We start from the raw sequence: 72,089 nt of genomic DNA on the forward strand, positions 1-72,089 counted from the left end.
TATGTTGACATGTGATCCATCTATTGTCACTTTGCTAAGAGGGTTTTTTGTGTTTTTTTTATCACAAATGGCTGCTGAATTTTGTCAAATGCTTTTTCTGCATCTATTGATATGACCATACGATTTTTATTTTTTATTATGTTAATGCATTGTATCACATTAATTGATTTGTGGATATTGAACCAATCTTGCATATTGGGAATGAATCCCACTTGATCGTAATGTATGATCTTTTTAATCTATTGCTGAATTCGGTTTGCTAATATTTTGTGGAGGATTTTTGCATCTATGTTCCTTAGGGATATTGGCCTGTAGTTTTCTTTTTTTGTAATGTCTTTGTCTGTTTTGGGGATCAAGACAATAGTGGTTTTTTAAAATAAGCTTGGGAGCTTTTCCTCCTTCTGTATATTTTGGAATAGTTTGAGAATAATAGGTGACAATTCTTTTTTGAATGTTTGGTAAATTTCACCTGTGAAGCCATCTGGTTCCAGGATTTTTGTTTGTTTGGAGTTTGTTGATTACTGATTCAATTTCGTTGGTAGTAATTGGTCTGTTCAGATTTTCTGTTTCTTCTTGATTCAGCCTTGGAAGATTGTACACTTCCAGGAATTTATTCATTTCTTTCAGATTGTCTAATTTGTTGGTGTATAGTTGCTCATAGTATTTATATATATATATATATATATATATATATATATATATATATATATACTCATATATACATATACATATACATATACATATACATATACATATACATATACATATACATATATATATATATATATATATATATATATATAGTATTTCTATGGTGTCTGTTGTCACTTCTCCTCTTTCAGTTCTGATTTTATTAATTTGCATCCCGTCTGTCTTTTCTCGATGAGTCTGGCTAAAGGTTTGTCAATTTGGTTTATCTTTTCAAAGAACCAGCTGTTGGTTTCATTTATCTTTTGTATTTTTTTTGTCTCTATTTCCTTTATTTCTGCTGTGATCTTTATTATTTCCTTTCTTGTACTCCCTTTGGGCTCACTTTGCTGTTCTTTTCCCCATTCCCATATGTCATGCAAGGCGTCCAGCGGGGTCTCTGGTCCTGCTCCCCACATAAGAATGCAGGATATGGTGAGGCCAAAAAGGAACACCCACGGAGCCATAGATAGGGGAGTCATACCACTATATTCTCGCTGGCAGCTGGGTTGGAGACACAGGAAGAAGGAGTCACTCTGTCCGCAACCTGCCGTCCTAACAGCAGTCTGCACTTGCCAGCCACCATCTTCTTGCTAGCACCCCATTTTTTTGCAAGCGTAGCCACGCAGTTCTGTTAGTGGCCAATGGCTCACTGGTTACAGCTGACGGCCAGCTAGCCACAGCTGATGGCCATCCAATCACAGTTGATGGCCACTTATTACCTAAGTGAGCACCTTTCCACGTGAGGCCGAGAGCCTGGAAACTGCACTCCTGGCTCTGTCCCCACACCACAGACATAAAGATTTGAGATTTTTCTTGTTTCTTGAGGTAGGCCTGCATTGCTATGAATTTCCCTCTTGGGACTGCTTTTGCTGCATCCCATATATTTTGGGTAACTGTGTTTTCATTTTCGTTTGTCTCAAGGTATCTGTTGATTTCTTCCTTGATTTCACTGTTGACCCATTCATTATTTACTAACATGTTATTCAGCTTCCAAGTGTTTGTGTGTTTTCCGGTTTTCTTCTTGTTATTGATTTCAAATTTTTCAGCACTGTTGTCAGAGAAGACACTTGATATGATTTTAGTCTTCTTAAATTTATTGAGACTTGTTTTGTGGCCTAGCATGTGGTCTATCTTGGAAAATGTTCCTCCATGTGCACTTAAGAGGAGTATATATTCTGCTGCTTTGGATGAAATGCTCTAAAATATTGATTAAATCAAACTGATGTGTCATTAAAAGCCAGTTTCCATATTAATTTTCTGTCTGAAAGATCTGTCCATTGGTGTCAGTGGGCTGTGAAATTCCCTTACTATGATTGTGTTATTGATGATCTGTCTTTATGTCAGTCAATATATGTTTTATATATTAGATGCTCCTATGTTGGGAGTTTACTAGAGTTATGTCATTTCTTTTTATTGATCTCTTGATTATTATGTAATGCCCTTCTTTGTCTTTTGTTATAGTGTTCACTTTAAAGTGTTTTTGGTCTGATATGTGTTGCTACTCCTGCTTTTTTTCTCATTTCCATTTGAGTGAAATATCTTACTCTGTCCCTTTAACTTTCAGTCCATGTTTGTCTTTTGATCTGAGGTGTTTCTCCTGTAAACAGCATATGCATGGGTCTTGTTTTCTTATCCACTCAGCTACCCTATGTATTTTGATTGGATCATTTAATCCATTTATATTTAAAGTGATTATTGATAGGTACATAGTTATTGCCATTTTATTATTCATACTTCTGGTCTTTATTAGTTAGTTTGTTTTCACCTTTCTTCTGCTTAAATAAACCCTTTTAGCATTTCCTGCAATACTGTTTTGGTGGTCATGAATTCCCTTTGCTTATTCTTTCCTGGGAAACTTTATCTCTTTTTCAAGTTTAAATGATAGCCTTGCTGGGTAGAGCAATCTTGGTTGCAGCCCTTCGATTGTCATTACTTTTAATGTTTCTTGTCATTCCCTTCTGGCCTGCAAAGTTTGTGTAGAAAATTGAGCTGATATTCTTATGGGAGATCCCTTGTAAATACTCACTGTCTTTCTCTTGCTGCTTTTAAGAGTCTCTCTTTGTCTTTAAACTTTACTATTTTAAGTATGATATATCTTGGTGTGGGCTTGGTTGGGTTCATCTTATTTGGAACTCTCTGCAATATCTGGGTTTGTGTGTCATTTTGTTTCACCAGGTTAGGAAAGTTTTTGATCATTATTTCTTCAAATAGTTTCTCAATCCCTTACTCCTGCTCTTTTCCCTCTGGTATTCCTATGATGAAAATGTTGTTGTGCTTGATGTTGTTCCATGGGTCTCTTAAACTATTTTCATTGTTTTTCGTTCTTTGTTCTTTTTGTTGTTCCAACTGAGTGAATTCGGCTACCTTGTATTCTAAATTGCTGGTTTGATTCTCAGTTTCATCTAATCTGCTGGTGATTCCTTCTAGTGTATTTATTCTTCATTTCAGTTATTTCTGACTGTTTATTTTTTATGATTTCTATATCCTTCTTTATGCTTGCTATTTCTTTGTTGAAATTCTCACTAATTGCCTTAAGCATTCTTATAATCAGTGTTCTAAACTCTGTTTCTGATAGGTTTGTTGCCTCCATTTCATTTAGTTCCATTTCTGGAGGTTTCTTCTATTCTTTGATTTGGGATATATTTCTTCATTTCCTCATTCTGGCTGTCACTCTGTGTTTGCTTCTATGTATTAGGTAGATCACCTATGTCTTTCAACCTTTGCTCGGTAGGCTTATGTTGTGTGCGTCCTTTGTAGTAAACTTTTGAAGTCTACCTAATCTCCTGTGCGTGTGTTCCAGAGGTGTTCCTTGTTTTGTGTGTATTATCCTCTTATCCTTGAGCCTTGTTTGCTGTTGGCTTGTCAGTGGGAGGTATTGACTGCCAGGCTGACTAGTTATGGGGATTGGCTATGCCCACAGTGTGACCTGCTGTATGAGAGCTGACCCCCTCACCAGAGGCTTCGCCCCTGCGGACTCTTGTGCCTGTTGACACCACCTTTTGTGTGTGCTACCTGTGGGTCAAACCAGGTACTGCTCTGGTGTGGTCTGAAGCTGGCCTTTGGGTGTATTGTGTCTGGTGCCTCTTGTGCAGATTCAGATCTTATGTCAGTATCTGGTCTATGACCCCCTTATACAGTGCCCCGAGGGCACTCACTATCCTCCACCTGACGCTCACGAATTCCTTGAGAGCTGCTCCCAAGTGATTGCGGTACAAGTTTTGGGTCACTGTTCACAGCAAAATCTCCTGAGGCTGCTATGTGTCATCCACTGCTGTATAAAACCTCTTCCGCAGTTTGTGGTTGCGGTGCCAGTCACCCAGGCACCCAGAGTACCCCTGGCAATGCAGCGCTAGGTGAACGCGGTGGTTTTACAGGGGCCTAAGGAGTGTGTTGTATGGTTTCTGCAAATTCAGTGTAACTTGGCTCCGGGACCAGTGTTGGGCCCATGACCACCTTACAAAACAAAACACTACAAACCAATAACATCAAAAAACAAATACATGTTTAAAAAAACAACATACAAAACAAACAAGTTATAAACAAAAACAACAACAAAACAATGAAAAACCCAAACAAGAAAAACAATAACAAAGAAAGGAAAACAGAAAAAAGAAGAAAAATAATAAAAAAGGAAATTAAGAAAAGAAAAAAAAAAGTAGAAAAGATAAAGAAAAAAGGCTCTCTACCTGCTTTAATCTACAAACAGCCTGTGGTGCAGGGCCAGCCACACCACAGTAAAGAGTCTTATGGAGGAAGACAGAACCAGCTGTGTGAAGGGCAGGGTCTCAGTGTCCTACCCAGCAAGTTCAGCACATACATACATCACAGGCATTATGCATGGTGCACAGGTTCCATCAGACCAGTGCTGTCCCAGACCTAGCCTCCTGCAACCCAGAAAAAAATGACACCTCTCTAGCAAGGCACATGTGCACTGGCCTCCACCTCAGGATTGCAGGCTCCTAAGAGGTACCTGCAAGCACCTGCGGTGGCCCCTAGAACACTTTTTACCACCAAAATCTCCCCGGGCTGTTTAGGGCTGTCCACCGCTACGAAAAACCTCTGGGGGCTGTGGAGATGGGTGGGGCCGGCCACCAGGTGCCCAGAGTGCCTCTGGCAATACAGTTCTAGGTGGAAAGTGCAGGCCCCCATGGTACTATGGGGTGTGGTTGGTGGCTTCCACAACCTCAGTGCAATTTCTGCTCCTGCACTGGCTAGCAGCCCGTACAAAACTTGCTCCTGACAAGGGGTACAACTCCTGGCCTAATGCGCTCCAGCAAACTTTCTTCTATTGCCACAGTCCCTCCGACTATCCCAATCCACAGCCTATGGGGTGGTACCAGCAGCCCAGCAGTCAGGTGTTTTCTAGGCAATGCAGCACAAGCTGTGCAGAGGGTGGGGACCCAGGGCATCAGCAAGGCAGGATGGGCACGCACAGGAGCACGTCTATTCTGTCAGTCCAATGCAGTCCCAGACCTGGGCCTTTGGGAGAGGGCTTATCCCTGAATAGATCCTCCCAGCCCCCACCCCCCATAATCCACACATGTGCAGTCTCTGCACAGGGTGAACATGGCCCCAGTCCCTCCAGATCCCACGCTGAAGGCACTCAGTTCAGTCCTTCTCGGCAGTCTCCTGGGACGCCCAAGCTGCCACTCCCTCTGCCAGAGGCCAGATGAGTGCCTGCCAGCAAGTAAATCCATGTCCAGCTCCATAAGAGGGCATCTGGGCATCTGGGGCAATCAAGTACCCCAACATTTGGTACTTGAAATCAGCAAGGATTCTGTCTGCCCATGCCAGTGGGACAGAGAGCAGTCTAGTTTCATTATTTTGCATGTGGCTTTCCAATTTTCCCAGTACCATTTATTTAAGATGTTTTCTTTATAAAATTATACACTTGAAAACTATATAATTTTATTTACCAATGTCACCCTAATAAATTTATTAATTTTTAAATACTTCCGTGTTCTCAAAGACATAAATTTTATATCAAAATAACGAGGATAAGAATCCTGTTTTAAAATAAATATATTTTATCTGTAATACATAGTGATGCATTGTAAGAGATTCAGGAATAGTAGTATACTCCAAATTAGAAAGAAACAGGGAGCAGCAACAGAAAAGTACAAAGAAGGAATAATATAAAACACTATATAAAGTCCAACATCACAATGAATCACAAGTTTGAAAAATAAAATAATGCTGTAATAATCATTGTATTGTACATCGATAAGAGCATAAAAATGAATAATTATACTAATGGACATTATGAAATGGTTCTTGTGTGTACCAGCTTTGTGAGTATGAATAGGCACACAATTTCTGCTTCCCCATCTGTCGATGTGTTTACCCAAACACCAAAAAACAAAAGAAACTTTAAAATATTCCTATCTGTTGACCCAGTAATGCTCCTTCTAAAATTTATGCCAGGTAAACTCTTAAGAATATTAATAAACTCCTAAGAATATTCCAGTTAATCAATATGCAATTATTGAGCAATTATCAAGAGCATGATAAATTGAACAATTAACAAAATTAACCATCAGGGACATTAAAGCTTGTCTGGAAAACATTCACCCTTTATCAGAGTCTGTAAAAGGAATGTCTATTGAGACTGTAGAATATATTTAAGTAAAGGGAGAAAAATATATTTCATAGAGTTACTAAGTAATACTTAATTGTGAAAAGGAACATGATAAGATTTCTGTAAATAATTCTTATGTGAAGACCTATTGTACTTTAGCAAGGAGTTGGGTATAAAGATGCAATGTAAATGAGCACTATCAATAACATTAATTACCGGCTGCCTCTGCAGATGTGTATATTAGAAACACCAGGACAGACGGTTTTACTAAAACAAGAATACCCCTGAATCATATGAATCATACAACCATGAAGGGCCAGCTGTATCATGGATCCAGTTAAAGCTGACTTTATCACTGAAATAGGCATGCTACCAAATTAAAATGAAATATCATACCACCAATGCTGCATAGTTAAATAACACAATGCACAGAACCAGAGGTGCTCTATGTGGAAAGAAGCAAATCTCTGGTCCATCGAATGCCCTGTGCATGTTGGAAACACATGCGGAGAATAACACTGCTAATGATTGCTACATGCTAAATAACTAGTCATTTTCTACTTCATCTTACTTCAGGATCCTGTATCTAAAATTTTTCCTGAATGCCTTGCAACATTCCTCCTTACTTACTTGCTATCCAAATGGACCATTTTTGTTGTTAAGTTCAGTAAGAATACCAAGAATTACTGATAATCTATTGATTCAGAGAAATGTACCAAGTTTATTTAGTAAATATATTTAGCTAACAATATCAGAATTAAAAAGAAGTATATCTATTCTCGCATGCAAAAACATGACAAACATGCAAAAGAGGAATATCAAAAATATGATTGCATTACATGTTTAGAAGCTACAATGAAGGATGGTTGGTGACTGCATGAGGAAACCAACAAGAGTGTTATCTATCTCTGCTTCAGTTTCCTCATTTATAAAAATAGGAGTAATAATAGTACCTACATAAAGGGTTGTTGGGAGAATTAGAGAAGTTAATAAGCATACGCCCTTGAAACAGTGGCATATAGTTATTGCTATATAAGTGTTTGTTGATATTATTATAATTTTTATTATATTATAAAGTTTGCATGAAAAGCAGTTAAACACTAGATTCTTCTGTTCTTTATTCTTGCCACAAAAAGGCAAGTGCACCACATAGCATAAATAGAATATAATTTTTCCAGAAAAAAATAAAGTGAAAAGGCTAGTGAAAATATTACATATAGGTGAGGGTGAGAGATAGACTTAGGGATGAAGTGAAAATCTGCACCCTGAATGTGAGGTCCTCAGCCATTTTCAGTATTGTCTCCCTGGATGCTAGCAATGATTTTATACCATGTAGGCAGAAAATTGGGTAATTTCTCCTAGTTAAAATGACTCGTCAAAACATAAAAAGGTCTGCTAACACTAATGTTTGGAGAAGTTTGAATGACAAACAAACAAAAAAATCATGAATGGCTTTATGACACAACAGTGAAACCCAGACAAAGTCAGGTCCTTCAATTCCTCTACCCCAAGCACACATGAAGGTTCTAAATAACATCTATTGCCTAACTCATAAATAGAAATTGAAAGCCGGAGATCAGCAGATATTTGTAGAAATTTCCAACAAAAGCACAGTGGTTAACAGAGGCTAAGGGAGAAGGGGGTGGTAGAAGAGGCTAAAAGGGGTCAAATATACGTTGGCAGAAGAAGAGTTGACTTTGGGTGCTGAACACATAATGCAATATATAGATGATAGATTATAGAATTGTGCACTTGAAACCTATATATTTTTATTATCCGATGTCACCCCAATACATTTAATTAAAAATTCATAAAAGGGAGGTTGTGTGATTTATCAATGGCTACAATAAAACTATGTATAGCTTGGTGCAAACGTATTTGCGGTTTAAAAGGTTAAAAAGAATTGCAAAAACTGCAATTACTTTTGCACCAACCTAAAAATAAACCACCTCATGATTCAAAAGGAAGTCACATGCAGCACGTATTTCTCATTCACTGTTCTGCAGATTGGGTGAAGTTCACCTGATCTAAGCTGGAGTTTTCTGGGCTTCCCACCAAGTTGTGAATTGAGTATAGGTGTGCTCCAATGTCTTTTCTTTTTCGGAATCAACACGCTAGACTGGGCCTGCTCTTATGGAAATAGTAGAAGTGCAAGAGGGGCAAAACACAAGGTGCCTCTTGAGATCTAGGAACAGAAATCACACTTTGTCACTACCACCCATATTCCATGGGTGAAAGCAAGTTACATAGCTAAGACTAAAACGAGTAAGGTGGGGAAACAGCTTAGCTATTTTCAATTTACTTCTTACAAATTAAATTGAGAATTTGTTTCTCATGTACTCTCACCTATGACCGCTTACCTAATATGGTAGAACACAAATTCGTTGTTCAATCTATATCCAGTTTTAGCATTTTTTACTGTACACATATAAATATTATAACATAATCAAGCCATAAACCATATTATCAATATATTTTCATATATTGCTCTTTGGATTACAATCAGCAGTTAATCATTGCATCATTTTATTGATTGTTTTATTTATCTATTAATATATCACTACTTTGCACCCCTTTTTTGCCAGATATGTAAAACTCCTATCCATGAGGTAAAGCACATTATATAATCAACCAGCCATTGAAAGTGGCTAAAATTTGTAAAAATGAATAGATAGATAGATAGATAGATAGATAGATAGATAGATAGATAGATAAATAAATAACAGTGTGATATTTAGAATCATGGGGGTAGTCAGTACAGAAATAAGACAAAAATAGTTTCCTCTGAAGACAGAGAACTGGGGATAAGGAAAGATGGGGCCACAAAATGCTCTTTGACATTTCAAGGTGTATTTAAGTATTTAAATTATGTACAAGTATGACCTGTACAAATTATCTAATTTAAAAGTTTGTGAATTAATAGTAATATAATTAATTAAATCAGTGAATTTAAGAGGAAAAATGTCCATCACAGATACCAGAAGATAGAAAATAAGGTGGAAAGAACTGTGTGTGGCTTTTATTTATAACCCATGGAGAAAGGAGAAAGGTAGGCATACATGTGTGATGTGACTAAACTGATCAGAGACCACATAACAGGGAATTACACGTGCCAGTCTTAATGGTCTACATGCTCTACCTATTGACATTTACTAAGAAATTGTTTTTGTCCTTTGTGTAAACTGGCTAAAAATTGTGATAGTGGAGCTGCCCACTGCTTATAGTGCATTCCATGCACTTCTATCAGCCAGGAACATTGAGTCTTCCAATTGAGTCTTCTCCAAGTGTAGGGTTAACTTTTTAAAAAATTTCATTGACTTAATTTTTTAGAACAGTTTTGATTTTATAGAAAAATTGAGTAACACAAAGTTCCCACTTACCATCTGTAGCCCTCTCCCTTAGTTTTCCCTATTATCAACATCGTGCATAAGTATTGACTATCTATTACAATTAATGAACCAATATTATATATTATGTTTTATTCAATTTATAAATATTATATATTATTATTAAAGAAAATCTACAGTGTAAAATAAGGGTCATTTTTTTTTCCATTGTACAGTTCTGTTTCTGTTTTTTTTTGTGATTCAGCCTTGGAAGATTGTATGCTTCTGTAGATTTTGATAAATAAATAACATCTTTTATTCACCACTATGGTATCATATAGTATAGTTTCACTGCCCTTAAATTCCTCTATTCCTTGTACTCACTTTGGGTTATTTTGCTCTTCTTTTTCCAGTTCCCTTAGGTGTAAAGTTACTATTTATCTGAGATTTTTCTTGGTTCTTGAGGTAAGCCTGCTTTGCTATGGGAGATCTCTTCATTCATTGTCTCCCATAGATTTTGAGTTTCATTTTCATTTGTCTCAAGGTATCTTTTGATTTCTTCCTTGATTTTATTGTTGACGCATTCATTATTTAATAGCATGTTATTTAGCCACCAAGTGTTTGTGTGTTTTTCAGTTTTCTTCTTGTAATTGATTTTCAGTTTCATATCATTGTAGTTAGAGAAGACATTTGGTATTTCAGTCTTCTTAAATTTATTGAGACTTGTTTTGTGGCCTAATATGTTGTCTATCTTGGAAAATGTTCCTTGTGCACTTGAAAAGAGTGTATACTCTGCTGCTTTGGGGCTAAATGCTTTAAAAATACATCTGGTCAATTAAAAATACATCTGGTCAATTAAATCCATCTGGTCTAGTGTGTCATTTAAGGCTGCTGTTTCCAGGTTGATTTTCTGTCTGGAATATCTGTCCGTTGGGGTCAGTGGGGTTTTAAAATCCCCTACTAGAATTGTATTACTGTAGATTTCTATCTTTATGTCAGTCAATATCTGTTTTATATATTTAGGTGCTCCTATATGAGTTGCATAGATGTTTTTGTTTATCTTTTCAAAGAACCAGCTCTTGGTTTCATTAATCCTTCTTTTTTCTTTTTCTTTTTTTTGCCTCTCTTTTGTTTATTTCCACTCTGATCTTTATTACTTCCTTCCTTTCTCTAACTATAAAACTAAAGTAAAATTAAAAGTTTATTAAAAATAATCAGTTGCTTATTTTGATCATCCCTTCCCTCACTCCCTCAAGTCCCTAACAAACACGTCTTTTTTACAGCCTCTATAGTTTTGTCTTTCCAGAGAATGCCATATTTTTGGAATAGTACAATATGGAGATTTCTCAGACTGGTTCCTTAAAGTTTTATCTTGTTCAAGCAATTTCCCCTTATATACAGTGTATGCAATATCTTTCACATTGCAATATGCTTTCAAAATTCCTTCATATCTTTTGGTAGTTTGATTGCTCATGCTTTTGTATTGCTGAAAAATAGTGCATTCTATGGAGGTACCATAGTTTGTTTACCTGTTTACTTACTGAAGTACATATTGGTTGCTTCTAGTTTGGGGCAATTGTGCATAAAGCTTCTATATATTTATGTGCAGTATTTTGTGTGGACATCAGTTATTTTCTCTTATTGGATTGATCTCTTTATCATTCTGTAATGTCCTTCTTTGTCTCCTATTTCAGTCTTCATTTTCAAGTCTATTTTGTCCGATAAAAGAATTGCTACCCCGGTTTTATTCTCATTTCCATTTGCGTGAAGTATCTTTTCTCATCCCTTTACTTTCCGTCTATGTGTGTCTTTCTATTTGAGGTAAGTCTCTTGTAGACAGCATATGCATGAGTGTTGTTTTCTTATCCATGCAGCTTCACTATGTCTTTTGATTGGTTCATTTAATCCATTTACATTTAAAGTGATCATTGATAGGAACATAGTTATTGCCATTTTATTATTCATATTTTTGTGCAATCTATTAATACTATTTATTATTTATTTACTATGCCAAATTGGGCACGTATGAGTATATACAAGTACTATCTTTAATGCACTAGTTTCCAATGTTGCCTAGAAATTTCCTACAAACATAGTTGTTTAGAACATTTATTTGCACACAGTTCTGTAGGTACCCTGTTTCCCTGAAAATAAGACCTAGCTGGACAATCAACTCTAATGCATCTTTTGGAGCAAAAATTAGTATAAGACCCAGTCTTATTTTACTATAAGACTGGGTCTTTATAATATAATATAATGTGATATGATATGATGTGATGTGATGTGATGTAATGCAATAATATAATATAATATAATATAATATAATATAATATAATATAATATAATACTGGGTCTTATATTAATTTTTGCTCCAAAAGATGCATTAGAGCTGATTGTCCAGCTAGCTCTTAATTTGGAATAAACACAGTAAGAAGTCTGGCACAGCATGACGAGATTCTTTGCACAGTGTCTCACAGGATTGGAATCAAGGTGTGGCTAGAAATCTGGTCTCATTGGGGGCTCTTTCAAGCTCATTGTAAGAAGAATTTGTTTTTTTGCAGTTGCAAGATTGAGGTCTTCCTTAACTTGCTGTGTGTCATCTGGGGCCAACCTCAGCCACTAGGGGCTGCCATCATCCTTACATCCTCCTAATGTGGTGATCTCAATCTTCAAGTCCGGAATGGTATGTAACTGCTTCTCGCTATTTATTCAAATCTCTGACTTCATACTCTGCTGCTTGCTGGGTTAACTTTCTAATTTTAAAGGATTCATGTAAATACATTAGCCATCCCCTCCTGACCATCCAGGATAACCTTTCTATTTCAACTTATTAGTTGCCTGAATTATGCTGGCAATTCCTTTTAGCTACGTAAAGTAACATAGCCATGGGCATGAAGACTCATAATATTCTCAGTTCTTGGGACTAGAATACAAAATATTGGGGGTTGTTTTTAGGATTTTGCCTAGCACACCTTGACTACAGGACAAATTTATAATAAGACCATTACTTCTTCAAAATAGTTGAGTCTCAAGCAACATTTTTTATCTTCTATCTATCTATCTATCTATCTATCTATCTATCTATCTATCATCTATGAATCTGTGTTTGTTTATCTTTTTGTCATTTATCTACCTATATGCACAGATACATGTTAAAATGTTTCTAAATGTTAATAAAATAATTCTTGTTGAGAAATTAATTTAAACTTCTTTCTGTTTTGCGTATAATGTATAAAGAGTTCACTACTAACATGTGAACACCTCTAACAATTTGGGTAACTTCGTTAGAAAGATATAAAAGTCCAATTTTATTTTCCAGAATAAGGAACTACCAGGCTTAAAACTGAATAACACAAAATGACTATTTACATCCTTTTGTATGCTTCTATTAGAGTAATTATATCATTGCTTTAACTAAATATTTATTGATGATTTCTATATGCCAGAACCTGACTTCCATATTGATCTCTTCTAATTAGATTCCTGAAAGAACTTGTAGTTTCAACAGGTGTATTATTATTATAATATATGATACCAGGCAAGAGTAGGCATTCAATTTGTGTCTGGAACTTTTATTCAACTTGGAGATAGCTGTCTCTCTGTGATTCTTTTTACTGCCTTCTTCTTGACAAGACTTTTAGTGAATATTCATATGTAATGATTTGTGCTGGATTCTTTCCCTGATTTTCTTATTTAGACTTTATATTCTATTTGTTCCCTAATATTCATTTTGCATTTCTTGATAATTATCTTTTCTTCAAAATTAAAATTTACTGGGGTGACAATTGTCTTTCTGTATGTACTTGACATTGCTTTATCTTGGGCCCCTTCTTTTACTCTTAGATTACTCAAATCAGAATTTGGAAAGGCTTTTTGAATTTACAACACTGCTTTCCTTTTTTTTTTAAATTAAAGTTTATTGGGATGACAATTGTTAGCAAAGTTACGTAGGTTTCAGGTGCACAACACTGCTTTCCTAGTTTGTGGATTTAAGATCCAGAACTTTGCCTGTTAATGTATTTCATTTGTGAGGCTTTTCTAAATAATTACATTCCCAGTTATTGACTATTCCTGTTTCTTGCCTGCTAGCAAACATTCTTAAGCATAAATCAAAATTCTAAATCATCACCCATGATAAGCACAGTACTAAATTTGACCCCTCTGTAGAGTCATTCTTAATTCAAAACATATTTCAGTTATTTGGTCTTTCATTTCCTACTGACAGCCATTGCCCCATGTGACATAGTGATATGTATAATATTAACCTCTTGAAACTAAAAGTGTGATGGTCTGCTCAGTCTTCAGCTAAGGTTGTGGAGGTCCATATGCAAGCTTGTTTAGGTACACAAAACATTAATAGAAATAAATGCTTTCCTTTATTCTCTTACTCCTTCAATCAATTTGATCTGGGTATTGGAGACAGTTGAAGGATGTACATGATTAAGTCTGTTGTCTAATCCCTAAGAAAATAAATCACAACCAACTAGGAATGCTTAGGTTATTTAACTGGGTAGTACGGTTTTTCACTATAAAACCCAGTTAAAAATAGCAATATACTTTAATATTCTTCCTACAGTTGTGAAAGCAGATGTCTACTTGCTATTTTGAGACTTTAGTAGATATATTTATTTTAGAGTTGAATAGTTCATATCTCATGATAAAGACACACAATGTCACCACCACCGGCATCTAATAGCAGAACCTATTAGATGAGAGATATGGCAACAGGAGAGCTTGCCATGTGTCCTGGTAACAATAGATTAAGAAATTTTTGTGATGGAAAATGCTATTCAACATGGTCAATAGATAAATGAGAAATTAAATTCAGTTCATTTTATTTAGTTCTCAACATAATTTGTTGTTTTCTGAATATAATACATTGTTTAATAGATGTCATTTGTAATTCTTGTAAGTGGTGAAAAAGAATCAAGTAACATAATTGAATATTTATATTTGGGTTTGTGTTAAATTTTGAATATATTTTCAACTTTAATTCTAAGATATTCTGTTGTGAATATCTTATCTATATTTTATTTATGAGGAGCTGGATTTTGAAAAAGATTACTGTTTTCCCACAGTTCTTTGGGTAATAGATACCCTGCCTCTTTATGGACAAAAAGCTTTTGCAAACTAATATGTAATGCAATTCAAAGTTCAATTCCATTGAGCCAAATAAAAGCATTATTAACCAAATTCAGTGTTCCATACAAAAAATTATGCATACACACACACACACACACACACACACACACATATATATAATTATATTATATGTAATATATAAATATAAATATCTGTCTATATATATTCAGGAATTTATCAGAAAATAATTTTACTTCCTGTAACATATTTTTGGTGAATTCTGTTTAACGATAATACACAAAGAAGTATAAAATCCTATATCTAAGTTCAGTGCACTTCACAAAACAGTCATTAAGCAGCATACTCAACAAATAATAAGATATAACTATTAACTCAGAATCTGTCTCATGTCTTCCTCCCATGTAAAACTCATAGGCTAATCACTATCTGTATTAAAAGACTGTAGATGTGTTGATGTTTGAACTTTATATAAATAAAGTCATTCTATATTTACTCTTTCATGTATCATCTATCACTCAAAATAATGTCTGTGAGATTCATACCTGCTGATATATTAGGTTGGTGCAAAAGTAGTTATGGTTTAAAAGGTTAAAAATAATTGCAAAAACGATAATTACTTTTGCACCAACCTAATAGTTGTGATTTGTTCATTCTTAGTACTGTGATGTATTTCACTGTGTAAATATATTACATTGGTAGTACATTTATTCCACATTATTGGATACTTGCATTATTTCAAATTTTGGGCTCTTCCAAATAAGTTACTGTGATAATTTATGTACACAAATTTGACAAATATACATAATCATTTATCTTAGATAAATACCTAGGATAGGAATTTCCAGGTTATAGAGTATGATGTTCAGCTTTTTAAAGTAGTGTCAAACAATTCTCAATGTGGTTGTGAGGTTGTGAGTTATAACTATTTATACTTCTATCAGTATAAGACCTTTGCTCCACATCCTTTCCATTAATTAATTAATTAATTCATTCATTCATTCATTCAGATATTTGCTATTTAATCATTCTACTGTGTATGTAGTGTGTTTAATTGGTTTAAATATGCATTTAGCTGATGACTAATCAAATTGAGACCCTTTAAATTTTTTTTTTTTGGCTATTCATGTATCCTCTTTTTTATTTTGCAATTTAAGGTTTTTTACCCATTTTTTATTGGTTTATAATAAATATATATATATATATATATATATATATATATATATATATATATATATATTCTAGATGTGAGCTTGGGCATATGTACTTAAAATATTTTGCAAATTGCACTTCTTAATTTTCATATTGTTCAGTGTATATATTTTTATTTTTATTCCTTGTTTATCCTTTTCTGTTTTCTATTTTTTAAATAAATCTTTACTTACTGTAAGGTCATAGAGATGTTCTATATATTCTTCTAAACTCCTTATTGTTTATTCATTCTCATTTTTACTTGCATGTTATTTGGAATTAACTTCTGGCTATGCTGTGAAATGCAGGTCAAGATTGTTACTTTTATATTTGAATGTATAACTAACAAAGCAGTACTATTGCAATGACCATTTTTTTTTACCACCAAACTGCAAGGCTCTTTGTCAAAAATTATTTGATGGCATATGTGTGGGTCAGTTTTTTGAATCTATATTCTGTTCTAATTGTGTTTTAAATGGTAGGTAGCACTTTAGAATTTTTAATGATTATTGAATTTTTATTTATGTTATGTACATCATATATATTATATAGTTATATATAAAATATTTAATATTAGTCACATTCCTAATACTGACTATTAACTATTATAATATTTGATGAGTATTCTTCTACGCAATAAAATACAAATGCGGGCACACACACACACACACACACAAACACACACACTGTATCCCTAAATCATCTGCAAGTTCTAAATAAAAAATAATTTATCATACCTTGGTGTTTTCCATTAACATAGCTAACTTATTTCAGCCTAACTTTGATTTGAAAATAAATAACTATTACATTTTTTATTAAATGTTTTCAGCTTTTTATATTATTTGTAATGTAAACTTGATTATAAACTGTAGTCCAAGAAAATTTCATGTGACTGAACTGAAGCATTTGATAATATATCAACAAGGCTTCAAAGTCTTAGCATTAGAAGCTCCAAACTGGATGTTTAGGAGTGAATATAGCAAGTTGTAAGTATATTGAAGTTCATGTAAAGCAGGGTTTCTCAACACTGGTATTATTGCTGTTTTGGGTTGGATAATACTTTGCTGTGGGAGAGAGTCTTGTACATTTTGCATGTTTAGCAGAATCTCCAGCCTTTATGTACTAGAAGCCTATAGCGCTCATCAATGTGACAACCAAAAATGTCTCCAATCATTGAAAGCCCCATTGTAGGGAAAGTGGACAAATTTATTTGGATGTAGGCTCATATAATCAGTCTTCCTGCTGTATTCATTCCCACAGGACAATTGAAGGTTTCAAGCAGACAATTCATAAAATAAAAACTCATAGACATAGATAACAGTTTAGTGATTACCAGAGGATAAAGGGGAGGGGCATGGTAGAAGAGGGTAAAGGGGTGTCAATATATGGTGATGGAAGGAAAACTGACTCTGGGTGGTGAACACACAATATAATGTACAGATCATATACTATAGAAATGTACACTTGGAAACTATATAATTATACTAACCAATGTGACCCCAATTTAATAAAAATAAAAAAAAGACACTTGAGGTCTTCTGGGAAGGAAGGAAGTGAGGCTCATATTGCATTTTTCTGCTATTTATAGGGTGTCTTTGATAAATTCATCATGCTCTGTCCATATAATCTGATGAGAAGATATGGCAGAACCCAAAATTATATTGCCAGTAATTCACAATAGTATATATTACAGGATAGATTTTTGTAAGTAAGTACATTTCTGATGTAGAATGTTCCATATCCTGCCACTTTGGAAAAATGCTAATTAAAATTATGTTAAAAGCCTTTGTCATAAATTGCTGATCCGGAAAGGTCTAGTTTACATATGCATGGAAGGAAGATGGAGTGTTTATATGGCCATAATGCTGGGGATATCTGGGAAGACTGAACTGTAGATGGCTTCACCTCCTTTCAGCACACAAATGCCATGAGGAATTACTGATAAACCTGAGGGTGTGATGACAATACTTGATTTCCCCATTATCTCTTACAATAGTTATGGTCCATTGAGAGCTCTCAGAGATGGAGGACAAGTCTTGTCTACAGGACTCTGCAGAGATTAGAGCCCTCGTGGCCAGGCTGCAAGCATCACAGCACTTAGTGCAAAGGGAAGGCTTTGCCTTAGTCCTTTGAATATCATAATCCTGGTCGTGACTTCGTTGAGTGGTGAAAACATGCAATGAAATGGGAAATAAAGCCTTTCAGGCAATGGATGCCATTAACTGAACTCTATAAAATAGCAAAAATAACCATAAGTGAGGCAACTTACCTCAATACTCACACTTTCCAGTTTTTGCTTAATGAAACAAGGCACTCAGACCTGACAAGTCAGGGTCTGGTTTATATCTTAAAGTACCTGGGTTTATCTGGAAATAGGCTGTACAGGGAGGTTTTGCTAGAAATAAAATACAAGCTTCCTATATTTTATAGACAAGGATCTCATAATCATTTAATTAGGATACTAAGTGAAATGAAAACATATTTGGTTTCTGAATTAATTGGTTGAGTTGGACAAAAGTTAAAATAATCCACACCAAACAAAGATGATAAGCTGTTTAAACATTTGTAATCCACTGTCTTCTTAGATCTGGAAACTCAAGTGGAAATATTTATGAATTTATTTATGGAGAGGTTAGGAACTGAGGTAAAACATAATTAAAGCACTTCCGCTTTGCATAGTCTTTATCCGTTCTCTTTTCAAGGGTTGATTTATCTCTCATAAGTGCTTAAGAAATTTCAAGTCAAACTCCCATCTGTTTGGTAACTCTCACTATGACTTAGCCAATGGCTTTATTTGGAATTCTCTGGTAATTAAACCAAAGACCTACTATCCTGGAATTGCACACATATTTTTGGATACAACTTTAATAGTTTTATATATAATTTCCTAAATCAAATTTTAAACGCTGAATAGTACAGTTTATTTATTTATTTATTTTGTGTGTGTGTATGTGTGTGTGTGTGTGTGTGTGTGTGTGTGTGTGTGTGTACGTGCATGCATGCTCCTACCCTTGGTTCAATGATTGTGAACCAATTTGAACTTTGCAAAGATGAATGGAAATATTGTTATTCCATTACATTGAATATATCTGCAGACTGCAGTAGTGTCAGTTTTAAAATAGGATTAGGCTTATGTGTTCTTACTTCGGTTGCATTATTTTTACTGCTATTTTGTAGTTATATTTTTAATTTTTCATTTATTTGGGCTCAGTTACAGAACTTCCATTTGAAAATTCTAATACCATACAGCTCTTATTTTTTTTTGGCTCAATTTTATCTATATCAAGTTCATAGATAACCATGAATATAAAGATCAATCTCAATGAGAAATAATTATTGGCTCTTTTCCTATATCACCTTATCTATTGTTTGTTGATTATTACTTGTTTTTTGTTTTTGTTTTTTTTATTTGTGATTAATGTTTGTTGGGGTGAAAATTGTTGGTAAAGTTACATAGATTTCAGGTGCACAATTCTGTAATACATCATCTATATATCACATTGTGTATTCACTACTCAGAGTCAGTTCTATTTCTATCACCTTATATTGGATCTCCTTTACCCACATCTACCACTCCTCTCCCCCCTTACGCTCTGGTAACCACTAAACTATTGTCGGTGTCTATAAGTTTTTTGTTTATTCATTTGTTTTTCTTGTTCTTTTGTTGTTTTCTATTTAGATACCGCATCTCAGTGAAATCATATGTTTCTAGACTATTTCTTGTGTGTGTGTTTGCATGTGTGTGTTTCAGGAGTGATGATTCTCCCCATTTTATTTGAATACCTAACAATTTAAAGGTCTCATCAGATTAATCTTATGGAAAAGACGGCATGGTCATTTTGTCATTGAAGGAGAAATATGGAGCGTAATGGTGTAAATTAGATACCAAGAAGGTCTCTGAAGCATTATAGGTTTTGTTTTGTCACATGGTCATTGTGCCTGAAGACAGGCAAATTTTGATACCTTGAATTTGCCTGAATTTGACAAATAAATGTAATGAAATAAGATTCTATACTGATAAAAGAAATTGAGGATAACAAATAAATCTAATTTGTCTCTTATGAGTTTCTAATTCGGAATATTCATATTTTACATAAGACTATACACAAAGAAATCTAATATACTGTTTCACAAATAAAATGAAGTATTGTTTGATTATTTTTATTTAATTGATTAAATAATATTTTAGAATTATTATTTGATAAGTGGACATCATTTTTATGCTATTTATTTCCATCTACTCAAACAGTCTATGACTAGATATGCATTCATTAAGACCTAAGTGATACCCAGAAAAAGACAAGAATGAAGGTGTCTCAGCATTGCCTTACAGTTGAAGTTACCAAATGTCATTCCGTGCCCATAAGTGTCCAATAAATTGCCACATAAAAATGTCTTAAATGGAAGTTAATTATTACTATTCCTCTTACCACCAACATAAAAGTTTAAAATAAGAAAATAGGAATTGCATTTTGTATAGCTTACTATTGTCAAATACACGATAAATAGAATCTCAGGATTTTAAATTATACTTGTATACTTCATTAGTAAAATCATAGTAGTAAAGTCAAACTTAAAATTTTCTTCATTCAGTACATTTAAATTGAGAATTGTGTGTGTGTGTGTGTGTGTGTGTGTGTGTGTGTGTGTATTCTTCAGTAGTGTTTTGAAAACTAATCACATGTGGATCTAGTTAAAAATGCAGATTTTGATTCAGGACGTCTGGAGTGAAGCAAGAGATTCTAATTTGTTATAAGACCCCAGTTGTTCAATCTACCTGTCTTTGTATATCAAAGCACTAGAGGCCCTTATAGTCCATCTGATAACACAAAGGTATTGACAAATTAATAAGTGGAAATGCGGTGAGCTTTATTATAGAATTGAGGATCAGGTGTTAAGAATATACCAAAACCTGGAAAACCAATCTTTATGGGGGTGCTAGGGAAGGTTTCATCATGACAGTAACACTTGAATTGAGTCTGGGAGGATGTGAAGAATTTTTTGCTAGTCAGATTATTAGAGAAAGATACTTTCATTTCAGGCAGATGGTGTAATATAAAATATAAAGACAAAGATTCATGAAGAAGTCTAGGACAATGTCATATTCAATGTGGTAGGAGCATGGGTGTGTCTGTGAGAACTGATGAACTAGAAGGATATCGGGAGAGTACATTGGCCTAAATTGTAAGGTTCAAGTTAATAAAATGGGTTTATACCCTCTAATTTGCATAAACAAATAAATTTACATATAGGCAAATATAATTATTGCTTTATTTGTTTTAATAAAATAATTCTGGGAAGCATATTTAGGATTTGTTAGGGTAGAAAATCTGGTGACAGTGAAGCAGAGTAGAAAACCCTTAAAATATGACAGAAGGTAAGTGTTTTAAAGCAGAAGTCTGGAGGATAAAGAAGAGTAGCCAATTTGAACAGATATTACTGTGTTTTAATAATAATAACTGGTGACTGATTTGGTATGAGAATCAGAAAGAGGGAGCCATAAATTATGATATCAAGTTTTCTATTTCAGGAGAAAGCATTAAATAATGACAACATTAGAAATTTCATATGTCAAAATTTTTGTTCTTATTAAAGTACAGCTAGTACTACTCACAAACTCAGTAATTATTCCTTCTCTGTGTTTTTAAAGTTAATAAATGATGATTACCGGCTCACCTAACACAAATCGGAGTTTTTAACATCATGATGTACAAAATACTTTTATGTTTAAAAGTAGAAAGATTTCCATAGGCTTCACAATTTTAAACAAGCACATCTTCAGGGTGATAATTGGAAAGGAGAATGTTTTTCATTTTGCCTGGGCCTTTGATAGTTTCACTTTCAGTTAAAAAAAAAAAAATTCCCTCTAATATAATTCGACCATTTCTACTTTTACTGGGCTCTGTAACTGCATGTTCAGCAATGAGAGTGAAAACACTATCAAAAAGTTAACATACACAGTTTTAGGCATGTAGAGGATAAGGGAGTTTATGATTCTTATAGATAATTAAGATTAAAACTATGCAATAAAATTTAAAGTCAGAACTCTACTATGTACTACTGTGAATTATTACCATTTCCTTTTTTTATGCGAGGAAAACGTTTTATAAATCTTTATTGTATATTTTCTGAACTCAGCTGTAGTTTATAACAATGTAAAAGGCAAAATATTTTGCACAACAATGACTATAATATAAAGCATTCCTTTCAGTAGTATCCTGTAATATTTACAATAGCTAACAGCATGACTTTCGGAAACTTGAGTGTATAATAGTAATTTGTCATTTTTCTCTAAGTTCACTGACATTTTCAAGGCATATTTAACTCAGCAGGAGAACTTAAATTTCATACTTGGTGATTTCATGAAGCATTCTTTTTACTTTGAGGTTTCAACTAAAAACCCCCTTTTCATTTCTTTCAATAAATTACCATCTATTCGTATCTCATGGCTTCATTAGAGTGTTCGGATGCAAATAATCAAAACACCACCTGCTTTCAAACTATGTTTTATATAAAAGTTTTACTTATGATTTGTAATTTGGATAATGGATGAAGAAATATTTATGAATGTAATCTCTGTGGGCATACACAGTTAGGGAGTTTGGTCAGAATCCCATGTGGTATGATATGATCTGTTTTATCAGTTGGCTTGGATTTAAATTGGTTGCATTTTATTAGACTGTCATTACTACTGGGGAAAATAAAACAAAGGAAGACAAAATGGAATAATGGCATTCAAGTTTTAAGGTAAAAGGAAAGTAAAACTATTTCTTTAGTAGGAACTGTATGCTCCTATCAGTTTTACTCTAACTCCACTTGATGGAGAACATCTCCCGCAAAACAGGTATATAGTATATTGTTATATAATTCCCTTTCCTCCTAACCCAGCCCCAAACTGGATGTCCCCTACATTTTATGAGTTATAATATGGTTTTCCAGTTCATGAGAACAATGAGTCTTGAAGACATATGACTTTTCCTTAATGTTCATAATGCTAATTCCATTCATTAAATCTATATGATAATATAGTGCTGTGCTAAGTACTATATGTATTATCGCTATGTAATATAAAACAAAGGCAAAAAAATTGAAACAAAACAAAAAAAGCAAGCTAGATGTAATACTAAGTGTAATTATTGTTTTAGTAGGTTTTGTCATGCCAATATTATGTCATCCACATTTTATAAAGGAGGAAACTTCATTTTGGTTAGTTATTTAACTGCCCCTGTCAAGGCACCCAGTAGGAAAATGACAGAGCTAAAACCTGAATGATTTATTTTTACTGTACTGCATTGTGTTTTTACATTTAAACTTTGAAAATATGTCATCAAATTCTAACTTGTGTTATTCCTATATGATTCTTAGAGTCCTTTTCTATAATATTTGCCCTTCATAGACACAGTTCCAGGTTCTGACAGTTCACATTTAATTTGCTTCCTTACCTGCTCCAAGATAGTCTCCCTACTTCTATCCTCCTTCATCCATGCGTTCTTCTTTCCCCTGCCAGCTAAAATTCCTGAGGTCAAAAATTTGCGTTGAGTTTGTATAATGCTATAAAGCATGACATTTGATGTTTGACTTGTAAGGCTTTACTTAACTTTGCCTTACCTATTATTAAATACATTTCCCATTTTTATTACTGTTAGATGTTAGATATCTCATTGTGCTTTTATTGCAGTCAGCGGGTTATGTAGCCCACTAATGACTAGTTGAATTTTGTATTGAATTTCAAATTTGAATTCTCTCTCATGGTTTTTTTTCTCCCTCTATACAAGTCTCATCCATTCCACAAAGCAGAAGATAGATATTGCCACTTACATAGACGACATTTTACCTGTTGATTCCCATATTTAACATGCCAAATTAGAAACTTGATGTGGCCCTTACAGCAACCCAGTGAGTTATGCACTATCTTTAACCTTGACAATAAGAAAAAAAGTAGCTTCCTCAATGTTGCATAATTACCAAATGCTAAATTTGTTATTAGATCTGACATTTTTCTGCATAATGCAGAATAAATGATTGAAAAAATGATTATTTTTATTTCTCCATACTGAGTGAAAATGATTTTAGAAATCTTAGAATTCAACACTGGTTGAAAAAAGGTTTAAACCAGTGTTTTTAAAGTCATAACATTGTAGTCACAGAGGAGATAGGGTTATTTCAGAAGGAAATGGAAGCCAGTCACATATCAAAATTTATGAGGACTTGGTTTTGTAGATTTGTGAAAACAGTCTTATAAAAGGAAACATTTATTCTGAGGGGGGAAAAAAAATTACCCCTGGTTTTCTAGAAACTAATTTATGCTCTTATTGACAGACAGACCAAATGATTAAATCTTGTTCTACCTGAATGTATCAGAATATAAATAACAAATCCATTGCTACAAATATTTATTAATAAAGTCTCCACTCATTTATGAGGGGGTAGAGATGAAGATGAAATCAAGGGAAGGCTGAGACTCCACTCGTTTATGAGGGGGTGGAGATGAAGATGAAATCAAGGGAAGGCTGAGAATCAGAAGGGCAGTGATGGAAGAATTACGAAAGACCATTAGCAGAAAAACTGTATCATTAGAGAGCTAGGCTAAGATCATCTGACTCTCATATTTCTAATTGACATGTGCAGATGTGAAAGTTGGACAGTGAAGAAGACTGATAAGAAGAAAAAAAAGATCCATTTGAAACATTGATCTGGAGGAGAGCTCCCTGGATACCCTGGACTAACAGAATGATGAGCAAGTGGGTTGTAAAGCAAATTAAGCTGGAAATATCACTAGAGGCAAAACTGAAAAACAAAGAAAAACAAACTGAAGATGTCTGACTTTGACACATCATGAGAAGGCAGAGTTCTTTGGAAAATACAACAATCCTGGGAAACATAGAAGACATCTGGAAAAGAGGAAGACCAAATATGAGGTAGATTGACTCCATAAAAGAAGCCATAGGCATGAGTCTACAGGGACTGAGCAGGACTGTTGAGGACAGGACATTATAGGCATTACTCATTCTTAGGGTCACCAGGAATCGGAGAGAACTCAATGACGCATAACATATGGCCTAAGAATAAAACCAAAAAAATGTAATTTTCATGGATAGCAATTTTTTAAAAATTCAACAACATAATTTTTGTAATAAAGTGGCAATAAGATATGTCTTCTTTATTTGTTCCTTTTTTAAATTAAGTTTATTGGGGTGTTATTGGTTAGTAAAATTATATAGGTTTCAAGTGTACAATTCTGTCATACATCATCTATATTTTTCATTGTGTGTCACCACCCAGAGTCGGTTCTCCTTCCATCACCATATGTTTGACCCCCGTTTCCCCTCTTCTACCTCCCTGCCTCCCCTCTTACCTTCTGATCATCACTAAATTGTGGTCTGTTTCAATGAGTTTGGGGTTGTTTGTTGGTCTTGTTCATTTGTTGCTTTCAGTTTTACATCCAACATATGAGATAAATCATATGGTTCTCGACCTTTTCTGTCTGACTTATTTCACTTAGCATGATAATCTCAAGATCCATGAAATTTTTCGCAAATGGCAGTATTTCATATTTTCTTATGGCTGAGTAATATTCCATTATATATAGTATATGTGCCACATCTTCTTTATCCAGTCATATAGCAAAGCAATATATAAATTTAATGTTATCTCCATCAAAATCCCAATGGAATTAAAAAAAAAAAGAAATAGAACATAAGTCATCTGATTTGTGTGGAATGATAAAAGACCCCAAATAACCAAAGCAATCCTGACAAAAGAAAAACAAGTTTGGAGGTCACAATCTCTGACTTTAATTTATACTACAAAGTGACAATAATCAAAACATTGAGGTATTGGTAGAAAAATATACTCACATACCAATGAAATAGAATTAAGAGCCCAGAAATAGCCCCACACATACTGGGGGTGCCAAAAAATTTATACAAGTGGACACTTTGGTCAACGTTGCTCAAGCAGTAGTTCACTGTAATCAGAAGAGTGTGGATGCTGATGGTAACCACTTTGAGCACCTCTTGCAATTGCAGAAGTCAAACATGACTTGTATTCATCTTTTGCTATTGGTATATATTGATTATTACAATTTTAATACAGTTTTTTCCTTTCTTAAAATGTGTATACTTTTTTTTTTAGTACCCTCTGTATATGGGTTGGTAATTTTTGACAAAGGAGCCAAAACATACAATGAAGAAAAGAAAACCTCTTCAATAAATTGTGCTGGCAGAATTGGAAAGCCAAGTGCAAAGGAATGATAGTAGACTGCTGTCTGTCACCATATACCAAAATTAACTCAAAATGGATCAAAGACCTAAATATAAGATCTGAAACAATAAATTGCATAGAAGAAAACATTGGAACTAAACTAATAGACCTTGGCTTCAGAGAGGATTTTACGAATTTGACCTCAAGGGCAAGGGAAGTAAAAGCAAAAATAAATGAATGGAACTATATCAAACTAAAAACCTTCTGCACAGGAAAAGAAACCATCAGCAAAACAAACAGGCAACCAACAGAAAAGGAGAAGATATTCACAAGCAACCTCTGATAAAGGACCAATATCCAAAATATATAAAGAACTCATACAGCTACTCAACAACAATAACAACAACAAAACAATTCAATTAAACAATAGGCAGAGGATCTGAATAGACACTTCTCCCAAGAATACAAATGAGCTGCCAACAGATAGATGAAAAATGCTTAACTTCACTAGCTGTTAGGGAAATGGAAATTGAAACCACAATTAAATATCACCTCACGCCTGTTAGAATGGCTATTATCAACAAGACAAGTAATAACACGTGTTAGAGAGGCTATGGATAAAAAGGTACCCTCCTACTGCTGGTGCGAATATATATTGGTGAAGCCACCATGAAAAACTAGTATGGAGGTTCCTCAAGAAAATAAGAATAGAATTACCATACGACCCAGAAATGTATTTTTTTTTTGTATCTATCCCCAAAACATTTATCTATAAAGATATAGGTACCCCCATATTCATTGCAGCATTGTTCATGGTAGCTAAGACATGGAAACAACCAAAGATCTGTCTTTGAATTAGTCACCACAAATGAAAATGAAATCCTCAGTGTCTATTTTCTAAGACAGGGTTTGACAAACTATGGCGTGCCTGCTGAAGATTAATGGAGTATCCATATAGAGCAAGGAGCAACGAAAAAATAATTTCAGATTTCTTCTTTGGAGTAATAAAAAGAGCACCTTAAATTTTTAGATTTCCAAATAAATCAGTAAACTTTGGTAACCTTCAAGCTTTCAATGTCTTAAATAGGTTCAAAATACAATGTGGCATCTAATTTAGATTGATGTGCTCCTTTGGGTGTGTATTTCTGGTTCAAAATATAAATCAAAGGAAATAAGACCAATGAGATTTTGTTTAAAAATATTTCATGTGGCAGAACTGGAAAAGTCACTTAATGTTTAACAGTAATGAGTTTTCTTTGTTGTTTGTTTATTTTTTTTAATGCATCCTCTAAGGCTTTTAGTGTTGATGATGATAGATTCTTGGTCTGACACTAAGTAAAGGCAACAATAAAGCTGGAAAGAAAGGAGACGTCCCAAAGTAACAATGTTTTAAATTAATTATAAGAAGGAATGAGCTGGCCAGCCAAGTAATAAAATAAAATAACATTATTTTTACATTTGATGTTCTTTCTTGAGTATGTGGTTGTCGGAATTTATGAAAATAGTGTTTGAAAAATACAATATCAAAGCAAATCATCCATATAAGCAAGACTTTCTATAGTTCTATGTATAGAGATCAGGTATAGCTCTGGATATATAACACAAAATTTGTATGTTTCATAAGAAAATAAGCTTCAGTAATTTATGTTTTGGAAATTTAGTAATTTTTTGCTCAAACTAGTCATATTTTTTATAAGAAAACTTTCTGTTTAGAAATTATAAATTATCATATGAGACCTCTAAAAAAAAGCGCATGAAATGACTGCAAACAACTGAACTATTTCTTTCGCCATCTTTAAATTTATCACGATCTCTATTCTGCTCTTACCTTTTTGATTGGCCTATCTATTTATTTATTTATTTATTTATTTATTTATTTATTTATTTATTTATTTATTGTATAGTAAAGGTTCACTATGAGAATTGTCTGGGGTGGCCATGTGGTTAAAAAATAACATTACATATCAAACATTAAACATTATTTTTGGTTAATTTTAATACGTGAAATAGAGAAACTCATAAATTAGTATCAGGAATAAATCTTCAATTTAGTGACCTATCCAAAGCAAAATCTTACTGGCTTAGAGAATTCACAAAAATGCAATGTATGTAACAACTAAATATCCAATGTCATGTTGTAAGTATGAGCATTTGAATTTGAGAGACGTAATTGACAACTTTGCCCCAGCATTATGTAACCTGCATAATTTTTGAAACAGACTATTTTCTGTTAATGTTACTTCAGCTATTTCCACAAGAAAGTAACAGATCTCATCTGTTATGCAAAAGGGTTAAACACATACACACACACAAATAGTAATTGTGTAGAATCTTTTAAAGGAGAATTCCAATTATCACTGCCTAAAATTTTCATAAATGATAAGCTCTTACAAATGGGAATGAATTGGAAGGTGTATCTTCCATAATTTAAGGTGAGTGAAGAAATAGTATTTTGTAAGAGGAGGAAATTAAAAGGAAAGATCTGGGGGATTCAACAAGAGTTATATATGGATCTCTGATGTTCTGCAATTCATTTGACATGTGGTAATTATGCTTTCTCTGATTCTTAGTCAAATGCTCAGGAAAAAGCGAACTTGACTTGTTAAAACAGATATACATTCCCAGTTCCGATATCTGTGTTTGGGAAAGAAAAGAGGAAGGGTACGTAGTAAACACTGATTACCAGTGAGAGTACTTTGCCTAGTAGACACGCGGAGATCACACCCAAATGACTACCTTATACAGTGTCAAAGGAAAGATCCTACTCAGATACCCTTCATGGAAAATATTGATAATAATATTTACCTCTTGTCAAGCTAAATTTGAATAAGCTAATCTTTGTTGTTGTTTTTTCTCATAAAACATAGATTTATTGAAAATAATAGGTTGTTCCGTTTACCTCGTTTTCTAGAAAATTATTTCATTTATTCCTATTGGTCCACTTCTCTGTTAGATATCAGTGCTATCAATATCATTTTTCATATTCACAGTCATATCATTTCTTATTTTTCTCTGAAGATGGCTCAGCTGTCATGCTCTGTTCACCAGCTTGGATAAGCCCTTGTGAATCGATAGAACTACTGCAAAGCTGCAATCCAGCAACTTCCTTCATCTCTCATTCTCAGACTTCTCTTGGTTACTGTCTGTGTAGAAACCTGTAGATTCCTACGTAGAACAAGTATTCGTTGTTTCCTGGATTGCATATATATATATATATATATATATATATATATATATATATATATATATATATTTTTTTTTTTTTTTTGTATTATAGTTTCTTTTCTGCAATGTGATACAAACTGAAGTGAATATTAAGGCAGGTTTCACAGTACTGAAATTTTTAAGTTTTAAAATATTATCTTTATTAACATTTTTTGATACTGTTGATGACAGATAGCATATCCAGGTAAATATAACAGGTAATGAGTACTCTTTGTCCAGTGTTTCTAAGAAGATATATTTCTGCCTAAATGTGATAAATTTATGTGCATTATAGGCATGCTATATTTTCCAGAACTATCAACCAAGCGAATATTGTTTTATTATATCCAATAGGTTGTATAATCATCAAAAAAATCATAAAGGTAAGGTGGTACATAGTACACAAGATATTACATTTAACAGTTTAGCTAAGCAAGATGGTGGTGGCTGATGATGGTGGCTTCCTTATCTTAGTCCCTAAATCCTCTCTCTCTCTCTCTCTCTCTCTCTCTCTCTCTCTCTCTCTCTCTCTCTCTCTCCCTCCCTCTCCCTCTCTCTCTCTCTCTCTCTCCCCCCTCCCCTCTGCCCCTTCCTCCCTCCCACTTTTCTTTCTTTCTTCTTCCCTCTCCCCTTTGGTATCTTAATAAATAGCCATATCCTTTCCCTAGCTTAGGTTAGAAACTGTGCAGCCTACCGTTTTTTATTAGGACATAAGGATTCTGTGTCATTTATTTCTCTCTAAATAACCACTTTCTCTGTATCCACATTATAACCAACTCAATTCAGTCATCCTGCTCCTAAATGATGACATATTTTCCTAAATGTCTTTTTTTTCAAGTTATTTCCTCCAGTTCTCCTGTTAACATTCTTCTTGTTCTAAATTGAAAATATTAGTTCATAACACTTCAGTAGATACCTGAGCCCTTAATACACAATTTCAATTTTCTAGAATTCTTCATAAGGCCTAATCCCTGATTAAGTCACAAGAAATCCTGTGTAGTATTCCTCACTCTTCTCAATGCCTTGACATTCTAGCTCTACACAGTAATTTATAAATCTTTGAATGTTCTATGGTCTTATCTTGTCTATTTACTCTAATTATAAGTGTTCCAACCAATGAATTGATATGTCTCCCCTCATCACTTTTATGTGAGCTAATTCCTACTCTTACTAATCATTGGTAATACTCCAAAAGCCTTTGATCCTTTCTCTTATAATTAGTAATACTCTAAAAGCTTTTAAGATAGCCATACTTTGGGCTTTGGGTGCATCCAATAGTTGACCAAAGAAACTTTGTTAATATGATCTGTTTTAATTGTAATTTACCATACTGTTGGTTATGCTAAATTTTGAGTTATTTGAAAGTAGAAACTATTTACTTGATCTTGTACTAACAGCAGGTAAAGATACTTGGAGAAAAGGAGAGTGATATGAATATATGTTGGATGAATATGCAGATGAAAAAAAATGGGCAAATTGTCTATATTTTTCTTTATTTAAAAAAGAAAAAAAGAAACACCGGCCAATAGCTTCTCAGATCAATCCTACCAAAGAAACAAGAACACAATTTCTCAAGCATGATAAAATCAGCTTTTTGGAAGGTTTTGAAAGATTTTTGCTTGTTATTTTTTCACTGATATCTGTTGTAGTACCAGTTGAAAATGTTAAAGTGATTCTCTTAATGAATCTGAAATTTGCAGTTTGGATTAGATCTGGCATTATGGTCAGGTAATAATTACTTGCAGTACTAGTCTTCTGTATACATATACATCTTGCTATGGATTATTCATTTCACTAAATGATTCAAAGTGTTCCCACTGTCAGATCACAGTGTTTACACAACAGATATATCTCAACCATTTAAAAGTATCCTACCTAACAAGATAAATTTTTTATTGGAAATTATATAACAGTTCTAGATATCATTTAACTTTGCTTATTTAATCAGGTAAATAAAATATATTCAGAATTGAATAATACATTGGAAAAAATGAGCTCTGAATTTCCTTTCAACCTTGAGATTTTCTGTGACATTTGTAAATGCTGAATAAATAAATTGATTTTTAAGTAAAGGCCCACAGAGCTTCATTAATTTTAACTCCAGTACAAAAATAAATCAACTTATAAAAATTTTCCATCTTTTTTTCTTGTGGACTTCCCAAAACCCTGTATCTAAAAACTAAAGAATGTTTATGCCTAGGAGTAAACAGAAGGTTTTCCTTCTATAATTTGTACACTTGATTATAATAGTTACCTACTATTAACAGATTTAAGATTTTATTATACAAGTTTTTCTTCTTTCCACTACCTGGTATTAATAAAGTTTTGAATGTTTATAGATCTGTTGTTTATTTAAAAGAGATATAATAGGCATGAACAATACATCCCATCATTGCTGAATAATATAACTAAATTCAAAGATCTCTAGTGTTTTTGGATTTTTTTCTTAATCTTTGCATGATTTTTCTATTATATCAATACTTATTTATGGCATAAACTAATTTAAACATTCCTTGGAAATACTGCACAGAATAATAACTATGTGCAAGCTGCTAGCTCTCAAAATGTCTCTAGGTTCTTCACAGCATCTTAGACCATCCTTAAGGACCTTTATTTTATATCCAGTTTTTTCTGTTTGTTTTATGGAACTAAAATATTTTATTGTTTTCAGGTCTCCAAACAATATGCAATTGAAATTAGATATGTATATGTGAAATGGTTTTCATATCCCAGAAGTTAAAATATGTAAACACTTCCTGGGTTAGTTCAGCACCTTTTTAAAAGGTAACTATAACAAAGTTTGACATGACTAGAACCCAATTTTAGCATGTTTGACAAAAAGATAACTGAAAACAAAGCAACTAAGTCACATCCCATTAAACTGTGTCAACAAAGATTTATGGGATGGAGAAAATGACTGGATCTCTCTGTACTTGTCTTTCTGATTTAAATATCTGAGAATTAAAATGATCAGCTTAACAACATTTTTTTATTAAGGGCCTTTCCAGTATGTAAATCATCACATCAGGTCCCAAGTGATAAATATCCCCTATGTAACAGTAATACTGTTGATTTATTTACAAAATATTATTGAATAATAAACTTTGGAGATCAGCAGTATGTTGAAACATGTTTTTGTATGTGGTACAGTCAGTGTTCCTAAGTCAACCATCGTCCATATTACGCTGACTTAAATTCCAGAATTGTCTTTCAGTGTTTCATCATACCACATTTAGGCTGTAAGTGCATTTTTGCTTTTACATAAGTTTAAATTTCTACCCATCCCCCAATTAGTCACATCATAATAATTTAGTGTCTGAGATTCACAATCTGTGTGAATCTGAGCTTGTGAAAACAATCCAGTCTGTCCACTCACAGTAGACGTTGTTTTTTGACCTTTCCGCCCCAATGCCTAGCATTGTTTCTCTTCTAACCTATTGTAATGCTGTCTTTGGTTCTGATGTACTTTGACACTACCCTTAGCTATATAGACCTTGATTGATTAAGATAGTCATTATAAACCCATCACCCTTATTCCCGTGAATTGGTTCGTAGTAAAGCCTAGCCTATATTTTCAGAGTTGAGAAAGAAGATCACTTTGTTTTAAAAATAAGAATATTTTTATATGATGCCTAAAAGTGCCGCTGCCATTTCTGGTAAGCCCCTCTTTGGCCAGATCCACACATGGAGAAGGGCAAATACAGGAGGAATATCCCAGAGAATCAAACCCCTTATAATGTGTAAATTTTTGGTCAAACCCTGTTTGAATTTGGATATACTCCTAAACTTTCCTGTTACATAGACTGATAAAGTATGTTTCTGGAATAAGCCTGTTCAAGTCCAGTTTTCTGTTACTAACAAAATGTGTTTTTTTTTAAATAAATTTGGTAGTCCTTGTTTATATCATTAATTTTAATAATTTATCAGATTTTAGGGGCAAGGGTTTATTACAGCATATTTTCCATTAATAGGTGATTTATGCATATTTGTAAGTGACCGATGTTTTAGATTTAGGCAAATGCTAGCATTATTCATTGTAACATAGAAGGAAACATTGGAATCTGATTGGAGTTACCATCCCCATTAGGGGCAGGACGCGTACTGAGTTATAGAACTAGATTAAAAACCCTAAGAAAAGGAACTTGCTGGAAGACAAAGCAGAGGATCCGAAGTGTTAAGATAATAAAATTTCATATTTTAATAATTCTTAGCAGAATTTCTAGAAACTATAGTGAGGGATTCATGAACATTTGCAATTAGGTAATGGGATTCTATTGTCAGGCATGAGTTTTATAAGAAAAAGAGAGTATTAAGTCTTAAATTGCTGATTGGCCAATAAGAACTTGTGAGCAAGGAATAGTTAGCATTATAATTATCACTATTATGGCAAGGAAAACAAAAGGGAACTCTAGCAGCAAGAACTAATAGTGCCAGATCTGCCTAATTATCTATGACATGGATTACTGCAAGGACAGACGTAGTTTATAAAATGTCCGTCACATTATATTTTCATAGTATATTGCAGTGTTTCTCTTTTAATGGAGCTGGGGCCAGATGAGAAGTTCTCAGTTCATTCCAGCTGTGGAGACTGGTAGCCTGTGTAATTTGAGGTCCAGGCAATGGGAGACTGCCTATGGACAGGCACTTATAATGCAGCTGGGATGTGATGGATCAAACAGTGTTGATACATATATTTTAATAAGTTATTTTCTGAGGTGTTGAAATTAAACAAAGCAAAAAAAGGTCAATTCCTGTTTAAATGTCTAATGATATCAAATTGTAATTTCTTTTGAATAAAAGGCTTAAGATTTGGAATGTGCTTAATGATGTTAGTGCTGCCTTTTTGGGGGGGTATGGTAGATTAGAAAAAATTTTCAGGCACTTCTTGCATTCTTTTCTAAATTATGAAACATGAATGATAGATTTCATTATGAAGTGTTAAATCATAAGACCTAGTTAAGTTTGCACTTGCAAAATATTAGGTCTTTCCCCAGCCAGCTGTATATTATTTCCCTATTATGTAACATTTACATTGGAAGTTATTAAACATTTTAAATAAAACATAAAAGCAATATATTACTTAGACTTATGTTCCTTATGAGATTATGTGATTAAACTAAGTTAATAAGAAAAAAGTAACAAATGCAGTATTTATCTTTGTGTGTACATATCCAGTGCTCTTAGATTTAGTCTTGATTTGTGTTGAAATACAGTTTTTATACTTTACACATTTTTGTTTTATTACATTTTGTTATATTTATAACATTTCTAACATTACGTATCTTTATTTTTATTAAATGTATTGGAGTGACATTGGTCAGTAATATTATATAGGTTTCAAGTGTAAAATTCTGTAATACATCATCTATAAATCACATTGTGTGCTCACCACCCAGAGTCAGTTCTCCTTCCATCACCATGTATTTGACCCCCCTTACTCTCATCTGCCATACCCTTCCCCCCTTACCCTCTGGTAACCACTAAATTGTTGTCTGTGTTTATGAGTTTTTGTTTGTTTCTCTTCTTCACTTGTTGCTTTTTATTTTATAGCCCACATATGAGTGAAATCATATGATTCTCAACTTTTTCTGACTTATTTCACTTGGCATGATAATCTCAAGATCCATGTGTGTTGTTGCAAATGTTAGTATTTCATCTTTTCTCATGGCTGAGTAATATTCTATTGTGTATATGTATTATACCTTTTTTATCCAATCATGTATTGAAGGATACTTTGGTGGTTTTCATGTCTACAGTGAACATAGGGGTATATAAATCTTTATGGATAAATGTTTTCAGACTTTTTGGGTAGATACCCAGAAGATGGATTGCTGGGTCATATGGTAATTCTATTCTTTACTTTTTGAGGAACCTCCATACTGTTTTCCATAGTGGCTGTACCAATTTACATTCCCAGGAGCAGTGTATGAGGGTTCCTTTTTCTCCACAATCTCTCCAACGTTTGTTATTATTTGTCTTGTTTATAATAGCCATTGTAACAGGTGTGAGGTGGTATCTCATTGTGGTTTTGATTTGCATTTCCTTAATAGCTAGTGTAGTTGAATATTTTTTCATATATCTGTTGGCCGACTGTTTGTCTTCTTGGGAGAAGTGTCTGTTTAGACCCTCTGCCTAGTTTTTGTTTGTATGTTTGTTTGTTTGTTTGTTTAATTGTATTGGGGAATATTGGGGAAAAGTGTGTTTTTCCCGGGGCATCAGCTCCCAGTCATTGTCCTTCAATCTAGATGTGGAGGGTGTAGCTCACTGGCTCATGTGGGAATTGAACTGGCAACCCTGTTCTTCAGAGCTCGTGCTTTAACCAACTGAGCCATCCAGCCAACCCTGCCTAGTTTTTAATTGTATTGTTTGTTGTTGTTTTTTTTGTTGAGTTGTATGAGTTCTTTATATATTTTGGGTATTAGCCCTTTGCTGGAGATGTTGTTTGCAAATACATTTTCCCATTCAGTTGATTGCCTCTTTGTTTTGTTAATGGTTTCTTTTGCTGTGCAGAAGCTTTTTAGTTTGGTAAAGTCACATTCAATTATTTTTGCTTTTACTTCCCATACCTTGAGGTCAAATCCATAAAATTCTCGTATGACTGAGGTTCATAGGTTTAGTATCTATGTGCAGTTTATTGTGTCATGTTTTATATTTAGGTCGTTGATCCATTTTGAGTTAATTTTCATTGTATAGTAACAAATAGCAGTCTAGTTTCTTTCTTTTCCATGTGGCTTCCAATTTTATCAGCACCGTTTATTGAAGAGACTTTGTTTTGCCCATTGTATGCTTTTGGCTCCTTTGTCAAAAATTACCTGTCCATATAGATGGGGGTTTATTTCTGGGTTCTCAGTTGTATTCCATTGGTGTGCGTGTCTGTTTTTCTGCCAGTACAATGCTGTTTTGATTATTATTACCTTATAGTATAATCTGAAGTCTGGGAATGTGATATCTCTGGCCTTGTTCTTTTTGGTCAGGGTTGCTTTGGCTATTCCAGGTCATTTCTGATTCCCTACAAGTCTAATGATATTTTGCTTTTATTTCTTTAAATAAAATGCAATTGAAATTTTGATGGGCATTGATTTAATCTGTATATTGCTTTTGGTAAAATGGCCATTTTAACTCTGTTGCTTATTCTAACATGAACATGGAATATCTTCCCATTTCTTTGTGTCCTCTTCAATTTCTTTTCATAATATCTTATAGTTTTCAGTGTATAGTTCCTTCACATCCTTTGTTACCTTTATTCCTAGGTATTTGATTCTTTTTGTTGCAATTGTAAAATAAATTGTTTTTGTTTTTTTTCTGAAGTTTCATTATTAGTATATAGAAATGTAATGGATAGCTGTACATCAATTTTGTATCCTGCAAGTTTGCAGTATTTCTTTATTGTTTCTAATAGGTTTTTTGTTAGTTTTTTGTTTTGTGATGTCCGTAGGGTTTTCTATATAAAGAATCATGCCATCTGAAAAAGTGACAATTTGTCTTTTTCATTCCCTAGTTGGATGTCTTTTATTTATTTTCCCTGTTTCTTCTATCTAGGACTTCTAGTAATGTGTTGAATAACAGTTGTGAGAAAGGGCATGCTTGTCTTCCTCCTGATAGTAGAGGAAAAACCTTCATTTTTTCTTCATTAAGTAACATATTAGCTGAGAGTTTATTGTACATAGCCTTTATTATGTTAAGGTACTACTCTATGCATTTTATTCTTATAAATCTGTCTATATCAGATAAAATGGGAAAAAATGGAGCAATTTTATATTTGACAAGTATGTCTCATTCTAATGTAGGATAGGTAACATGATCCCAGTAATCATTTTTCCACTATTTACATATTAGGCCAAATCATACAATACCATCTATGTTGAATGTGTCCTTTGAGGTTTGCTTCTTAAACATGTAAATACAAACACTAGACTGTTGCAACATGGGACTGGTTATAGCATGTGGAAGTTTGTGATCTTTACATGAGTTTCATTCCTCGATACATAAGTCAAAACAATAACAGAATGCTAGAGAATCATGCTAAGCCTGTGTGTTACTTAAATCATTGCTATGTTATTTTGAAAAATATGTATAACCTTAGATAATTAGATGTGGATATAACCTATAAGTATCTTCTTTTATATCCCTATTTCCTTGTCTCATTTATATAATCAGAGTGAATTTCAAAGTTCACATGGAAATTATTTCACTTGAGCAATATTTAAAAAAAAATTTTGGCAAGCAGGCATAGAGTCATTCACATTAGGTTTCTTATAAATTTGGAGAAGGTCTTTCCCTTGCACGAAAGACATATTTGAAAGAAAATAAAATTTCTTAATAGAAAGATATAAGCTAATTTCCCAGCCACATTAGGAAACAGAATCCATCTTTATGCAGGGGAACATAAATGTTTTCTTGACAGGAGTGCTACTCTAAAAGTGTTTCATATCAATGTTAAAGTGCCTACAAAATTTTAACCAGCTACATAGCCTAAATATCACTCATTGTACTACTGACAAAACATTATGATTAATTAATCTTCTAGTGTATATTAAAATAATGATAGTTGAAGTGTACCCTTTAGTTGCCTTTTGTATGTACCCTTCTGTTTAAGGTACATTTGGATGCTCGCAAACACTGGAGTTTGTTTTCCTGATTTGTATACACCAAAAGTTAACTAACTCTCACATTGCAGATTAAAGTTTACCAAATAATTTACTTTTAAGCTATAGAATAATATTGCTTTAATTCCTGGGTTGGATTAGGGAATTGAGAACAAAGATTTTGGAATGGTAGCTTGGAATAGGTAAAGAACACCAGAACCTATGTACCTACAAACATTCATCTGTTACCACCTTGGTTTTATTTTAATAGAGTTCAGTGACCACCTCTTATTATTTGAGGATGACTTGCTCATCGTCTCTAAGTCTTGAATATTTTCTTCCATAAACAAAATAAGTATTTACAGATAGTCACTTTCTGAGTCACAAGTCTAGGTATAGTTAGCTCCCTGATGCATCTTAATTATGAGTAAGCATGTCATGGATAATCAAGAGTTAAGCAATCAACCTAGTTTATTTTTAACCCTTATATCTGATAAACTATTTTTTCAGCATTTCCTTATTTACCCATTCCATATATACTTAGGTTATTAACATATTTAACATTTATTAAAATTATTCATACATGTATATTCAAGATTGTATTAAACTCATTGTCCATTTACCTCTTCATGTCAATTACATTGGAATTTGCAAAATAAACCTCAATATCACTTTCTCTACTGTCACTGTTTCATGTCCAGTTCTGTTACAATTGTCATTCTTCAGTTTTTCAGTCAAGATGAGTGGAATTTTAGGGTCTTTCAATTCTGGCTATGGTTAATTAACTGTAGTAAAAATGTAGTATGGCTGTAATCCATTATAAAATGAGACAAATATATATAAAACAAGAGTTTTCAGGCATTAGAGTAGCAGTGAAACTGTAAAATACCTTTGAGCCAGGAGAGATACAAGTTAGGCCCATATCTCCCTGTACATTTTTCTTATGGTCCATTTACAGTCTGTAATCTAGTGACTACAAGTCGAAACAGAGAACAGTGTTCTCGAAGAGCTGAGCTGAGAAAGCTGAGATTGTAATATTATATATATATATATATATATATATATATATATATATATATATATATATATATCTGATATAATTAGAATTGGGACAGCAGGGTACCAGTAGGATTAGCTAGGGCAAAAGTCTGCATGGTATTTCCCTGCATGTCCTTGGCCAAGTATTTGGTTGCTTCCTGCATGGTTGGTCTCCATGAATTCTATCAAGGCTGGTTCCTGTCTAACTGAGAGTTAAACAAAGATATCCGAGGTCATACAGGGTTTAGAAGTGTTGGAATTCAACCTAGTCAGTAAGAGAAAACACACCACTGACACATTCAACTGAGTCCCCAGAAAACCATAATTTGGACTAAGAAATTTTAATTATCTGCCAGAGCGGGTGAAAAAAAAATCAATGCTCATTATAAAATCTAAAATGGCTGGATGTACAAAGAAGCAGAAAATTTAAAATAATCTAGATTTCAAAGAAGTAGATGAAGATTTTAGAAAGCTATTAAATCTCTCATCTGTCTCTTTCTTCTCCCCATCCTCTCCCTACTTCATTCTTTTGTCTTTCTTGATTTTTATCTTTTTATGCTTAAATATTTAAAGGCAAAAATGACCATAATGAGCAAACAGATTAGGATTATCAACACAGAGAAGGAAACTAAAATAAATAAATAAATAAATAAATAAATAAATAAATAAATAAATAATAAATATTTAAAAAAAAAGAATCGAATGAAAATTCTAGAACTGAAAAGTGTAATATCTGAAATTAAAAACAAACAAACAAACACTGAATTCGCTTAATAGATGATTTTGGAGATATCAGAAAGGGTCAGTCAATTTTAAAGAGATATTAACAACAATTATTTAATCTGAAGAAAAGAAAAAGGGTTAAAAATATTGAATCCAGTTTGGTGACCAGTGAACAATATTAAATATTCTCACATACATGAAAATGAGAGACTGAGAAGTATAAAAGAGATATAATGGGGCAGGCCATATTTGGAAAAAAAAAAAATATCCACCATTTCCCAATTTTGCAAAAGACTTCAGCTACAGGAAGATATGGAAACCTCACACAAGATAAACATAAAGAAAATCAGAGTTATGGAAATTTCAGCAGTTAAACTGCTGAAAACAGACAAAAAGCAAGTTGCATTAGAACCTTTCCCTTCAACCAACTTGCTCTGTACCATTGATCTAATTTTCTTGTTTTCAGCCTTTTATCTAATCTATTGTAAAATCTGCCACTTAAAAAATTTCCACAATAAAGTTTTTTAACAACTCTAAAACACTACTACTAAGTGGAATGTTGGAAGAACTATGCCTGTCAAATGACGTACTAATAAAAAAGGAGAAGGAATAGAAACTGGGTGGTGATTGCTTGTTACTCACTACTGTTTTTGTTGCTGTATTATTGTTAGCACTAGTAGTAATTAATACTACTGGTGCTAATAGTAGTGGTTTCAGTGGTAGTATTAAAATAACAATAACGTACTGTTAAATATTACATTTTTTTTTTAGAAAACAATGTTATTTTAGAATGGAAATGACCCAGAAGAATTAAAGACTGATAAGAAGGAAATGTTGGAGAGAAAAGTATTCATGATGGGTGGACATAAGTGTTGGAGAATATTTCTTGAGAAAGCAAAACAAATGTCATTGTTAGTAGATCAACGGTGATGAGTTAGCCTTGGAGGGGATGAAGTATTCATCTCACAAGGTCAGGCATATGCAATAATAGGCACTATTTCAGAACATATTTAGATGTAGGGATGGGAAAGTGGGCTGTTGATGCCAGACAGTCTCTATTTCATCTGGATTGTATAAAATAAGGCATGACTTGAGATGATAGAGAAAATAGTAGAGCTTCAGACTGGAAAAGAGTATTAAAACTTAGAATAACTGTTGTAGAAATGGAAAATTTATCTGACTCTGGGTAAGTATAAAGGCTTTTAATTGGCTTAAGTGACTTGGCCTAAAATCAAAACAAAAACAAACAGAGAACCCTAAATACAGAATAGTTTGGAGCCGGAAAAATTTTTTTTAATATTAATATACATATATATATACTTTTTAATATTAATATACATATATATACATATATATATACTTTTTTTTTCTGGCTCCAGGCAGCAGATTGAGAAAACAGGACCTTAATTTATTTTTTATGTGTAGAAAGTATACACGATAGGTGAGACAATTATATTAATTTTCTAACTGGTGATTGTATAGCAGAAGTTCACACCTTTTACCAATGAGCAGACATTTTATGCATAATCATCTGGAACTAAACAAGCCCATGAAGTCATTTATTGGTCATGGAATTCACATGAGAGATGCTATGTCACAGTTTCAGTGCCTGGCAGACGATTATGGAAATACACAGCCAGCAAATTTATGTTGATAGTAGCACTTGGGAATTAAGTGCTGAAATTCTTACTACTTCATAATTGGATTCTGGCACCTCCTCTTAATCTCCTTTGGATAAAACATAGCACCACTAGCAAGTGGCATACTACAGTGTTTCTTGGCGCTTTGTTAAGTGGGAAATTGCTGCCGACACTACTGGCATTTTTAGCACTTACAGAAAAGCAAAATACAATTTAGAATAAAACAAATGAGTTTAACATGAAGTGTTGGGAAAAGAAGAAATGCCATCCCTCAATAGCAAACAAAGTACATTTTTCTATTTTTTAGGAAATAAACTACTTACATTTAAGGTTATTTAATAAATGATTTTACATGGCTGCATTTTTATTGTTGCTGCTGTTTCAAATAAAAAGTGGACAACTATAACTTTGATTCTTCAAAATATTAATGAAAGGACTAAGAACTATGTACTAGTTATATATCAAATAAATATCTTGCATAAGGTCAAAATATTCAATAGAAGAGTAGACTGCTTCCAGAAATTACTTTGTAGTCAAAGTCATATAGATTTAAGGCTACAGAATAGAAAGGAGCAAGCCTTTTCCTGGTTCTTTATGAAAACTAATTGTTAGGCAGAAGAGGCAGGCTCTGTACTTTTATATAGGTGGTAATTAGACACTGGCCAACTAAGGACTGTGGTCATGAAGTAAAAATGTTGATTTGGAATATTTCTATGGTGGTAAGGGGTTTATTTGATATAAAGAGGTATGATTATTTAATATTATTTGTGCAATAGTCAAAACATCCCATTTTGTGATTTGTGTACCACTAACATACTTTACATGATTAAATCTTTGAGTTTTATGTGAAGTTGCTTTGTAGAGATAGAATATTTACAATTCATTTCATAATAGTCTTCGTCTCTTGTGCTAATTTATATACCAATGCTTTTACGTTTCGAAATAGATTTGCTTTCCAGGATCTATGAATGAACTTTCAAACCGATTCTATTTGTTTCACTTGCCCTACCAAAGTACATTTTCTAAATAATAGCTAGGATCTTCTTTTTTATAAAATAAAGAAACATGTAAATTTCAAAAAGAATCATAAAACAACTATTGAAAGCATCTAGTAGCTCTACCATTCCCTTAGACCAAACCCAGTTCCTCGACTACAAGGTTCTGTGTGATGTGGTCCTTGCAACTCTTTGATGTTACCCTTCATTGAAAACAAACCAGGTGGACCTACTTCCTGATTCCAAAACTCAACATGTCCAGTCTTAGTGTACTGCCAAGTGCTCCTCCCTTTGCCTGTAATTCTCTTCTTCCACCTCTTCACATGGTAGGTTTCTTCTCATCGTTTAGATTTTAGTTGAATATATCATCTCTTGGATGTCCTTCCTGAAGTCATTTCTGAAGTGAAATGTATCCCCTTCCTCAGAATCGCTATCTAAATGCTTTTTAATTTTTCTGTTATGATACATTTACCTGAAATTATCATTTTTTATTAATTTGTTGTTTATCTCCCCTTTAACATAATATAATCTCCATGGAAAGACAGACCTTGTTTCCTTTTTCCCTCCTATATCCCCAATGCAGGTAGCATTGCCACTGAGATCCCATTAGACACCTGGAGAGCTCTTTCTTGTAAGATTATCATTAGACCCTTTCCTAATTGATAATATGAATAAAAAAGACTCTAATCTTCATTCTTAGATACTTCTTCATGTAAGTTCACTTTATTTTACTGGAAGTAAATGCTAAGGCTGGGGGAAGTATCATCATTCATGGCGGGCCTAGGAAGTGACATGCAATATATATATATATATATATATATATATATATATATATATATATATATGTATATTTATTTTTTTAAATTTTTTTGTAATATTCACAAACATCCTATGATGAAAGCATTGCTATCCCTATTTTACAAATGAGGTATATGAGGCTGAGAAAATATAAGTACATTTAAGCTCAGAAGTTGCTTCAATCTCTATTTCAAAAATTGTGATATTTTATTACACTAATTTTACTCTCACTAAAGTCTATGTGATGTTGATTTTTAGTATTCTGTAACTTATATAGCAAACCAGAGATATGTTATTTATTATACATTATTCACATACACAATAATGACAGCAGAGTGTTATGATTTATCAATTGTAAAATATTAATATTTAAGGAGTATTTTTGTTGATCTTTAATAGATATTATACAAACTGCTTAGTCACCTGGCGTTTAGTACAAAGTTCAAAATTTTGAGGTGAAATGGTTTATTGACTACAGCTAAAGACCCTGTTCATGACTTGTACTTATCTAAGTTCAGTGAAATAACATTTAATCTCATTTGTATTAGTCTGGAATCATCTAGTTTTTTAGTTATACAAATATATTGTTATGTTTTACTATGGTAAAATCATATTAAAAAAACAAACACCAAAGTTAGTTTGTCGAAGATATTTTATATAATGATAATTCTGATGACATAACTTACAAAACTGTGTAAGAGTTTCATATTGCTATACATCTTCCAAACTCAAGAAGTGTGACTTGAAAAGGACAGATGGGGATAAAAGAAGAGCAAAAGGACAAAAACAAAACAAAACAACACAATTTATTGTAATTGCAATTTTTAGGGTAAATCTTTAGATGGATTTTTGAAATACTAGAGTATCGCTCAACAAGTAATAAAGTCTGTGATAACTAATCAGATTTAAGTTGAACTATCAATGCTATAGTTAAATAATGCATTGTGCTTCACAAGGCCTCTGCAAATTCTTCATGTAGCAATAAAACAGATTTGAAATTACTTTAGTTGAGGAACTGGAATCTCCCCTATGTTACTAACATTTACCTTCACGGGTCTCTAGAATTTCCAGATTGCTTCTTCATTTGCTGAATGGTAATGCAAATATTGTCCTGGAAAATGAATTTTTTAGCATGTTGTCATGGATGATGATTGTTTTATCTCATTTAAGAGCCCCTCAACCTCACATACCCCACGAGGACAATTTCATGTTTTCCATGTCTGTGGGTTATATGTTACAACAACTTCCCAGTAGTAACCTCCACATTCAAGAGACATTTATCTCTCTAGTTATGTGCATGTTTAAAGTGAGAAAGAAACTCAGATCTATCACGTGCCTATGTGGAGACACTTCTAATATTAATCTAAAAACTACATACACTGGATAACTTTAATTACTTAATTTAGTTACACCATAGACAGTGATTTAGCACCTACTATGTGGCAACCACTGTGTCAAGGAATACAGCTTCTAACATAATTTGCATTTGGTTCTGGCTATCTTGGACTTTTTAGCTGGTAGAGAAAACAAAGTATTACAAGATGGTGTTTATATACTGTAAGAAAGAGGTGTTATGCATTTTAGGTTTGTGGAACTCATAGAGTGCAACAAGATTTAAACATTGGCTAAAAAATTAACTGATTTTATTGGACTGATTCCCAATTTATAAAGAAAATAAATCACAACAAGTAAGCTGATTTATTTTCAACTTCAATATGTTTGAAATGTCTTAGTGGTTTGTTATTCATGCGAAACTCATTAAGTGTTTTCTTCAAATAAAATACATTTATAAAACATAGGTTTCTCATTTTTTGAAGCTCTAAATATGAGTGTTAGTTCATATAATTAATAATGACTGGAGGCCAGTTATTTCTCCAAAGCCTGCTCTTAGCACATTCCCTCCCCTCTCCTTATTGGAGTTTCAGAACACTGAGAACAAAATCTGAGAATCCTAACCCAGAACATTATTTCTGGGATTTCCCTCAGACAGTGTAATAGAACACAGTAGAACACATGATAATATAACAACCTCATCTAGTTTATTGTTCTTTTTAAAAATCTGTTGTTTTTATGATAAAGAATATATATGGTATTTCCATGCTTTATATTTGCTTAAAAGAGACTAAATTATTGATGGATAGATAATATGTAAGTTCTGATTTACTTGTAGTTCACTAGTTTGACAATGCAATTCAAGATCTCCTTTTAGTAATTACCATATTTTAAAGAAATGAATTCCATTCTTAAATGACCAAACTCATTCTGTGTGGATCAGGGTCCCATAGAATGTTTCACCATCCTTTTGTTTCTTTCTGAAAGTCCAGGATAACTGCTTGGGTTTATCTGCATGTGAGTGTAGTAACCACAGATTGTTTGAAATGGTAAGTGGAAAGAGTGGCGAGAGATCTAGCTCTGAGTCCATGGTTGAAGGTACTGGAATGCTAGTTTGTCTGGCATTCTTTACTGTTCATGCTTGCGTGCTATACATCATGTTGAATGAAGCCATATGGGCAAGGGAGATGGGAGAGAATGCCGATGATTTGAGTTGGGGAGCAAGGACTGAGGAAGGTTGAGGAATATTATATTTTGTATGTCTACTACAACTGTTACCAAGAAGAAAACAACAGATTGGATTTAGGAGCACACTTATTTAGGTATTAAAGAAAACCGAAAGCTTCAAAATATCTGATCATCAACATTTATATAAAAGGAAACATTATTATCCTATTATATAATCCATTTTAATAAAATAATATTTTTCACAAATTATATATTTCAGTAATAAGGGTGTAATAATTACAATGTTGAAACAGATCTGCAGCTCTCATATGTGCAGATTTTTAAAACGTACATTCTTTATTACCTAAGATATTTATTTAGTTGCTTTATTAGAGAGCAAAGAACCGTGCCTTAAACAAGATAAAAAATTCCTTTTCTCAAGCCCACAAAAGTCTAAGCTGATACAGCTGGCCCATGTGTCAGGGCACCTCAGCTAGTGGAGGTCATACAGGTGCACAGTTGCCTTCTGCCTTTTCGCTTCATTATCCCTAGCTGCATGGCCAGCAGCTGGCCAATTAGCACCCTTTCTCCATACCAGCCCTTAGATGGAGGAAAGAGGAGAAAGGAAAACAGCTCCCCCTGAAGGATATGTTGAAGAAATTGTACAGATCATTTCTCTCACATCACATTGAGCAGCACATTAAGTCCTGCTGCAAGGGGGGGCTATAAAATGTTCTTGCTAGCCAGAGCTCTTAAGCACAGGAAAACTCAGATGTTCCTTACTAAATGAAAAATAGGTGAATGAATATTGAGAGGAAACTAGTAGTCTCTGTTGTTACTTCCTTAAAAAAAAAGAAGTCTGTGACATTATTTGCTATATTGCCCCTCATTAAGCAAACGGACAATGGTACAGAAAAGCACTCCACTATTTTAGCAGGGATGGCTTAAAAATTACTGAAAAATCCTCTCTCTAAATTATGCGTATATCTGATGCTCACAAAATCTGCTATTTTTTATCACTCTAGAAAAGCTAAATATTATGATATTCCCATATAGCTATTATATTTAAACTTATTTGTAGTTGAGTTGAGAAATAATAAAATTAAATGCCAAAAAGTAGCTAGTCCTGTAAAAAAGTATGTAAGTTTTAAAGACAGAACAATAGCTAGGATACAAATATATAATCTTAGCTCATTTTATAACACCAAACTCCCAACTCTCTTTGTAGTAAGTTATATCTATTGCTCTCTGGGGATTGTGGCTTTTAGAGAAGAATGTTTTTATAATGTTTACAGAAATCTAAGGAAAAAACTAATAACATTAAAAAAACAGCATATTTTTACCTTTACTTTTATATTTTTCATGGAAAGATGTACAAATGTCACTTGCTTCTCATAATCAACAGAAAACTATCCAAGGCAGTAAAAATATAACATTAACGGAAAACAACACAATAACAACAACTGTACAACTAGAAAGGAAATATAATAATGTGATTATATATTGCTAAAATCTGGAAAGTCATTTCTTTTGATAAATTATTATTCTCCTAAGCTATACTTGTTAGAAGAAATATAATTGCTTTCAATGGGAAATATGTTTTCAGCCTCCCTATTAACTAAATATACCTCAAGCAAGAACTTGTTTTTATACAACATATGTTTTTTAAAAAAAATGTATGAAATATCTTCCTTATAGTTCCAGCTTTGACTTGCATATATTCTTAGAGCTCTCTGGCTAGCAAGAACGTTTCACAGCACCCTTTGCAGCAGGACTTAATGTGGAATGCAGTATTGCTCAATGTGATGTGAGAAAAAATGATCTGTACAATTTCTTCATCATATCCTTCAGGGGGAGCTGTTTTCCTTTCTCCTCTCTCCTCCATCTAAGGGCTGGTATAGAGAAAGGGTGCTAATTGGCCGGCTGCTGGCCATGCAGCTAGGGATAATGAAGCGAAAAGGCAGAAGGCAACTGTGCACCTGTATGACCTCCACTAGCTGAGGTGCCCTGACACATGGGCCACCTGTATCAGCTTAGACTTTTGTGTGCTTGAGAAAAGGAATTTTTTATCTTGTTTAAGGCACAGTTCTTTGCTCTCTAATAAAGCAACTAAATAAATATCTTAGGTAATAAAGAATGTACGTTTTAAAAATCTGCACATATGAGATCTGCAGATATATATATATAAAATGTTATGTATTACATTCAGTATATAATAAAATAAAATATATATTACTTAACTACAATTTCAAAAGTATATCCCTGAAATTATTCACTCTTGCTTTCTACATAGATGGAATTCTTTCTTGTGGGGGAAAAGAAGGAAAAATGGAGGGAAAGAGGAAGAGGAAGTCATTGATTGATAGAACAAGTTATTGACTGATAATGCTCTAAAGTCACATTCTCTAACCCAAACAGCATATATCCTTCTTTCAATATTTTCAGATTTTGCTAGTCAGTTGTCTCCCACATTCTCCAGAATGCCATTTTTCTACATATCTCATCCTCCTATTTTACTACCTCTTTTATTACTTCCAGCCCATAAATCTCTCTTTAAATTCACAATCAGAAAATGTAATAAAAATAGAGAAGTTTACGTGTATATTCATCCGTATTTAACTATTTGAATCCTATTGTGACAGATATTTTCCCTCTGCTACAAAGCTATTCCATTTGTTGTATTATTTCTCTCAGATATCTATAACCCATAAACTTTTAAAAACATATTCTTCAAACCTTCAAAACAAAATTCAATAGTATAAAGAAATATAAACAATCACCTATCATATGACAGTGACTTCTTTCATGCAAACTCCAAGGAAAATAAAACCTCATTAAAAATTTATCTCTTCCAATTCTTTCTCTCGTTTGCTCTCCCACACACTTTTTTTCCCTCTACATAAAATAGCACCACTTCTTCAAAGCTCTCTAGCGAATTGCATTATTTTTCTTTGTAACACATTGCTACTCACACATTTCTCTATTTGTTTATTTTCTGCTTTTTCATCCACAAATATAAGTACCCTGACAGAAAGGACTGCATGTGCTTTGTTTCCTGCATCTCACCTCTCTAACAAATATATATATATATATATATATATATATATATATATATATATATATATATATATATATCTGCTCAAAATTTGCTGAATGAATGATCAAATGAATGGATAGTTTATTCCTTTCCCCCAGTGTGATAACTGATAGTGAGGGAATATCAAAATGGAGAAGATTTAAAGCAATCATTTAGCAACATGTCAATATCATATGGATAAACTCAAGTTCACCAAAATCAAGGCAATGGCTAATATTAGAACTTCACAGGATTTTAATGAGAAATAGTTTAAATTATTTAGGATGCTTTCAGAATGACTTTGAAGTTAAAAATCTCATTTCCTTCTTTACTCCTTTAATGCTACTTCCTCTCATATTGTTTATAAAGAACATTTCAAATAATTAAATGAAGTGAAATGTTACAAGTAAGAATTGGTTTTGTTAACATATAAATATTCTGACTGCCATCATGAGTTTCCATAAATTTTATCTGGTAATTATCTCATTCAGGACATATTTTTTTATTATTATTTGTATTTAGCTTTCTGTGTTTGTAAAGCATTGAGCACATTTCTATGACATAAGTAAATCTTTAAACAGAGAAATGGGAAATAAGTTGTATGCATGTCTTATCCCAGTAGAAGGTTGAAATGTGAAAATTACATTTTTATTTCACTGAATTTCAATCAGCATTGATGTAACAACTATTGGTTGACCTGATTAAAGTGAACCTCTCATCCAGTTGATTTAAGTGTATTTTGCTCTCACCAAAGAATCTAAAATATGTTCTATTTTAGACAACCATCTGGTCTCTAAATTCAAAACTTTATTTGACTGCAGTCCTAGGAAACAGACTTTTTGTTTCTTATTAAATTGTGTTTTATTCTATTGTATATAAAACTTCTTGCCATCTGGCAAGAACCTTTTTTCTAATATGCATGAATAATTTTATTTTTCATTCATCATGAATTTTACCTGAATAAAGCAGTCAGAAAGAACACTTAGTGGAAAGTTAGTCATGGGAATAACATATTTCATATTTTTCTGAGAATAGTGACAAGAAAGAAAGTTGAGAGAGAGAGAGAGAGAGAGAGAGAGAGAGAGAGAGAGAGAGAGAGAGAGAGAGGAGAAAGCAAGCAAAGCAAAGCAAAGAAAAAGTATTAAAGAAGGGAATAATTTATTATAGTGTATTGTCATGATCTTAGACCAGGTCAGATTTTCTACTGATAAGTTGATAAGCTGAAAGATGATTTATATTTCAAGCTATCTGTAAATCATTGATGTTGCTATTTTGCTTTTCTGGGCATCCAATTCAGTGAAGTTTCCTTCAATGAAGTTCAGTGGAAATTGATAATTTTTGTTTTCCCCCAGTGACGTGGACAGTTCATGTTACTATTGAAGAAATAGCTGTAGGCTGCTGAGCAATAATGGCTCTACAATAGGAAATGCACCATTTTATACTCTCAATGCTTGTCTCCAGTGGTGGGTTGTATTGATGGTTTCCAGTAAATTCTCTGAAGTTTGCTCCTGAAGGTTTTCATGTATTCTCAAAGTATTTATCAAGTGCATATTGTGGAGCGCCCTGGGTCCGGAGCTGGAGATACAGAGTTCAATCATATTGACATAGTATCTGTTCTCAGAAAAGAGTCCATTATTTGAAACAATAGAAGTTCCTGGTTCGGGGTTTAATATAATTTATAAATAAATACACACACCCCCCCTTATTTTCTTTAAATGTGTTTTAATTATAAGAATAGAGATTTTTTTAAATCAAGCAATATAGGTGTACAAAACAAAAATTGAAAGCATCCACCCCTAATATTCATCATGCTTTGAGTAACTACTTTTGACAGTGTGCTGTTTATCCTTCCCAATATGTACACATGTATGTTCACACACACACACACACACACACACACACACACACACACACACAGGTATGCATGTGTATTATCATACAGTTTCCAGTTAAAGTGAAATGGGTTTCTACTACATGCAACTTATCATTTTTCACTTGGCAGTATATTCTTAACTTCCATGGCAGTTTCTTGAAATCTGCTAAAAGCATTGTAACGTTTGCCTAGCATTCAAAGGTGGTGGGGTTACATCATGTTTAATATGCCTCTGGTTTGTGTTTAGTCTATTTTTTATTGTTGTAAATTGCATGGCAACAAGCACGTGTGTGTGTGTGTGTGTGTGTGCACTTGTGTGTATATGTATATATTTGCACATTGTGTCTTCTTTCTTTCTAGATTGTTTTTCTCAACAAATATTATTAATCACTTAATTTGTGGGAGTTCACTGTTTGATTTCCTTAAGATCTCTGCCTCTAGGGAAATAACATCCTAGTGGAGGAGACAGACGGTAAGTAAATGAACACATGAAGTTGATTATCACAGATTGTGATAATCTTATACTAAAGGACGAAGATTTCAGTGAGGATGTAACATCTGAGTGACTAAAGATTAACTTCTGGTTTCCAGTCATATATGTAAGAACTTAGAAATCATTTCTCCTATACATATGAGAAAAAGGCTGAATGAACTGAAAATCAACAACTCTTCTTAGATCCATCAGAGAACTAATGTATTATGGCAAACGTCTGTCCCCACAAATTGAAGAGACAAGCAGGCATTTACAGAGTTCCAGTTTAGTGAGCAAAAGCCCGGGAGCAGATAACTGTGATTACCAATACTGAGGCAGGGAAACTTAAATTCCATTTGACTAATTGATGGAGGCTGAATATGGACAAGTGAGAGTTAAAAATTCCGGGGGTGGGTGGAAACTTTAGGAGGGCTCCACATTTTTGTGAATTTTACATCTAGGAACACTATCAGGGTCTCACAATGAATTTGGAGATACATTCCCTCATGCTTCTGGCAATATGGGCATAGTTGAACTGAACAACACCATTAATCACCTGGATCTAATTGACACCTGTTATGGATTGAATTTCCCCCAAAATTCATACGTTAAAATACCCTCAATGTGATAATATTAATAGGTGGACCTTTGGGAAATAGGTTGTGAGAGTGAAGCCCTGAAGGGATTAGTTCCCTTATAGGAGAGACTGCAGAGAGTTTTCCTTGTCTCCTCCCCCATGTGAGAACACAATGAGAAGATGGCCATCTATGAACCAGGAAGAGAGTCCTCACAGGAATATAACCATGCTGGCACCCTGATTTCGGCTTCCAGCCTCCAGAATTATGAGAAATAAAATGATGTTGTTTATAAGCCATGCAGTCTATATTACTCTGTTGTTGCAAACTGAATAGACCAGCAAACACAATTCTTCTCAAGCTCACTCAGAATATTAAACAAGATAGACCTCATTTTGGAATATGAAACACATCATAATGAACTCAACAGAATATCAATCATATGAAATATCTTCTCTGACTTCTATGAAAGATTTAAATTAGAAATCAATGAGAGAAAGATATCTGGAAAATCTCAAACTACTTTGAGATTAAATAGCACACTCTGAATAACAAAGTAGTCAAAGAAATCTCAAGAAAAAAATTTAAAAATATGTTGAACTCAATAAAACTTGAAAATGTAGCTTAAAATCTGTGGGCTGCAGCAAAAGCAGTGCTGAGAAGAATTTAGAGCACTGGATGTAAATATTAGAAAATAACAATCTACAATGTAATCTGATCTTTAAATTTAGGAAAGGAGAAAAAGAACAAATTCAACCCAAAGTAAGCAGTAGAATAGAAATAATTAGATAAAAAAAATTAATGAAACTGAAAATTAATAGAAAAAAATCAACAAAACCACAAGCTGGTTTATTGAAAATATCGGTATAACAGAGTCATGCTAAATGCTGGAGAAGAAGTATTCTAAGCAGTGGGAAACAGTGCTTAGCCAACATATGGAAAAAGGCTTAGTGATGTTAAAGAAAAGTAAGTGAGTTAATACAACTACAACTCTAGATCACTGGGGGAGTAAGTCAGGAGTTGGTTTATGTACTGCCTTGTAGAGGCTAATAAAGGTTTTACATTCATTCTAAGGGAAATATAAAGATCTTTGAAAATTTAAGTAGAAGACAACATTACTTGTTTTACATATTTTACCAATCATTCTGACAGGATTGAAAAACATTGAGGAAGAGCTTGTTTAGAAACAAGGAAACCAGTAATTTAGCTTTAGCAGAAAGTTGCTTTAAAATGATGGCGATTTGGAAAATGGAGTGGTAGCAGAGATAAAGAGAAGAGAATGTCTTTAAGATATAATAGTATGGAGAATGTATTCCTAGAATCATACAGCTGAAAGAATTTGCAAATTTGGAGAAAAAACATCAAATTACATTCCAAAAATCCAGGATCAAATTACAATCCGACTAACAAGGCATAAGTAATGGTTAGCAATATGGTTATCACTTTTTTACTCTCACTGTAACCCCAAAATTTGATGTCTCTACTTCCTATAACCAGCAGTTAAAGTTGAATGTCTCTAATTTGAGTGCAGTTCCCTCTTAGCCATAGCACTGTGCTCTATCGTTGAGAAATTTGTTCAAAGACTTATAATTGTGTGTCAACCTGAGTAATAATGTAGCTCCACAATTTCATATATATTCTAACCAAGGATATATCTTTTCAATTTCATTCAAGTCCTGTGTTTTTTTTCTCCGGGAAAGTCCTTCCTTCAAGCAGTGTCAAAACTCAGAGATATGGGAAAATTGAAAGGTAATGTCACCATGAGTGCTTGCTTGAGCATGCATAATAATATTTGTTTGTCATCTGATACAGAAACTTTAGTGGGATGGACTGACTCAGATAAAATAAATTAAAAATATCACCATAAAATTCCAATCCTCTATTCTCTCTATCTCTTATTGTCTTCAGAGCTGATCCTCTTCAAGAATGCTACTCAATTTGAATTTAATTTAGGAAAAAGAAAAAAAGACAACAACAACATTTAAAGATTAAAAAGCACAATGATTCTCATTATTTCATAATTTACATAAGCAATTCTTGTAGAAATCAGTTGTGGATCTGATATAAAATTTACTTTAAAAAATATCAATGTTGCTTATTTTGCCATGATAAATCGAAGTTGTATTTACCAAAGGGAATAAATGAGCCTGTAAATTGGATAATCTATTTTTTTTCTTGATAGAGCAGAACTGTGCTGAATAGGAAAATAAAACATATTTTCTTTAAATCAATCCCCAATGCCTAGGTTATGCTTGGGTAGTAGGAAAAATCAGTAAATATTTATTTAACAAATGGATGAAAGAAAATAAAAATGTAATGTTTTACTAAGCAGGATTATATACTTGTTTAAACATGCCCTTTAAAATAAATTATAGTAGATTCAGCATAGTGTACTAAAGTAAGACTGATTAGCATAGATAGTTCTAAATTTATATCACAGATCTTTCATCACAAGAGCCATGAGCCTTTGAGAAAGTTGATTTCTCTAGGTTTAATTCTTCCTCTGCAAAAGACTATTTTGCTTGATTATTATGTGCTTTTAAGATATTGAATGTAAAGTTACTAGTACATAGTAGGGAAAAAAATAGTTGGTAGAATATATGATTATTTAGAAAATAATTTTAGTGTAATTCTTAGATATTTTAATAATAGTTTTATTGATATATAATTTACCTATCATCCAATTAACCCACTTAAAATACACAATTCATTGTTTATTAGTTTATTCACAGAGTTGAATAACACTGTTAGTGCTAACACTTTTTTTTATAGTTGGCATACAATATTATATTCGTTTTACTAGTTTTAGGTGTACCATATAGTGATTCGACAATTTTATACCTTACAATGTGATCAATCCACTAATTCTAGTAATCATCTGCCATCTGGCCAAGTTATCATGGTATTACTCATTATATCCCCCTTCATCTTTTTCATCTACTTGCTCTCCTCTGGCAATCGTCTCTTTGTTTTTTGTTTCTACAAGTCTGTTTTTGTTTTGTTTTTTTATTGATCATTTGTTTTGTTTTGTTTTTAAGATTCCACATATAAGTGAAACCATATGGTATTTGTCTTTCTCTGCCTGACTTATTTTATTTAACATAATACCCTCCAGGTCCATCCACATTGTCACAAATAGCAAGGTTTTATTATTTTTCATTGCTGTGTAATATTCTATTGTTGTGTATGTGTTGTGTACATGTGACAATTTGTGAACTCATCCTAAAAAAAGTGCTACATACGTACCTCATTACTAAATATCACTACAGTCACCTTTGAAGTACTCCTCTTGGGAAGCTATGCACCAACGCCAGTGCCTACTCTACCTTTCAAATAAATTTTGTAACTCTTTTTCTGGAATTGCCATCAGAGCTGTCATTGTATTACCCTTGACGTCCTGAATGTCATCAAAATGTCTTCCTTTCAATATTTCCTTTATCTTTGGATAAATAAAGAAGTCATTTGGGTCCAGTCATTTGGGGCCACTACTCCAATACAGTATTTGTTTACTGACTAAAAACTCCCTCACAGACAGTGCCGTGTGAGCTGGTGCATTGTTGTGATGCAAGAGCCATGAAGTTTTCCCATGAACTGTGAGCTGAATAAAATGAGTCGGCTGGGAGGCAGGGTCTCAAGTGTTGAGGAAACACTCAAGGCAGAGGAAAGGACAAGTGCAGATGCCTAAAGCAGGCACACAATTGGAGGTTTCAAAGAAGAGCAAAGTGGACAAAGATGTGGCTGAAAAACTGAATGGAGAAGATATCAGAGATTTTGCATGGAACAGGATCCTATAGTGCCTTGTCGGCCATGGTAGAAACTTAAACTGTTATATTTATTTTAGTTTTGTTTGGGGGGAATTCGCCTTTTGATTACATTATACTTACCTTAAAAAAAAACACAAAAAATTATCATGGTTAATGTTATTCAGAACTGTAATCGCCCTATTTCCAGAGTTAGTACAAATAATTAGCAGAATTTAATTACTCAAGATTACTCCTCAACTCTCGTTTGATTGTTCATCTTATAAATCTGACATAAAACAAATGATGTATATTTTCTTTCAGCACCAGTTTAAAATTTCAAAATTCAAATTATACAGAACTGCATTGGTTGAAAAAAATTAATCCTGTCTATAGGAAGTAGCAATGAATATTCAAATGTTTCAAATGCTGTCCCATAATTGTACATTTCCTAGACCTGTTATGATTACTGAATACATATATTTTCATTTCAATCTGTTATTTTAGAGATAAGTCTTGTGGGTAAAAGAAAGTAATACCTTCTTATCACAAGAAGGTTGTAATTATGTATATTTATATTTAATCTTTGTACATACTACTCATTAGTATCAAGTTGCACCGCATAGTTTACATTTTCATATCTAACTTTTGTATAATGTCTATAATGACTACAGCAATCTTTGACTTGCTACCATTTTTTATTGTTTTTTTTTTTTTTCTTTAAAGTAGTACATACATCAGTGTCAGAGTGCAAACTTCTAAGAACATGATGTCAGGTGGCACCCACACCTATTCTACTATTATAATAATATAAACCATGTGAGTACAGAAAATATCTGCTCTTTTATTATAAAAGTGAAAATCCTGAAAGAGCAAATGCTGAATAAGAAGAATATAGAACAGCAGGGACTCAAGAAAAACTAAACTGATAAGGTAATAGGCAGGGGAAGAGATCTAGCTAACCTGGCTTTTCACATCTGAGTGACAAATAAAATTAAAATCTTATCAACTAGTTTTACTGTCTTCAAATCAGGGGCGAGTACATCATCAAGAGGAAATCTGCATTATTTTCTGAGTAGCTGTTCTGTTCTTTTTATCATTTGTCATCACTCTTATGTAGGTTATGTATTATTAATAACATTTTACAGGTTTGGGAAAATTGACAGAAATGTTGCCGCCCTGACAATGTTTCTCAATAGCAATATGCACAAATATAAGTTACATTCAGGAAATTAAAACTGCTATATATATATATTTTTTTTCTTGTTGTTGTTGTCACTTTTAAATGTGTTTAATGGAATAAAACTAAGTAGGACATTCTGAAATTAGAACAAAATGATCAGGACTCATTTTTTGCCAATGAATGGATTATTGCATTATATGTTAATGAAAATGGGCAAACCATTTTTGTATTTTAGAAGGATAAAGTATATGATCCATTATTTTACCCAAAACTAAAATCTGTCATTTTTTTTCAGATATTCAAATTCCATTTATATTCAAACAGTAATATTAAAGAAAACATAGAAATTTTACATTTTATTTTATACTTCTATTGAACATTATAACACATTTATGATAAATATAAATATATATTCTGTATATATGTGTGTGCATACTTGGTATTGTAATGGGAGGCCAAAAGAGTCCGGGGCCGTGCTGCATGCCCCGCTCAGCCAATAGACCGACTCAGGAGGTGGGTCATATTATCAGAGCCCTGGTGGTCTAAGAAGGTAGCGGGTTAACACCTCCAAAAACTGCGTTACATTCTCAGACCAGCTGGGGGTAGTTAAGGGAAAATCAGGGCCCCCTTCCAGAGGCTGCATGAGGTCCTGGAGGTCTGTTCTCATTTCACGAAGCCCCTCTCTGTCATCTATCTCTTGTGACACCAGCAGTCCAGGAATGGTGGGGGAGTAACCTGGGAAAATGCTAAGTGATAGAGTTTGTAATTAGCAAACATCTACACGGTAATCTCTTAAGATAAGGAGCTGGGACCGGACAGGGCATCCCGGAGGCATTCTGAGTACAGGGGGAGCAGCTGGGCCCTGCTTCAGTATCCACAGAATAATCAATTATTGCTTTCATTACTTATAGTGATATTTCCTTTTTCTGGTCCATGTAATATGATTTTATTTTGCAAACACCTAAATGAGCATTATTATTTTATGTGATTAATAATTAATTCACATGATTCCAACTTTGATGGACAATTCACTAGGGTTGTGGTCTAGCAGTCTGGCTGAAAAGGCCCATGTGAACCGGCAGTGCTTCTTAACACAGAAGGTTTTAAAGGGAAAATGGATTTTCCATCCTGTTTTATAAGTATAGAAAAACAGAAATACTGGCAGATTTGTAGATTTCCAGATTTCAGGATTTAGTCAGCTGTGATTCAGAGTTAGTACATTAGAAGCAAAAGATTACAATTTGTTACCCCAGTTAGGACTTAGTTATTTACATAGCACAGATTCAATGTAAATAACTCAAAACACCTAAACTCTCTTATTTGTTTCCAAACACAAACATACAAAATTTCAATATTGCAGCAGTCCTTTAGTTCTCTAAATTTTCTATGGATTGACATTGTTAATTTTACATATGTACGTCTTGTGTGCATTTGAACCCATATTTTTTTTCAACTTTTTTTAAGAATGAATTAATACAGCCATACTTGATATTGACCTATGTTTTGGTATTAATTAGCTGTTGATTTTTCGGAGAAGTTATAAACATTATAAAATATATAAAACATCATAAACTATGAAAACAAACAATTTTAATACTTATATGTTAACAAAATCAATTATTGTAACACTTCTACAAAATATTATAAATACGATATACAGCATTAATGTTTCATTCTGAAACTCAATTAATTATTTAACGTATGGATCATCAGAAATATTTTACAATTTTTATTTCATTTGATATTTTAAGGTTTCTTTCATCTGTCACTTCTTCAAGATTGTAAATAAATGTCACCAGGGAATTAGGAAGAATTTTGAGTGCCTTGCATGAATAACACCATAATTCTATTTGTCATAGGTGCTTTGATTAATGTACTGGAGAAAAGCACTTAGGCTTTACACTCTGGTGTTTAAGCTGTACAGTATATCATAACTTTTATTACTATGATTCTAAGCCCTGAGTGGAAGCTTTATATATCTCTTGGTGATTCTGTGCAGAGGCAAGTGACAATATAGTCACATCACATCTTCTTGCTTACCTGTGCATCTTACATTTAAAAAAAAGAAAACAGTAAAAGTTAGGACTAATATATGCCTAGAAGATTTGCAACTCACACACACACACACACAAAGGCATACATGTAGAGGGTATCTATGACCAATGGTAAACAAGAGAAGAAAAATTATCTATAAAAATTGTTAACAGAAAACTCAAAATGATTTCATATTATGAAAAGATCATCTTGATTAAAAACACGGTTATTTAAAAGAAGAACATTAATTAAACCCTGTATTCAGTGCTGGTTACCACAATTAAATCTTGTCTTTTGTTATTGGCATCACTGTTTTTTAACACAGTAATGATATAATAGATGTGTGGATATCACTTTGGGAAACGATCTTAACTGCTCACTTTCTGTCAAGTGTTGATAACAAGGGAGGAAAACAGAAATGAATGCACAACATGACTATTTTGAAATACACTGTGTTGAACCAAAGTTAACTGTTGTTGAGATTTCCTGTAAGAAGAAACAGAGGACTATAAAATCATTTATAGTTACTTGTTTACTGACTCTGTAAATCATTGTTTTCCATAAAAACCAGTGAGAATGTTCACCACCTTAAAATATGCTTTACTGTTTATCTTGAAAGAATAAAATTGTAAGGTTTATCTCTTGCTTCATTCTAGGTCTATAAGTGTAGGCATCTTAAGATAATTTGTAAACATTCAGAAGCGTGGTAAAGGCTTTCATCAAGGATTTCCTTATGTAATATTAAAACATCCAGGAGTAATGCTTCACTACTATATCTATCTCTGGTATTGGCATCGTCATATCAACTATATGCTCATAATAGTTAATGTTTAATGTAGCATATAATTAATTTTTTAAATTTTAAAATATAGTTGACATATAGTATTATATTCATATTAGGTGTACAACGTAGTTATTCTACGTTGTACACCTGACAATGTGATGAACATGATATGTCTAGTAACCATCTGTCACCATATAAGTTATTATGATATTATTGACTATGTACCCTGTGATGTAATTATATCTGCATGACTTATTTATTTTAAAACTGGCAGTTTTTACCTCTAATTCCCCAATTCCCCTTCACCATTTTCTGCCATGCTCCACTCCCTCCCCTCTGACAACCATCAGTTTGTTCTCCATCTATGAATCTGTTTCTGTTTGGTTTGGTTTGGTTGTTTGTTCTGGTTTTGTGTTTTGTTTTGTTTTGTTTAGATTCTACAAATAAGTGAACACAAATGGTATCTGTCTTGCCCTGTCTGACTGCTTTCACTTAACATAATACCCTTTAGGTCCATCCATGTCGCAAATCACAAGATTTCATTCTCTTATTGCTGAAAATATTCTATTGTATATCTGTATCTGTGTATCTCTCTCTCTCTCTCTCTCTCTCTCTCTCTCTCTCTCTCTATATATATATATATATATATATATATATATATATATATATATATATATATATATATATATCTTCTTTATCATTGATGTATGGATGGACACCTAAGTTGCCTTCATGTTTTGGCTATTGAAACAATGTTTCAATAAACCTAGGGGTCTATATATCTTTCCAAATAAATGTCTTAGTTTTCTTTAGATAAATGCCCAGAAGTGGATTTGCTAGGCAATATGGTAGTTTTGTTTTTAATTTTTTGAGGAACCTCCATACTGTTTTTCATAATGGCTATGACATTTTCATTCACAAGTGCAGAAGAGTTCCCATTTCTCCACAAACTTGTTATTTGTTGTCTTTTTGATAATAGATATTCTGATAAGTGTGAGGTGGTATCTGATTATAGTTTTGATTTGTATTTCTCTGTTAGTTTGCGATGTTGATCACCTTTTCATAAGTCGTTCATCCATCTGTGTGTCTTCTTTGGAGAAATGCGTTTTCAGGTCTTCTGCCCGTTTTTAACTTGGATTGGTGTTTTTTTGTTGTTGTTTCTTTTTTGTTGTTGTTGAATTGTATGAGTTTTTTACATATTTTGGCTATTAACCCATTTTCAGATATGTTATTTGCAAATATCTTCTCCCATTAAATACGATGTCCTTTTATTTTGCTGATTGTTCCCTTCAATGTGTAAAAGCATTTTTTTTTTTTTTTCAGTTTGATGTAGTCCAGTTTGTTTATTTTGCTTTTATTGCCCTTGCCAGGGAGACATACCCCCAAAAAAGTATTGCTAAGACCAATGTCAAATAATTTACTGCCCATATTTTCCTCTAGGAGTTTTACGATTTCAAGTCTTACATTTGAGTCTTTAATGCATTTGAGTTTATTTTAATACACTTGAGTTTATTTTTGTAAATGATCTAAGAAAGTGGTTCGGATTCGTTGTTTTTTTTTTGCCTGTGTTTAATCACTTTTGCCAACACCATTATTTAAGAATGTTATTGCCCTATTGTTGATGCTTATCTCCCTTTTTGTAAATTAATAGACCACATCGATGTGGGTTTATTTCCAGTCTCTCTGTTCTATTCCATTGACCTATATGTCTATTTGGGTGGGGCTAGTACTGTATGTTTTGATTACTATAGCTTTGTAGTATAGTTTGAAAATAGGGAGTGTGATACCTCCAACTTTGTTCTTCTTTCTCAAGATTACTTTGGCTATTCATGGTCTTTTATGGTTCCAGATACATTTTCGAATTTCTTATTGTTCTGTGAAACATGTCATTGGTATTTTTTTGTTTGTTTTGTTTTATTAAATTTACTGAGGTAACATTGATTAGTAAAATTATATAGCTTTAAAATATACAATTCTATAACACCTCATCTATATATTGCATTGTATGTTCACCACCCAGAGTCAAATCTCCTTTTGTCACCATATGTTTGACCCCCTTTACTTATTTACTTATCCCCCTCTTACCCTGTAGTAACCATTAAACTGCTGTCTGTGTCTATGAGTTTTTGCTTGTTTGTCTCTTTTTATTTTGTTGATTTCAGTTTTATATTTCATATATGAGTGAAATCTTATAGTTCTAAACTTTTTCTGTCTGTTGTTTCACTTAGTATGATAAGCTCAAGATCCATTTATGCTGTTATAAATGGCAGTATTTCATCTTTTCTTATAGCAAAGTAATATTTCTTCATACACACACACATACACACACACAAACACACATATATATCACATCTTCTTTATTCAATCATCTTTTGAAGAACACGTAAGTTGTTTTCATATCTTGGCCTCCATTAATAATGCTGTAATAAGCATAGAGGTACATATATCCTTATGAATAAATGGTTTCAGATTTTTTATGAGAATTGAATTAAATCTGAAAATTGTGTTATGTAGTATGGACATTTTAATATCTCTTTCTGATAGCTCATTAGTAGTGTAGAGAAACACAACTGATTTCTAAATCTTAATTTTGTTTATTGCAGCGCTAGTTAATCCATTTATTTTGAATAGCTTTTTGTTGGGTTCTTTAGGGTTTTCTATGTATAGTGTCATGTCATCTGCAAATAGTGACTTTTTTCCTCTCTAAACTAGATAATTTTTCTTTTAATTCTTTTATCTGGTTGCTGTGGCTAGGACTTACAATTCTATATTGAATTAAAGTGAAGAGAGTGCGTATCCTTGTCTTTTCACCACTGAGTGTGATGTTAGCTATGGGTTTGTCATCTATAGCCTTTATTTTGTTAAGTTATGTTACGTCTATAGCCACTATGTTGGGAGTTTATTTATTTTTTAAATTATAAATGGATGTTGGATTATGTCAAATGTTTTTTCTATACATACTGAGATTACCATAATTTTTTTCCCTTAGTTTTGTTAATGTGGTCTATCATGTTGATTGCTTTGTGGGTATAGAACCAACCTTGCATCCCTGGATAAATGCTACTTGATCATGGCGTATGATAATTTAATATATTGTTGAATTTGGTTCACTAATATTTTGTGAATTTTTGCATCTGTGTTCATCTGGGATAATCGCTTGTAATTTTCCTTTTTTGTTGTAGTGTGAGCTTTATATCAGGGCAATGTTAACTTGGTAGAATGAGCTTGGAAGTGTTCCTTCCTTTTGCATATTTTGGAGTAGTTTGAGAAAGATAGGTGGATAGGTATTAATTCTATTAAATGGTTGACAGAATTCACTTGTGAAGTCATGTGGTCCTGAACTTTTGTTTGTTGGAAGTTTTTTGATTGTTGATTCAATTGTGTTATTCGTAATTGGTATGTTCAGATTTTGTTTCTTTTTGGCTCAGGCTTAGAAAGTTGTGTGTTTTTAGAAATTCATCCATTTTTCTATGTTGTCCAATTAGTTGGCAAATAATTGTCCATAGTATCTTCTACTGTGTGTGTGTGTGTGTGTGTGTGTTTTTTTTTTTAATTCTTCTCTTTCATTTCTGATTTTATTTATTTGGACCTTCTCTCTTACTTTTCTGACTAGTCTGGCTAAAGGTTTATTTGTCTTTCCAAAGAACCAGATCTTTGTTTCACAGTTCTTTTCTATTTTTTTTAGACATTTTTTTTTTTTTTTACTTTGATTTTTATTGTTTCCTATGTCTACTAACTTTGGGTTTTGTTTATTCTTCTTTTTCTAGTTCCTTTAGGTATAAAGCTACATGGTTTATTTGAGATTTTTCTTGTTTCTTGAAGTAGGCCTGTATCACTGAAAATTTCTCTTGGAACTGCTTTTGCCATATCCCACAGATTTTAAAGTGTTATATTTTCATTTGTCTCAAATATTTTTTGATATTTGTTTAATTTATCCGTTGGCTGTTTACTAGCATGTTGTGTTGTGTGTATTGTGCAGTTTTGGGGTGAACTGCTCTATATGTTCATCTATCCTAATGTGTCATTTAAGGTCAATGTTTCCTTATTGACTTTCTCTCTCAATGATCTATCCAATGATGTAAATGGGGTATTAAAATCCTTAGTATTATTATCATATTGTTAATTTCTCTTTTTATGTCTGTTAATATTTGCTTAAAATATTTAGATGCTCCTATGTTAGATATGTAAATACTTACAAATGTCATATCCTCTTCTTAGATTGACCCCTTTATCATTATGTAATGCCCTTCTTCGTCCCTTTTTACAGTGTTTATTTTAAAACCTATTTTTTTTCTGATATGAGTATTGGTATACCAGGTTTCTTTTTGTTTTCATTTGCATGGGATATCTTTTTCTATGCCTTCACTTTCAGTCTGTGTATTTACTTTGATCTGAAGTGAGTATATTGTAGGCATGATATAGATAGGCTTTTTTTTTTTTTTTTTTAACCTTCATCCATCCTATGCCTTTTGATTGGAGCATTTAGCCCATTTACATTTAAAGCAACCTTGCTAGGTATGTAGTTATTTATATTTTAATTATTGTTTGGATGTTTTGTTGTTCTTTATTCTTTTCTCTTCTTGGTTTCTTCTCTTATGATTTTATGGATTTCTTTAGTGTTATGTTTGATGTTTTGCTATACCTCCATCTTGGCCTTCTCTCTGATATGATCACATTTAAACTAAAAAATATAGATAATAGAAATTTAGAAATTACACATGGTGAACTGAAATATTTAGAAAAATAATGTAAAGAAAATGAAGCCAAGATGTATGTCTTCAGGGGATAAAATTCTTCCTTTATGAGGCAATATAGGCACAGGTAATTGAGGACACTCATCTGTTTGAAGCAAAATTCATGCTCATGAATGCTGTGTGATAGGATGGAATAGAGTCACAAAAGACTAATTGTGAAGCATAAGAACCAACTTTAAGGGAATGGATCATATTATTTAAAAAACCTATAATTTTACTTCAGTAAATACGGAAGTGACAGATAAAGTTCCCTCTCCCATGAAACATACAAATATGAGATAGCATGATGAAATTAACATCTAAAGACATAGTTCTCTTGAAGTTAGGGCAAAGGACATCATTAGATGGCAAATGCAAAGTGGCAATGTGTGATTGTCAGGTCAACACAAACTGAATTCAGAACTGAGGAGGCTTAAACTATGTAACAGTTCAGATTGAGCCTTTCTGATGATGGAATTGAGACTTCAGGCTTATAATATGAGTGAGAAAAAACATTCCCTGCATTAACTCAGAATTCATAGTCACTTCTGTAAACTGGAAACTATACAAACTACATCCAGGAATCTGGGGTACAGTGAAGAACCTGGATAAAGAAGAAGGAGGAAAAGAGCTCTCCTGTAAAAAGAACTGTGAGTATGAGGCAGTCTTTGACCCAGACACCTGATTTTCACTACCCATATTGTTCAGGAACCTTAAAAGCAGCATACAATTGAACAACCAGAAATTGATTCCTATAGAAAAATATTTAAAACATTCAGTATGAATGAAATAGTATCCATTATTTAGTGAAAAAGTACTAAGCATGCTATATACTAGCAAATACAAAATCTAGAGAAGTAATTAAAATGAAAAATAATATATTAAAAGGTTATTGAAAATTACCTAGGCTATGACACATATTATAAAGGTATAGAAAACATGAAAGATAAGTTAGAAGACAGAATATAGAATGAAAAATTTCAACAAGATCTAGTAGGAATTCCTGAAGGATAAATAGTGTTAGAGCAATTCTAGAAAGGACAATAGTCAAGGATAAGAAGATAAGAAATTTTCCCAAATGCTTCGTCACCAAGACCAGCAGTGTTTGTATCAGACTTTAGGGAAAGAGGAGTCATCTAGCATTTAATGAATTTACCCACTATTGTATTTCTTTGCTATCTGATTCACAACTCACTAGGATACAGAACTGCTAGATTTAGGAAGTTTTCAACGAGAGTATATTGTGAAAGATTACGTATTGTGAATGAAAATCTCACCTTCAAATTTTATAGTTTTTAATTTTCCATTTTCTTAAACTATTTAGTTTTTATATATTATCCTCCCTGCTTAGAACTCTGTGTGATAGAGCCATCAAAACCTTGACCTACATACTCTATAATCTGTCAGTGGTTCTCCGAGAAGAACTTGCTCTGTTTTATAAATATACAGTCACCTCAATGCTGTTCTCTACTATACATGAGAAATAGCAATAGAAATCATGTAGATCACCACAGGTTAATTAGAAAATAAAGAAGTTGCAAAAGACAAAATTTATATTTGCCTAAATTCTGGAAGTAGGCTCTCCAGATTGTTTAGCGCCACTGGGAAAAAAAAAAAAGGTTGTCTTTATATTCAATGTATTCATTTTAACTGACTCCATGAAATACAGATATATAGACATAAAAACTAAATATTTTAAAAATAATTTCCTTGAAGAATAATTTTCAATACTATTTCATTATAAACCAGTCTATGTTTACTTTATCGAACACAGGTGTGTTCTCTATTATAATCAGTCAGTTTTAGGTGAAACATCAAGAGAAAGAAGGAGCTGGGATAGAAATAATTCTTAATTGTGAAATTGGCTTTGCCTTGGCTCAGATGATATGAGATGGTTATTGCTTTATGACCCTTGACCCCATTTCTTCATTAATTCAATAAGTGGTTATACAATTATTGCTTTGTTCCAGTTCTTTTTCTTTCTCACACAAATATACATACATGTGTGTATATTCATCATTAAATTAAAACCCCATATGCTCCCCATTACCAGCATAGAATTGTAATCATTTTTAGCTTTTAGACTTATGATTTTTTCAGGGTGGGGGTGTCTTTGAAGAAGTATGTGCAATGTTGTTGTTGCTTTTTATGTTTCCTCTGTATAGAATAAGCCAAATTTGAAAATTGGTTATCATAGACCTTTCATTAACTATGGTACATTACCTATAACATACCACTCTGAGCAGTTTTCCACACGGAGCTATTAAGAGTTATAAATCTAATGTTTATACCATTGGTGAAATACACTTAATTTGTTGTACAATCTATGACTTTTATCCAGAACATTAATTTCAAAAATAAGACGCATGCAATACATACTAAAGAAACGAACACATACTTATAGATGCAGCACTGCTTAAAGTGATAAAAATATTAAACCTTAGATGTTTTCTTTACTGAAAGACTAAAAAATTAGGTTATATTGGGTTTGTGAAAGTGTGAATCAGAAGGTGAGAGAAGGTTAAGAAAATCACAAAGTTCAGATTTTAGTGTAAATATGTTAGTCTTAGCTATTACCAGTGATTTGTAAATTTTTTATGGAATATTTTCTTTCCAAATGCAAAGTATGTGTGTGTGTGCGTGTATATACGTACACATGCACGCACACACGCACACAGCGGTGTTTTATATATATTTAAAACTAAATACAAAGTGTTTTATATATGGGTAATTTGTGAAATTAAATTAGATGACATATATAATGTGTTTAGAAGAGTTCTTGTTATAGTAGCAGTTTACAGGTATTATTCCCCTTTCCTTTTCTCCCTTCCCTTTGAATCCAAGCCTTATCACTCTTCAGTTATACACCGTTGGCAAATTCTTTCTTTAGTTTGCATGTAAAATTAGGAAGCCCTCACAGGTTATTGTAGCAAAGTACTTAAATGTGATTTTCAAAAGCAATAAATAGTATAAATCAAAAGTCACCAGTTTAATTTAAAATTTCTGCTATTTAGTGGTTTACTATTGATTATCTCCCCCTACATATGTTTGTGTGCACAAATGCACATGTATGTATGTACTGTTTGGATATATTGTAGCTTGGGAAAAATGAGGATAATTTAAAAAAAAAAAGAGAGAGAGAAGCAAAAGCATTAGGTTTACTACAAGGCATATATTGATTATTTAGTGAACCATAGTACCTGAAAAGGAATATCCTATTCCAAATAGACCCAAATAGACCCATTTTTTCTCTGTGTTTGTTGAAGGATTCTTATTAGATATTTGTATATACTCTCTATACCAACTACATGATTAAAACACATTCAGTATTTATAGCTTCAGGCATTTCCAAAGAAGAAAAAGAACACTGCAACATAGATATTAAAAAAGAAGAACAGGAAGGAGGTGGCACCGGACATTCATTTATCTATTCCAAATCTACTGGTCTGTAGGAAGACTATGCTCACCAGACTACCCTTGCCCAGAAGGAAATCTTCTGGCTTGAATGAGATTTCAAAGACCATTATTGAACATTATTCTCTGGCCTTGGTCTCATTGTGCTGTTATTTGGCTTGCTATTTAATACCATTTGGATCTTAACATATCTTCCCAAAACCCAACATAGTCAATTTATCAGCTCTGCCTTCCATGAGAGATTAAAATTTCTGTATTGTCCCTTCCCTCATTGGTTACCATTTACCAGAAGTAGATGTGAACCTTGCAGTTTAACTCCCTTATGACCTTATTTCCAGTGCTAAAACCTTGTCTTATCGGGTGAATGCAAAAATTAAATATTGCAAGTAGGGGTAGTATTTAGTGTAAATTGTTCTCTTTTTCTGTATATTTTCAACTAAAACATGCTCGTCATGTAACTGTACCCATAGCTGACATTCTCATCCATATCTCTTTCCAAAAGGGGTGGGGCATTTAAAAATAACAAGCTTTGGTGACCAAACATCCATACATAAGCTGATATTTCTTTCTTTCTTGCCTACCCCTCGCCCTGCTGTAGTGACCTAAATATCCTATGAAATGATTGACATATCAATAGCCTAATGTAGATAATTATGCTTTTCTACATATTCCCAGAACTGTTTCTGTCTCAGTTTATTATATTGTTCTGCTTGTCCTTGGGCTCTGTTTATTTCATATATTCCTTTAGATTCTCCATAAGAGTATTTAGAATACTTATGGAGAAATTAAAATGTATTGTCAGTTTATAAATTACTTTTACCTTTCTGCATTTTTCATGCTGTCTTCAGCATCTATTCATCCATCTTCAAAATTTTAATCTGTATTGGCTTCTTCCTTCTCCTTCTTAGTCCTCTAGATTAGATTATTTAACTTTCTTTTATGATCTATGTTATAGTTACTGAAAAGTTATGGTTATTAAAGAAAGTCCTTTTCCCAACTCCTAGATGGAGTGGAATGTAAATGTGAATGAGGAGGGAGTGATTTGAAGAAAAGATTTACCGTAGTTCCTAATCCTTGTTCAGGAAAACTCATAAGCTTGATGATGGAAGCACCTCGTTTTAGGAAGGGGGTGCAGGATTATGAAGTTGAATCAAATAAAATTGGAATAAATTAAAATTGCTTATAATAACATGACTGCCAGTTACTTGGTCAAGTTATATCAGCTGTTTGAGGCTCAACATATTGGGTAGTAGAAGAGGGAAAAGGGGGTCAAATACAGGTGATGGACGGAGAATTGACGCTGGGTGGTGAGCACACAATATGATATATAGATGATATATTATAGAAATGTACTTGAAACCTATATAATTCTAACCATTGTCACCCCAATAAATTTAATAAAAAATATTTTGAAAATGAAAGTAATATACATATCTCTTATTTATGGGCCAGATTATGTAGAATAATGCATGCAAAGCATTTAACATATTGTTAGGGGTATAAGAAACTATAAATATGATAGCAACATTGTAATAATTATTACTGTATATTACTGTTACAACAAAATTTGTGTTACTTCATGCACACAGAACCAACTGATACTACTTTATGTGCACTTCTGATAAATAAAATGGTAATAAGATAATGGAATGGTGATTTAATTGATATTTATAGTAAAGGCTATGCTTATATCTGGTATCTCTTGATTCACATATGTGATTTTCATTTTCCATATATATATGTGTGTGTGTGTGTGTGTATATATATATATATATATATATACACACACACACACACACACACACACACACATATATATATATTTCTAAAGCAATTCTTTAGTGGTAAACTCTAACGAGGTATAGATGTATATAAACATGTACATACATACAGATACACATGTGTCATATTTTATGCAGAGATCGTATTAATTACAAATTCATCATTTGGAAATGTGTTCTATTACAAATATCAGAACTCTCATATGGTGACTTAAACTGAAGGAGATATTTGTCTTATGAAATAAACTATCTGTATGAAGCATTAAGACCTGAGATCTTGCAACTCAAAAATTCAGATAACCATACTCTATTAGCATTCTACCTTTCTTCATTAATGTGTTTTTGGATTTTTTTTCCTCATTCTTGTTATATCATGTTACCTACATGGTTGTCATAACTCAGGGTTTTTCATCTCCATTGTACAATGAGAAAAAGAGAAATAAAGGATAAATTGTCAAATCTCAATGAAGAGCAAATACTTGATTCTGCCCATAACTTTTTTTTTCTTTTTTTTTAAATCAAAATAGGTCTGTCAGTTGTATGAATAAAATGTGTCGGTTAGGTCAAAGGATACATAGTCTCTCTTTAGTAAAATGTCCCTGCATTACCACAGCCATCAGCAAAATGAAGATACAAGGTTGGACTTTAAAAATCAAGACACTCCCTTCCTTTTCTTAGAAGCAAACATGGAAATTATATATTAGTTGCTATGAACCCATGGGCCAACTTAATAACCCATGTTTTAAAAATGTCCCTTGTTTATATTATGGTTCCTTAGATTAGTTAAAGAGTAACTAGAGAAAGAATAATGGAAAGGTGAAGTTAAATAATTTCCATTTTAAGAAATTACCTTAATTAAAGGGCCTTGTTCATCCCAAAAGGTTTACCACAAAATCGCATTAACTCGGAATGTTTCTTTGAAGATCGCAGCTTGTAATTAGTAGTCTTTTGATATTGGAAAGGAAAAGAAATAAAACAAAACAAGATTAGTCTGGTATTACTAATATTAAATGCATTTTTCAATTTTATATTCTCTTCTGATTGTTTTACTTGTGTATTCACAGAGTATTCAGATTAAATTTTAATTTCACTTTGTCAATGAATATAAACCTCAATGTTATAATTTCTATTTTGTAAAGAGAATTTGTAAGAAAAAAATACCTTCCTAAATGTATAACTAATAACACAGAAAATCAGATGGTCTATTTCTCTGTGTGTGTCTATGAATGTGCACGCATGATCAATGAATTGGAAGTCGTTACATTTTCAAAAATAACTTTTTATCTTTATCAAAAGTAGTTGTTTATTCTAGAAAATTACAAAATGTAGGGGAAAAGGAAAAAGAAAACCTACACGTATACAGCATGTTCATTTCTCAGTTTCTTATTAATTCTATAAAAATGAGATGTTACGTGCTATTTCATATTAAGCTTCTCTCTTTCAGCAATAACTGGTGGAAATCTTTAAATGTTACCTGATATAGAGCAAACTTATTATTTTTAAACATTTAAAACACAAAAATTATTATTATTTTTTTGTTGTTGATTGGTAGTCATTTTGATTCTGGTTTATAGTCTTTGGGAAAAATATTTCAAAACTCTGCTTGTAGTTTATATACTGTTATTTTATTTCCAGGATACAGTTCTCAGACAAATAATCGCTGGGATGAAAGAGGTATGAATACTTATTTTTCGAAGAAGTTGCCCCTTTATTTTTCTTGAAAAACATTGTGTATTTTCAACTTTTTTATTCAAGTTTGCTAGTTTTTTCTTTCTTTCTTTCTATATCTATATCTATATCTATATCTATATCTATATCTATATCTATATCTATATCTATATCTATATCTATATCTATATCTATCTATATCTATATATCATCTATCCCGTTACATTTTTGGTTTATTACAGTTCTCTGCTCAAAGATACAAATATTGTGCATATTGATGTCCCTTTGCCAGTTTGTTATTTTTTTCTAATCATGTTTAATATTTTGTTCATTTCAACTTAATTTTATATGCTTTTCTTAGTTCTTTAAGCATTTGATAATTTCTCAGCAGTGATTATATTTTTTCTTATGCTTCTGCTTTGGCTTTCATTTCTGTGACGGGTTCATTTAACTTTTCAATATATTTTCTAAAATTATTCTGTTTCATTCTGTTACTTGTTTTGCTTCCCTAAACTTTTTCTGTATCTCACTACTTTCTTTTTATAAAGATAATTCCTTACTTATTTTTAATTCATAATGATATGCTGTCATAATTTCTTTGTGGCAACACGATTGAGGTAGTATATGCTTTGACAAATATTTATGATTTATTTATCATTTATTTACCTATATGATCTATCTATCTATCATCTATCTATCTATCTATCTATCTATCTATCTATCTATCTATTTATCTATTCAATTTATTTTTAGTTGTTATTCATCCTTGTATAAGTTTCTCTCTTCCTGAAATATTCAGAACTTTTATATGAAGAGCAGCAAGGGATATATTCGTAGCAGATATCAACTTTTCTCATAATACGAGATTATGTGTTAGGGTCTATTTAACATATCTAAAAAGAAGGATGTCACTGCAGGATATTCACAAAACAATATGTGTTTTCCAATATTCTTTTGTGAACAAGCCTGTTTTTTTAAACAAATCTCAAATTCATCATTTTTGTCTTTGCAGTGGTTATCCTTCCTGGCTTTTTCATATTTTTCAACCAGTTTTTTTTTGTTTGTTTTTTTTTAAATGACTGCTTCTAACATTTTCCTCATAAAATATGTGATTGTGATCAGTTAATTATTGTCAGTATAATACTATGCATCGAGTTTAAATATTTATATATTTGTATTCATAGAT

The sequence above is a fragment of the Rhinolophus sinicus genome, chromosome 17 (assembly GCF_057876585.1).
Source record: "Rhinolophus sinicus isolate RSI-liver-muscle chromosome 17, RSI-T2T, whole genome shotgun sequence".
NCBI classification, from domain to species: Eukaryota; Metazoa; Chordata; class Mammalia; order Chiroptera; family Rhinolophidae; genus Rhinolophus; species Rhinolophus sinicus.